At 38.1% G+C, this 72,089-nt stretch overlaps 3 protein-coding genes across 7 annotated transcripts; 2 read left to right on the plus strand and 1 right to left on the minus strand.

Annotated features, from left to right (window-relative positions):
- Window positions 1–16,633: 16,633 nt before the first annotated feature.
- LOC107783005 (uncharacterized) lies at window positions 16,634–28,525 on the plus strand. 2 transcript variants are annotated; one of them, XM_075229505.1, is made up of 14 exons: window positions 16,634–16,957; window positions 18,198–18,279; window positions 19,867–19,970; window positions 20,138–20,264; window positions 22,174–22,268; window positions 23,507–23,630; window positions 23,808–23,888; window positions 24,126–24,224; window positions 24,558–24,716; window positions 24,815–24,866; window positions 25,011–25,087; window positions 27,069–27,113; window positions 27,422–27,598; window positions 27,702–28,525. In XM_075229505.1, the coding sequence occupies exons 1-14, from the start codon at window positions 16,920–16,922 to the stop codon at window positions 28,149–28,151; spliced, it is 1,710 nt and encodes a 569-aa protein (XP_075085606.1). In that variant the 5' UTR covers window positions 16,634–16,919; the 3' UTR covers window positions 28,152–28,525. The 2 variants fall into 2 exon arrangements, with proteins under 2 accessions (XP_075085606.1, XP_075085607.1); XM_075229506.1 differs by lacking the exon at window positions 16,634–16,957 and adding an exon at window positions 17,598–17,748.
- A 797-nt stretch (window positions 28,526–29,322) lies between these two features.
- LOC107783006 (uncharacterized) lies at window positions 29,323–32,297 on the minus strand. Its single transcript, XM_016603962.2, has 2 exons — window positions 30,105–32,297; window positions 29,323–30,029 (listed from the first exon to the last, which is right to left on the minus strand). Exons 1-2 carry the CDS (start codon window positions 32,163–32,165, stop codon window positions 29,598–29,600), a joined length of 2,493 nt encoding a protein of 830 aa, XP_016459448.2. The 5' UTR covers window positions 32,166–32,297; the 3' UTR covers window positions 29,323–29,597.
- Window positions 32,298–41,255: 8,958 nt separating this feature from the next.
- On the plus strand, window positions 41,256–52,205 carry LOC107759544 (uncharacterized). 4 transcript variants are annotated; one of them, XM_075229510.1, is made up of 15 exons: window positions 41,537–41,552; window positions 42,791–42,872; window positions 44,472–44,593; window positions 44,784–44,887; window positions 45,055–45,181; window positions 45,809–45,903; window positions 47,145–47,268; window positions 47,446–47,526; window positions 47,764–47,862; window positions 48,195–48,353; window positions 48,452–48,503; window positions 48,648–48,724; window positions 50,713–50,757; window positions 51,066–51,242; window positions 51,346–52,205. In XM_075229510.1, exons 4-15 carry the CDS (start codon window positions 44,826–44,828, stop codon window positions 51,793–51,795), a joined length of 1,548 nt encoding a protein of 515 aa, XP_075085611.1. In that variant the 5' UTR covers window positions 41,537–41,552; window positions 42,791–42,872; window positions 44,472–44,593; window positions 44,784–44,825; the 3' UTR covers window positions 51,796–52,205. The 4 variants fall into 4 exon arrangements, with proteins under 4 accessions (XP_075085608.1, XP_075085611.1, XP_075085610.1 ...); XM_075229509.1 differs by lacking the exon at window positions 41,537–41,552 and adding an exon at window positions 42,080–42,341; XM_075229507.1 differs by lacking the exon at window positions 44,472–44,593 and having other exon boundaries at window positions 41,256–41,552.
- The last annotated feature ends 19,884 nt before the right edge of the window (window positions 52,206–72,089 follow it).

The following is a 72,089-nucleotide window of genomic DNA, read 5'->3' on the forward strand; positions in this document are numbered from 1 at the left end:
TTTCTTTAGTATATCTGGAAATTGTCAGAAGGTTATATTTGAGTTGGGGAACATAGAGTACATCATGTAGTACATCAGAATTAGGTAAATTACAAGTTCCTATGTGAGTAATTTTGGTATTGTTTCCATTAGGTAAGTGCGTCGTTGCATATTTAAGATCAGAAAATGGATTAAAAGATGACAATAGATTCGCGGATGAAACCATATAGTTAGAAGCACCAGAATCAATGATCCAACTACATTGGTTATCAAGTGAGTTACCTACCATGTTTTCTACATCTTCTAGCTGAGTCTCTTTGCTTAACATCCTGAGAATTTGTTGGTACTGCTGAGTAGTGAATGGCTGGACAGTTGGTACTGCAGCTGGTATGTTGTTTCCATGTGCAGCATTCTGAAGAACCTCTGAAGTATGTGCATTGTGTGCCATGTTTCCAGGATGCTCATGTGTTCCTCTTCTCCTATTGTTATTGAACTTGAAACCTGGAGGATATCCCACTAGTTTGTAACATGATTCTCTTGAGTGTCCCTTCATGTGACAATAATCACACACAAGTCCATTGTTTTCCCTAGGTCCCACATTCGAAGCATTTGCAGTAACTAATGCACTAATCTCTAAATTCAAAGGTGTACTCCCTAAAATTTCAGCATGTGATGTGCCAACATTCACCCTTTGGCTTCCCTCTTGCACAATCATTGAGTAGGCCTGATCAAGAGTAGGTGTTGGGTGCATCGTCAGAATTTGACTCATTTGTGGTGCATAGGTATCATTTAGCCCCATTAGAAATTTCATGAGTTTTTATTGGTGAAGAAATGTGACAAAAAGTCTAGATCTTTCACAGTCACAACCACGAAAGGGAATTATTGACTCTAATTCATCCCACAAGTCATTGAGTCTGGAAAAATACACAGAAACACTCGAAATGCCTTGTGTCAAGCTACTAATTTCTCTATTCATATGATAAATTTTGGTGGCATTTACTTTATCAAACCTCTCTTTCATAGCTTTCCACACCTTCTCTGCATTGGTTGAGTTTACAATTCCTCTTCTGAGTTCTGGTGCAACTGAACTCATAATCCATGACTGCACAATCGCATTACACCTATCCCACTGGCGTAATTTATAGACATCCTTTTCAAACTGATCTCTAGTACATGAACCATCAACAAAACCTAATTTTTTCTTTACAAGTAATGACATTACCATAGATTACTCCACTCCGAATAATTTTCAGTCCCTATCAATAGTTGAGGGACAAGTGAAATACCTGGTGTATCCGATGGATGAACATATAATGGATCGTTATAATCAACTTGCTGAACAATTGCATGTGAAGATCCAACTACATTTTTTGGCGTATCGATCGGCATAACGAAGAAAAAATCAGAAAAAAAAAATTAGGGTTTCTTTCTCGACAGAAATAGCAGAAGCAGAAATAAGCAATGGATTTACAGATTCCTAGAACTCTGAATCGCAGTTAACCTTGCTCTGATACCATTTTAAGAACAAGCTCTAGATCTGCCATCAATATAGTCGCGGAATTGAAGAAGAAGAGAGAACAAAGAATGAAGAGAGGAAGGCTTTGGAGAGAGAAAGTAGATCTCAATTTTCTAGCTAATCTTTTGTGATGACCCAAAAGGTCATCTTATGTTTTAGAACTCGAATCTGCTCTCTTAAGCCTTAAAAATCTTATTTTTACCCACTTCGAGTTGCGTGCGCAGTCCGGGCAGGTTTCCGAAAAGCTTTTATGTTGAAAACTGATGAAAATAAAAAAATTTGCCTTAAAAGTTGATTTTAGTTGACTTCGGTCAATATTTTTGGTAAACGGGACCGTATCCGTGCTTTCATATTCCCGGTAGGTCCGTATCGAATTATGGGACCTAGGCGTATGCCCAGAATCGAATTTGGAGGTCCCTATCTTGAGTTATGAATTTTTTAAGAAAATTAAAAGTTTGTAAATTATTTGTTTTTAAGAATTGATTGATATTTGGCATTGTTAGTATCGAGTCCGTATTTTGGTTTCGGAGCCCGGTACAGGTTCATTATGATATTTAAGACATGTCTGTGGAATTTGGTGAGAAATGGAGTTGATTTGACGTGATTCGGACGTCCAGTTGAGAAATTAGAAGTTTTAAAGTCTTCTTAAGAATTTCATTTGAATTGGTGCTAAATTTAGAGTTCTAGGTGTTATTTTGGCGATTTGATCACGCGAGCAAGTCCGTATGATGTTTTTAGACTTGTGTGCATGTTTGGTTTGGAGCCCCGAAGGCTCGGGTGAGTTTCGGATAGGCCACGGGATATTTTGGACTTTGGAAAATGTGGTTTTATGTAGATTCTGGTGTCTCGCATATCCTTCTTCGCGTTCGCGAAGGTCCTCTCGCGAACACGAAGGGTAAACTGGGCAACTGAGGATTTCTTCTTCGCGAACGTGAAGGTTGGTCGCGAACGCGAAGCAATGGGGGCGTTACCCTTCGCGAACGCGACAAGCCCATCGCGAACGGGTCGTGTTAGGCACTGGGGAGGGAAAGTCAACCTTTTCTTCATCGCGAACGCGAGCAATGTCTCGCGAACGCAAAGGCCAGGGAAGGGTAGCCTACGTGAACGCGAGCACTGCCTCGTGAACGCGAAGGCTTGGTAGCCCATACACTTCGCGAACGCGACAGTGCTCTCGCGAACGCGATGAACACTGTCGCCCAACACTTAACAGAATTCAAAACGGGATTTTTGCAAAAAAAACTCATTTTTCTCAAAAACCAAACGGTGAGGAGCGATTTTTCAAGAGTAATTCCTTCCCCTAATTGTTGGTAAGTGATTATAAACCATTTTCTTTCAATTACCCATTACATTTCTTGAATTTTCAACCTAAAATCTAGAGTTTTCATGGTAGAATTAGGGGTTAGGGTAGAAAATAGGGATTTCGGGAATTTTGGGATTTAGACCTCAATTTGAGGTCGGATTCCAAAACTAATTACATATTCGGGCTCGGGGGTGAATGGGTAAAAGAATTTTGGTCCGAACCTCGGGTTTTGACCAAGCGGGCCCGGGGTCGATTTTTTGACTTTTTGGAGGAAAATTTGGGAAATTTAATTTATGCAATATAATTAATTCCTTTAGCAATATTTGATATTATTGAGTCATTTTTTAATAGATACGAGTGGTTTGGAGGTGAATTCCAAAGGAAAAGCTGTGATTGAGAATTAAGTGGCCTTCGGAGCGAGGTAAGTGTTGTGTCTAACCCTGACTTGAGGGAATTAGGAACCTTAGATTATCTGTTAAGTGAAATTCATGTGAGCGGCATATATGTGAGGTGACGAGTACTTATGCGCCGCCAAATTTACCATTTTTCCATGTTTTCCCTGTTTTTCTTATATTGTCTCATTCTTATGCCAAATTGCTACGTGTTATACTAGTGTTGTTCAAATTATCGTTCTTATCATGTTTACGGAAATTTTCTGGTAATAATTGAGTTTTTATTTCCAAGTTGAGATTGATATTATGGAATTAAATGGTGAAGTGAGGTTTGTACTTGTTATTCTATTTTCCTGTTGTTATTTATGCATTGCATTATGGTAAGGGAGAGTGTTAATGCATGAAGGGTGATGTCGTGCCATGTTGTGAGTATTAATTCATGAAGGGTGATGCCGTGCCATATTGTGAGTATTAATGCACGAAGGGTGATGCCGTGCCATATTGTGAGTATTAATGCACGAAGGGTGATGTCGTGCCATATTGTGAGTGTTAAAGCACGAAGGGTGATGCCGTGCCATATTGTGAGTGTTAATGCACGAAGGGTGATGTCGTGCCATGATATGAGAGTAAAAGCACGAAGGGTGATGCCGTGCCATTTATATTAATTTTATGGTGAGATTGAGAATAAAAGCACGAAGGGTGATGCCGTGCATTTTTCTTTACTATATTCACTATTCCTATTGACTCATGGTATATTGACTGCTCTGGTGATCATTCTGTTGTAGTTCTTTATCTTGTATTTCCCTCATTATGTCTCCCCTCCCGACATTTCCTGTTTAGTTCTTCATTCCTGTTATTTGTGTATACACTGTTAAATTGTACAGGTTGATCGTAGGTGCCTTGTCTTAGCCTCGTCACTACTCCGTCGAGGTTAGGCTCGATACTTACCAGTACATGGGGTCGGTTGTACTGATGCTGCACTCTGTACTTTCTGTGCAGATTTTGATACCGGCTCAGGTTGATCGAGATTTGCTATTGGTCCGCTGTCCGGAGACTCAAGGTAGATCTGTCGGCGTTCACAGACCTTGAAGTCTCCGTCTATCTTTTATGTCTTACTGTTTTCTTTCATTCAGACGTTGTATTTCTTTCAGACTATTACTTGTAGTAAATTCTAGAATGTTCGTGAATTGTGACTCCAGATCCGGGTGGTAATAATTAATACTGTTTTATGATATTTCACACTTATTATATTTCATTTGAGTTAATTATTGATATTTACTGAATCAAAATAAGAAAATGGTTTAGTGATTCTCTAACATTGGCTTGCCTGGCAAGTGAAATGTTAGGCGCCATCACGATCCCGTCGGTGAGAAATTTCGGGTCGTGACAGTTAGTATCAGAGCACTAGGTTTCCTAGGCCTCACGATTCACGAGCAAGCTTAGTAGAGTCTGGAGGATCGGTACAGAGACGTCTGTGCTTATCTTCCAGAGGCTATGAAGTTTAGGAACAAGTTTCACCTCTATTCTTCTCTGTCGTGCAATTTTGCTTTCTCAATACTGATTGAACTCTTCTACTCTTATGCTCTCGCAGATGGCGAGAATACGTACCACTTCCTCAGCCGAGCAGCAGCCAGAGCCTCCAGTGATAGCTCATATGCGAGGCAGTGGTCGAGACCGAGGCCGTGCCAGAGGCAGCAGAAGCAGGGCTCAGCCTAGGGCCCGAGCAGTAGCCCCAGTAGTGGAGCCTCAGATAGAGATTGACGAGGAGGTTCCAGCCCAGATTGTTCCTGTCGGACCAGCTTAGGTTCCGGGGGGTTCATTGCCACCCCAGTACTTCAGGACGCTTTGGTCCGTTTGGTGGGCTTTATGGAGAGTGTGGCCCATACTGGTGCATTTCCCATGGCACCAGCAGTCTCTTAGGCTCGCGGAGGAGCCCAGACTCTTACCACTCTCGCTCCGGAGCAGATAGCTCCCCAGTATCAGGCTCAAGCAGCTCAGCCTAGTCGGATTGGTTCAGCCGATTATTGCGGCACATGTCGGAAATGGGCTAGCCATGTCTTCTGAGGCTTTATGGAGATTGGACAGGTTTACCAAGATCTTTCCTGTTCACTTCAGTGGTGCTCCTTCAAAGGACCCCCAGGAGTATCTTGACAGTTGTCACGAGGTTCTACGGAACATGGGTATAGCGGAAACCAATGGGGTCGATTTTGCTACATTTCAGATGACTGGTTCCGCCAAGAAATGGTGGAGAGATTACTTGTTGACCAGACCAGCTGGGTCACCTGCTCTTACTTGGGACCAGTTCTCTCAGCTTTTCATAGAGAAGTTTCTGCCTATCACATTAAGAGAGGAGCGTCGCCGTCAGTTTGAGCTTCTCCAGCAAGGCGGTATGACGGTTACTCAGTATAAGACCCATATTGTGGATTTAGCCCGTCATGCTATTCTTCTACGTCCCACCGAGAGAGAGGGGGTAATGAGGTTTATTGATGGACTTGCTCAGCCTATCAGATTGCAGATGGCTAAGGAGACTGGAAGTGAGATTTCTTTTCAGGCGGCTACTAATGTCGCCAGACGAGTCGAGATGGTTCTTACTCAGGGAGGTCAGGGGTCTGACAAGAGACCTCGTCATTCCGGTGAGTTTAGCGGTGCCTCACATAGAGGCAAGAGTACTTTTGGTAGAGGCCATCCTCCCAGACCATTTCATTCAGCGCTAGCCTCAAGTGGTCGTGGCCCTCAGATGCATTATTCCGACCAGCTAGCCTACGGTGCAACACCAGTTCCTATTAGTGCACCTCCACTTCAGAGTTATCAGGGTAGTTATTCAGGTCGACAAGGTCAGTTTCAGGGTCAGCAGTCACAACAGCCGAGGTTATATTATACTTGTGGTGATCTGAGGCACATTGCTAGATTTTGCCCTCGGGCAATGGGCAGCTCACAGCATCAGAGTTCTCGTGTCATGGTTCCGGCACCAGTTGCTGCACCACCTGCTCAGCCAGCCAGAGGCAGGGGTCAGGCAGCCAGAGATAGAGGCCAGACTGTTAGAGGTAGAGGTCAGGCCGTTAGAGGTCGAGAACAGTCAGCTAGAGGTCATCCCAGGGATGTAGTTTAGGGTGGTGGGGCCCAGCCCCAGTGTTATACTTTTCCAACCAGGCCTGAGGCTGAGTCATCTGATGCTGTTATCACAGGCACTATTTTAGTTTGTAGTAGATATGCTTCAGTTCTATTTGATGCGGGGTCTACTTACCCCTATGTGTCTTCCTATTTTGCTTCCTATTTGGTTATGCCCTGTGATTATTTGAGTGCTCCTGTGTATATGTCCACACCAGTGGGAGATGCTATTGTGGTAGATCATGTTTATCGTTCGTGTGTGGTCACCATTGAGAGTCTTGAGACTCGAGTAGATCTTCTACTTCTCGACATGGTTGATTTTGATGTCATACTGGGTATTAGATTGGCTGTCACTTTATCATGCTATATTAGATTGTCACGCCAAGACAGTGACCTTAGCCTTGCAGGGGTTACCTCGATTAGAGTGAAGAGGAAATCTTGGCCATTCTGCCAGCATGATTATCTCTTTTGTGAAGGCTCGGCATATGGTCGAGAAGGGGTGTCTAGCTTATTTGGCTTATATCCGCGATTCTAGTGCGGAGGTTCCTTCCATAGGTGTTTTCTGCAGACCTGCTGGGGATGCCACCCGACAGGGATATTGATTTCTGCATTGATTTGGCTCCGGGAACTCAGCCTATTTCTATTCCGCCATATTGCATGGCCCCGCCATAGTTGAAATAATTGAAGGAGCAGTTGCAAGATTTGCTTGATAAGGGCTTCATTAGACCTAGTGCCTCGCCGTGGGGGCACATGTGTTGTTTGTGAAGAATAAAGATGGATCAATGAGGATGTGTATAGATTATCGGCAGTTGAAGAAAGTCACCATCAAGAATAAATATCCATTACCGAGGATTGATGATTTATTTGATCAACTTCAGGGTGCCAAGGTGTTTTTAAAGATTGATTTGAGATCTGGCTACCATCAGTTGAGAATTAGGGCATCCGATGTTCCTAAGACAGCTTTTCGGACTCGGAATGTGCATTATAAGTTTATAGTGATGTCATTTGGGCTGACAAATGCCCCAACAACATTCATGGATTTGATGAACCGGGTGTTCAAACCCTACTTGGATTCCTTTGTGGTTGTGTTTATTGATGATATCTTGATCTACTCCTACAGTAGAGAGGAGCATGAGCATCATCTTCGGATTGTTCTTCAGACTCTGAAAGACAGCCAGTTATATGCTAAGTTCTCAAAATGCGAGTTTTGGTTGAGTTCAGTTGCTTTCTTGGGTCACGTTGTATCAGCAGAGGGTATTTAGGTGGATCCTAAGAAGATTGAGGCAGTCCAGAATTGGCCTAGACCCACATTAGCTACAGAAATCCGTAGTTTCCTAGGTTTAGCGGGCTATTACCATTGATTTGTGGAGGGGTTTTCATCCATAGTAGCCCCGTTGACCAAATTGACCCAGAAGGGTGCCCCGTTCAGGTGGTCAGACGAGTGTGAAGCAAGCTTTCAGAAGCTCAAGACAGCTTTGACCACGGTACCGGTATTGGTGTTACCCACAGGTTCGGGATCTTATATAGTATATTGTGACACATCTCGTATTGGTCTGGGTACGGTATTGATGCAGGGTGGCAAGGTTATTGTATATGTTTCACGGCACCTGAAGGTTCACGAGAAGAATTACCCTGTTCATGATCTAGAACTGGCAGCCATTGTTCACGTGCTGAAGATTTGGAGGCACTATCTTTACGGCGTGCCATGTGAGGTATTCACTGATCATCGGAGCCTGCAGTATTTGTTCAAGCAGAAGAAACTCAATTTGAGGCAGAGAAGGTGGCTGGAACTATTGAAAGACTATGATATCACCATATTATATCATACCGGGAAGGCCAATGTGGTGGCCGATTATTTGAGTAGAAAGTCAGTTAGTATGGGTAGCCTTGCATATATTCCAGTTGGTGAGAGACCGCTTGCATTGTATGTTCAGGCCTTGGCCAACCAGTTCGTGAGGTTAGATGTTTCTGATCCTAGCCGTGTTCTAGCTTGTACAATTGCTCGGCTTTCTTTATTTGAGCGCATCAGAGATCGGCAGGATGACGATCCTCATTTGCTTGTCCTTAGAGACACAGTGCGACACGGTGGTGCCAAGCATGTTACTGTTGTAGATGACAGAGTTTTGAGGACGCAGGGTCGTATTTGTGTGCCTAATGTGGATGGACTTCGTGAGTTGATCCTTGAGGAGTCCCACAGTTCCCGGTATTCTATTCATCCGGGCGCTGCCAAGATGTATCAGGATTTGAGGTAGCATTATTGGTGGAGGCGAATGAAGAAGGACATAATTGCCTATGTAGCTCGATGCCTAAATTTCCAACAGGTAAAGTGTGAGCATCAGAGACCTGTTGGTTTACTTCAGAGGTTAGATATTCCTGAGTAGAAGTGGGAGCGTATCACGATGGACTTTGTTGTTGGACTCCCACGAACTCAGAGGAAGTTCGATGTAATTTGGGTCATTGTGGACATGCTGACTAAGTTAGCGCATTTCATTCCTGTGGCAGTTACCTATTCCTCGGAGTGGTTAGCAGAGATTTATATTCGTGAGGTCGTCCGTCTTCATGGTGTACCCGTGTCTATCATTTCTGATCGAGGTACGCAGTTTACCTCCCACTTTTGGAGGGCAGTTCACCGTGAGTTGGATACGCAGGTTGAGTTGAGCGCATCGTTTCATCCTCAGACAGACAGGCAGTCTGAGCGTACTATTCAGATCTTGGAGGATATGCTCCGCGCCTGTGTTATTGACTTTGGAGGTTCTTGGGATCAGTTTTTGCCGTTAGCGGAGTTTGCCTACAATAACAGCTACCAATCGAGCATTCAGATGGCTCCCTATGAGGCATTATATGGTAGACGGTGTAGGTCGCCAGTTGGGTGGTTCGAGCCGGGGGAGGCTCGGTTATTGGGTACAGATTTAGTTCAGGAGGCCTTGGATAAGGTCAAGAATATTCAGGATCAATTTCGCACAGCTCAGTCCAGGCAGAAGAGTTATGCCAACCGTAGAGTCTGTGATGTTGCATTCATGGCCGGAGAGAGAGTGTTACTTCGGGTATCACCCATGAAGGGTGTAATGAGGTTCGGAAAGAAGGGCAAGTTGAGCCCTAGGTATATCGGACCTTTTGAGATTCTGGAGAGAGTGGGAGAGGTGACTTACAGGCTTGCGTTGTCACCCAGTTTAGCAGTTGTTCATCCGGTATTCCATGTGTCTATGCTTCGAAAGTATCACAGTGATCCGTCCCATGTATTATATTTCAGCTCTGTCCAGTTGGACAAGGATTTGACTTACGAGGAGGAGCTGGTGGCAATTCTAGCCCGGCAAGTTCGCCAGTTGAGATCAAAGAGTTACCCTTCAGTTCGAGTGCAGTGGAGAGGTCAGCCTATTGAGGCAGCTACTTGGGAGTCCGCGTCCGATATGCGAAGTAGATATCCTCACCTTTTCACCAGCTCAGGTACTTTTCTATGTCCGTTCGAGGATAAACAGTTGTTTTAGAGGTGGAGAATGTGATGACCCAAAAGGTCATCTTATGTTTTAGAACTCGAATCTGCGCTCTTAAGCCTTAAAAATCTCATTTTTACCCTCCTCGATTTGCGTGCGTAGTCCGGGCAGGTTTCCGGAAAGCGTTTATGTTGAAAACTGATGAAAATAAGAATGTTTTTGCCTTAAAAGTTGATTTTAGTTGACTTCGGTCAACATTTTTGGTAAACGGACCCGGATCCGTACTTTGACAGTCCCGGTAGGTCCGTATTGAGTTATGGGACCTAGGAGTATGCTCAGAATCGAATTTGGAGGTCCCTAGCTTGAGTTATGATTTTTTGATGAAAATTAAAAATTTGGAAATTATTTATCTTTAAGAATTGATTTATATTTGACATTGTTAGTATCGGGTCCGTATTTTAGTTCCGGAATCCGATACAGGTTCATTATGATATTTAAGACATGTCTGTGGAATTTGGTGAGAAATGGAGTTGATTTGACGTGATTCGGACGTCGAGTTGAGAAATTAGAAGTTTTAAAGTCTTATTGAGAATTTCATTTGAATTAGTGCTAAATTTAGAGTTCTAGGTGTTATTTTGTCGTTTTGATCGCGCGAGCAAGTTCGTATGATATTTTTAGACTAGTGTGTATATTTGGTTTGGAGCCTCGAGGGCTCGTGTGAGTTTCGGATAGGCCACGGAATGTTTTGGACTTTGAAAAATCTGGTTTTCGGCAGATTCTGGTGTCTGGCATATCCTTCTTCACGTTCGCGAAGGTCCTCTCGCGAATAAGAAGTGTAAACTGGGCAACTGAGGATTTCTTCTTCACGAACGCGAAGGCTTGGTCGCGAGCGCGAAGCGATGGGGGCGTTACCCTTCGCGAACGCGACAAGCCCATCGCGAACGCGTAGTGTTAGGCACTGGGGATGGGGAGTCAACCTTTTCTTCATCACGAACGCGAGCAATGTCTCGCGAACGCAAAGGCCAGGGAAGGGTAGCCTACGCGAACGCGAGCACTGCCTCGCGAACGCGAAAGCTTGGTAGCCCATACACTTCGCGAACGCGATGAACACTGTCGCCCAACACTTAACAGAATTCAAAACGAGATTTTTGCAAAAAAACTCATTTTTCTCAAAAACCAAACGGTGAGGGGCGATTTTTCAAGAGTCATTCCTTCTCCTAATTGTTGGTAAGTGATTCTAAACCATTTTCTTTCAATTACCCATTACATTTCTTGAATTTGCAACCTAAAATCTAGAGTTTTCATGGTAGAATTAGGGGTTAGGGTAGAAAATAGGGATTTCGGGAATTTGGGGATTTAGACCTCAAGTTGAGGTCGGATTCCAAAACTAATTACATATTCGGGCTCGGGGGTGAATGGATAAAAAGATTTTGGTTGGAACCTCGGGTTTTGACCAAGCGGGCCTGGGGTCGATTTTTCGACTTTTTGGAGGAAAAATTGGGAAATTTAATTTATGCAATATAATTGATTCCTTTAGCAATATTTGATATTATTGAGTCATTTTTAATAGATACGAGTGGTTTGGAGGTGAATTCCAAAGGAAAAGCTGTGATTGAGAATTAAGTGGCCTTCAGAGCGAGGTAAGTGTTGTGTCTAACCCTGACTTGAGGGAATTAAGAACCTTAGATTATCTGTTAAGTGAAATTCATGTGAGCGGCATATATGTGAGGTGACGAGTACTTATGCGCCGCCAAATTTACTTGTTTTTCCATGTTTTACCTGTTTTTCTTATATTGTCTCATTCTTATGCCAAATTGCTACGTGTTATACTAATGTTGTTCAAATTATCGTAATTATCATATTTACTAAAAATTTCTGGTGATAATTGAGTTTTTATTTCCAAGTTGAGATTGATATTATGGAATCAAATGTTGAATTAAGGTTTGTACTTTTATTCTATCTCCCTGTTGTTATTTATGCATTGCATTATGGTAAGGGAGAGTGTTAATGCACGAAGGGTGATGCCGTGCCATATTGTAAGTATTAATTCACGAAGGGTGATGCCGTTCCATATTGTGAGTATTAATGCACGAAGAGTGATGCCGTGCCATATTGTGAGTATTAATGTATGAAGGGTGATGTCGTGCCATATTGTGAGTGTTAATGCACGAAGGGTGATGTTGTGCCATGATATGAGAGTAAAAGCACGAAGGGTGATGTAGTGCCATTTATATTAATTTTATGGTGAGATTGAGAGTAAAAGCACGAAGGGTGATGCCGTACATTTTTCTTTACTATATTCACTATTCCTGTTGATTCATGGTATATTGACTGCTCCAGTGATCATTCTGTTGTAGTTCTTTATCTTGTATTCCCCTCAGTATGTCTCCCCTCCCGACATTTTCTGTTTAGTTCTTCATTCCTGTTATTTGCGTATACACTGTTAAATTGTACAGGTTGATTGTAGGTGCTTTGCCTTAGCCTCGTCACTACTCCGTCGAGGTTATGCTCGACACTTACCAGTACACGGGGTCGGTTGTATTGATGCTGCACTCTGCACTTTCTGTGCAGATTTTGATACCTGCTCAGGTTGATCGAGATTTGTTATTGGTCCGCTGTTCGTAGACTCAAGGTAGATCTGTCGGCGTTCACAGACCTTGAAGTCCCCGTCTATCTTTTATGTCCTACTATTTTCTTTCATTCAGACAGTTGTATTTCTTTCAGACTATTACTTGTAGTAAATTCGAGAATGTTCGTGAATTGTGACTCCAGATCCGGGTGGTAGTAATTAATACCGTTTTATGATATTCTGCACTTATTATATTTTATTTGAGTTAATTATTTATATTTACTGAATCGAAATAAGAAAATAGTTTAATGATTCTAAAACGTTGGCTTGCCTGACAAGTGAAATGTTAGGCGCCATCACGATTCCGTCGGTGAGAAATTTCGGGTCGTGATATCTTCATGAAGTACACTGTACACTATTATACTTATTACAAGAAAATATGTCCACTAACTATTCTTATAACAACTAAGCAACTATCCTCTAACTAATTATTTATATAGAAGAGTATAATATAAATAGCTAACTGTACAACTATTTATTTCTACAGTTATAAAGGCGTGATTTTACAAAGGGCGTTCTGTTATAAATATGGTTGTTGTTGTTATAGGTAAAAACTATTATAGAGGGGTAAAATATAACTTCAAATATCGATTATGAGAAAAATTTTACTTTTATAGTGAATGCCCGTTTATAGGGATGCTGTTATTGAGAGACCTAATTGAATATTTCAGCAATTATGGGAGCATGAGCTGTGTATCTAAAAACAAAAACCTCAAGTATACAACTTAATACCGAAATTTACCAGAAAAAGGGAATGTACTACTTGAAGCATAAAACTTTCACATAACTTCATTGATTCTAATACAACAACTAACATCACTAAATAAATAAGTCAAATTAAATATCTTTAAAATACGATTTCCACAGGTCCATGGAAATATAACTTCAATAGCAAACTTGATTTCAGTATTCAATTAATGTTCCATAAAAAAGAATACACTTTTGATATTATATTTCATATTTAATTGCTTTAAGAATTGTACCAATAGTTAGTTTCAATTCCAGTGTCATTATATTTTTCCCAAACAATCAGCTTATAAATAAAGAATTGGAGAAAAATATACTTGATGAAGCAGACACAAAAAATAGAGAATTCCTAGAACTCAAATGGGAAAAAAGCTCTAGTTTTTATCTACATTTCATCTCCTTGTTCCTCAAACCGCTCTGCTCTTCACTAGCACACTTGTTTCAACTCACTTTACTTTGTTGGTGAGAAGCAATGACCCCTCGCTAATGTAATTATTTCGGAAATTCATTCTGCCCTTGTAAGGATTCAAAATGCCGACTAAAGAAAGCAAAGAGAGCAGACGACAAAGATCAACATGGCTGATATTTTCTCAAGCCATGGAATCGAAGAATTATAAAGAATGTTGTTACTTCGAGTTGCCACCCAGGTTCATGGATTATATAACGTAGCGGAAGCAATCCAGCGTCAAATTCACGTGTAAATTAAATAACTGTTACATATGAAGAATGAAGTTTACACGGATTACCTATTGAAGCGTAAACTAAGTACGTCTATCACGTAAGCCTATATAGTTTCAGAGCAACTTAATCAAAAAGCCACCACCAGCACGATCACGATCTTCTACTGTATTACTCAAATAATATCTAAAAAGAACAAATTTTGTGTTGGCAAAATTTGAAGAAAAAAACATCAAAAATTCGGCAAAATCCATGTATATATACACATGTTTATAGGGTCAAAATCTTTTTCCAAAACCACAAATTTAATTAGCAAGGCTTCCTATTATGAAATTAATTTTGATAAATTCAAAATTAACTTCTACCATAATAAATTATGAATTATTGCACTAAAATTTTGTAATTGCACACCTTAATTCAATTTCAAAATTCTTCCATATTACCTTATTTAACTCCCCTTGTTAAGATTCACATACTAATCAACTAAATTTAATTATTGACTATTTAATTTATTGATTATTTCCTTTAGATTTTCACTTCACTTATTTCATCTGTCAGATAAAAAGTTCATCGGTCGGGTTTACACATAAAAACGTATATATTTTCGTAAAGGTGTATCATCTATCTCAAAATCTAGACATGAGTTCTATCAACTAATTATTATTTCATCAATGTATATTATCATTGTCCAATTTTGCTAGGCTTGTTGACCAACAAAAAGAATATTGCCTTTTAATAAATTAAAACAATAAATAACATACACAACTAATAATAATTATATATCATGATTAAGAGTATAAGTGTATTGAATGAGCCAGGGAATTATTTTATTGAGTCAGTATAAAATACTTATCTCTACTTGATCATTTCATTACATACAAAATCCAGTAGCACAAAAAGTCGAAATTAAATTATCTACATAATCAAGATAAATTATATTTAATCTTGTGCTACAACCATACCGATTTTAGGGGGTGGAAGGGGGTCCACTTAAATATGATATTATGGGATCGTGTGGCACGCCGTCCACTTATATATATATATATATATATATATATATATATATATATATATATATATATATATATATATATATATATATATATATATATATTATATTTTGAATTCTCTTGACACAACCCAATAAGTATAGATCAATGGTCAAGGGGGTCAAAACCTTTGTAAGTTACTTATTCAATTCTCACCGGCCATATAACTCCTTTAATATTTTAACTTTTATTTTTTGAATACCCTTATCAAAAATTCTACCTCTGCCACTGGCTAAAAACATTCTGATGATTTATCCATTTCCATCATCATTAGATTGTGAACATAAACTTTTTGACTTATAAGAACCGTTGATTTAATCTTCCGTATATAAGTTAAACTCTATACACTAAATCATCTACTATATAAGCAAATGATACACATACGAATACGTGATCTATTTAAAATAAAATTTTATTGAATTAAATAAACAAACAAACAATTATTTCATAAAGAATATTACTTATAACAAAACGCATAGCTTATAGTATATCTTTACACATGTAGAATTTTGACTAAAATTATTTAATTCAGCCGAACACATACATAACCTTCTAGCTCAACTTTATTATGAACATTTTCCTGATAGGGACGAGAAAAGAATCAGGGATGCATGGAAATAAGTTAATCACGCCCCTTTTAGATTTGACTTTCGTCTGTGTTAACTTTTGTTTTATATTTTCTTTAGTCTAATGTTGTGAGATTATAAATAAATTATTGAGAACGTTTATTGTTTAGACGGTATTTTTATTTGTCTCTAACTATTAACATTCTGAAGTTTCGATATTGTTAATGTATCAAAAAAGAAACAAGTGGAGCCATTGTGTTTAAGGTTAGGTTACATACTGCATCAAAGTCTGTATAAGGTTACAAGGCATGATCACCATTTTCTCCCCCCTTTAACCATCATCTTGCCAGAATGTAAAGGCCAATTTTATTTTACTTTTTCCACAACCTAGTAGTTAACTTTTACTGTAAAATACCACTTTACTTTTTTTGATATTATTTCTCTTAAAACCCATTTTATATCGGACTTTTATTATAGGGTATTAGAGTGAAACTACTGTTTCTAACCACAATTTTCTCAACATTTGATGTATTTTTTGTAGTAAAATATTGTAACTTGTAGTACTTTTTGTATAATTACTAAAATATCATAAAAATTACATTTCAACTTTTCTTCGAAAAATCTATAGGTAAATTTTGATTTTTCTAGCTCTTGGCCCCCCCCCCCCTCCCACCTACTATTTTCTTTCTAATTTAGACATGATATATTGTGTTCGCAGTAGGATTCAATTGGTTCATTTTCTATACTTTAAATAGTTAGTCCATCTAAAATATAATATTATTACTATATAAAGAGCCAATTTATTTTTCTTTCGTTTATAAATTTTAACATACTTTAACTTTAAACTTGACCTTTCTAATAAATTTTATTTAGTTTATCATTATCGGATAAAGATTAAGTTGTCAATCATTAAATTCAAGAATTGTTTTACAAGCATGGGTCTTTCTACTCTAAAAATTTTGAGGTTGTTTGAATTGGCTTTTATTACAGGTCAAATTAGTTTTTAATGTCTTTTTAGTTTTCGGTGTTTGATAAAATTAAAAAATAATTAAAATAAATAAAAAACTATTTAAAACAAATCTAAAGTTATAAGCGGGACAACTTTAACTATTTAAGGTAAAAAAATCACTCTTTTTAAGCTACTCTATCATTTGACAAAGAAAAAAGGAGTAATAAATTTTTCTTAAGAATATCGTGAAGACACACGTGATAGGAGTTGGATGACATGACACACAGGACGGTTGGCGAATTTTTTTCATTTTGTGTGCAAAGTATCAAATGCAAAATGGAGTCCAATGCAACCAACCAAAGTGCCAAAGGCCGCTCTTTTCTCGTTTTCTTCTTCTTCTGAGGAAAAAAAAAAAAAGAAGAACAAAACATTAACCCCCCTCCCCCCAAAATAGTGCTTCTTCATTTCTTCCCTAAAATTTCCGCCCTCTAACACATCTTATATTTAACAAAATTAATCATAAAACACTTTCCTATTTGGGAGAGAGAAAGAAGATCTTGAATTACCTAAATCTTATGGAACAACTTGTCAACTTTATTATTCGACCCCCAAGGTATGATCTTGATAAACCCCTTTTCCAATTTTGCAATTATTTTTGTTGCTAGTTTTAATTGCTACAGTATGCAAATATGTTTGCTTTTGAGTTTATTTTTGTAAAGTTTGAATCTTTATCCCAAATTCTGATTTGGGTTAGTTCTAATTTGATGTGGGGGTTTTCTATTTAGTGTAGTGTCTTACTTTGCTAATTGAAATTGTAAGACCTATGCAAAGTATATTTGCTTTTGTGTTTATGTTTGTAAAGTTTGAATCTTTTTCCCAAATTATGACGTGGGTTAGTTTTAATTTGATGTGGGGTTATCTGGAGAATTTGGGGATGTGGGGGTCTACTTTTTATGCTTCTCTTTATTGTGTACTTGTCTGGTTTAGGTTTCTTGATCTTAGGAGTTATTGTTTTGTACTTCATGTGCAGAAAAGTTAGGTGTAAATCATAATCACTCAAGTACTGAATTTCCTTAAAATTTTGAAATTGACTGGTCATTTGTTTGTGTTTATTTAGGGCCTGATATACGTTCGAGACTTGAAATATAGCGTTTTTAATCCAAACAAATGAAAATTCTGCAAGTGATTTTGCAAAATTTGTGAAATGTATTGCCTTTCCTCTTTATTTGATATTGAACAGTGCATCTTTTGATTGGATCCGCCATTGAGACTAATGACTGTGTGTTTAAGGCGTGTTTCTATAATTTGGAATTTGGAAGTATCTCTTAGTATTGCTTTTCCCGAGGGAAGAAACTAAAAGAGCTACATTATCGTGCTATTTATGGAATGCAAGCATGTTGATAGGTGATGAAGACTTCATATTTAGTACATATCCATGTCATATAGTGGGAATCCTCTTTTCAGTTTATGGAATTTCTTTTGAAATTTTGTGTATCTCATTTTCTTTCCAATTTCCGTTGTCAATTCTGAACCTAAGAATATAAAGGAGGAGATGTTTCTTAGACTTAGGGTTCTGATTCATCCATTGTGGTACACGAAAGAACTAACTCTGGAAAGGGTATTTCCAGAAATTACCTGGAGGAACTTTTATTCTTTTTACACTGGGATTTGGAAAGGGGCTTGAAGCAGCGAAATATCTGTTTCTAAGCAAGATAATTGAGTTTACTGCCAAGATAATTGAGTTCCTTATAACATGCCCTGACAACTGACCTATACCCATTTTCTTCTTCTAATTATTGTGCTATAATTGATGCTAATCTTAAACTAACGACTCTACTTCCTGTGTATTGCAGGGCTGAGTATGATCCTAAAAATGACCTACTAGATGAAGAATTCATGCTTAAAGGGAAATGGTACCAAAGGAAGGATCTGGAGGTGAGTGCGTTGGTAATTAATATCCTGTTATTTTCAGTTATTTTTCTCTGAAATTTAGGCCATGTCAATGTTTTATTTACTCATTAAATAGACTATTTCCAATTAATTTATTTACTAGTTCATATATTTTCTGTTTATATTTCCCAGAGCTGGTATTAGTTGTCAAAAAATATTTTATCTACTCATTGAATAGACTATGTATTTCTTTAGCCGTGTTTACGTGTATTCTTTATTTGGCTCTGTGTTGTTAATAACCAAGTAATGAGTTGGAGAACTAATATGAGACAGTTGACGTTGGAAAACTAGAAAGTGATAATGAAGTACATTTACTAATATGAAATAGGTTGATAGTTGATCAAGTAGAGACAGATCTAATATTATAATGGGAGCAAAACAAAGAATCATAGTTATCTGATCAATTTTCAGACTTATGTATTCAAATATAAGCCTCTCTACCCCTCCGGGGTAGGGGTAAGGTCTGCGTACACTCTACCCTCCCCAGACCCCACTAGTGGGATTATTACTGGGTTGTTGTTGTTGTTGTTATTGTTGTATGTATTCAAATATAAAGTGATGTTCATAAAACAACGAATATAAGCAAAACTTAATAGCTGGAACTTTTTACTTTGTTAATTTTGACCAATGGAAAGAAAAAATCTGAATACTATTTTGTAACATCAATATCCATGTGAACTGTGTTAAATCCCTCTGCTCTTCATAATTAGGTTGTAGAACCTGACAGATAAAGAGGCATGCTATTCTCTAGAATGATGTGTTGAGAAGCAACACGACAATTGCTATAAGTAATGTCCATAGAGGAACATGCTTTATGGAGTAAAGTCATAACAGTGAAATACTGTGAGGAGCTGGGGAATGGAGAAGCGATCGCATCATGATGCCACATGGAACTGCCTTACGCGAAGAGTTGGCAGATTTCTGTTAAAACATGTAAATTGAAGTGGGTGGGGGCAAGAGTTAACTTTCGGAAGCAAAGATTATCTGATGACTCCCTTTATGTGAGGCTTTCCCGATAATCATCAACATGCCATGCCAACAAGGAGAAAGCACACCATGAGATCCTTATTAAAAGATTACAAAAATCATTTCAGGAAAAAAGTTCAATCCTTCACTTATGGCTATAGGAAATTAATAGAGGTTGATCTTGTCTTTTTGTTTGTGGTCTTTGTATTTGCTTGTTATCAAGGGGAGCCTTGGTGCAACCGCGCATAGTGAGAGCTTAGTGCACCGGACTGCCCTTTTATTTGTTTGTTTATATGGACTCCGAAGAATTGTGTGGTTACCTAATATAAAAGCTATAGTTTTTACTATTTTTGTTATTGGACCAAGCTTGTGAAATGGATTGCGGTGAGACTTGAACTTACAACCTCTGCATGCGCTCTGATACCATGATGGATTGTGTGACTACTTCATCTGAGTGTTTAAGTTGTTATAGACAGTATACTTTTTTTAAAGACTTATTTACAAACTCTTTAGGTCATTGCTAATGTTATTGAACAGTTCACCTTTTCTCTGTATTTCGAGTTACTATTTAGTCATTTTAACTTTAATGGGCTTACTGATTTGCAGGTTAAAAATAGTAGGGATGATGCTCTTAAATGTACCCATTATATGCCTCTTATTCGTCCAGAAGGAAAGCCACTGCCTTGTGTGATTTACTGTCATGGAAACAGGTTAGTGAAGGTTAAGTAGTACTCTTCCTGTTTTTACGCTAGAAAATTACTGTACTTTTCCTTTGATGCAGCGATTATATGGAGAAGAACTTTTTTATTTATTTATATTTTGACTTCATTTAGTAGTTTTCTTTGCTAAAAAGTTGTTTTGGATGATCCTTTGGCAGCGGATGTAGAGCAGATGCCAGTGAAGCTGCTATTATATTATTGCCACTAAACATAACTGTTTTCACCCTTGACTTCTCTGGATCTGGAATTTCTGGAGGCGAGCACGTTACATTGGGATGGAATGAAGTGAGTAGCTGATTTTTCTATTTGATATTCAAATGAAAGCTTAGACCTGTTGATAAGTTATTGGATAAATCCTGCCTGTGCCTATTCTATCTTAAAATACTTTAGAGAAGGTGATTAGTTGTTAAGTCTAAAGCATTATTTGAGATTTGCTGTGCAGGGTCTTGTAAAAAATAGAGACAAAATTGTTTCCTCATCCGCAACTGATAAGCCTGAAATATAATGCCTTAGCTTTTGGTACCATAGCTGACATTGTTTATCTTCTCCTTTTTTATGAGTCAGTGCTGTTTACAGTTTTCTTTATGCAATGTTTACAAATATGGACAGCATAAATAGATAATGGAAGTGATAAGAAGTTATATCTCAGAATATGAGGCTTAGTATCTCGTTAGAAAATATGTGGCTTGATTAGTTGGTTAAAAACATGTTCTGATTTATTTTCTGCTTTTGTCTTCCTTTTTCTTTTTGTGCTTGTGGCGTGTTAGTGAATTGAAGTTTGTTGACATTCTCTTTCTGAAATTATTCATCTTTTGGCCCTATTATAATGAATGTTAATGTATTTGTTCTAATTATATATTGGATGAGCTTTTGGTGCCTCTCTAGCCAGAGGCGGATCTAGGATTTCTAGTACATGAGTGCCCTACTAAAAAATAAGGGTGTATCCTCTTGGTAAATAACTCAACCTTTAACCAAGTACCATTCTACCTTCTTGGAGCATGGGTGCCAACAGTGGCGGAGCCACATTCACCCAAGGGGTGTCAACCGACATTCCTTCGTTAGAAAATTACACTGTTTAACTTGGTAAAAAAAAATAAAAAATAAATATATATATATAATTTTTTTTAAAATATGTATATATATTATATAATGACACCCCTTGACTTCTTGGTGAGTTTATTTCTTTATATTTTGACTCCCCTTAATAAAAATTCTAACTTCGTCAAAATTGGGATGTGCATGGCTATGATACCATGATAAATGGACCTTGAGCCTAACTCAACCCCAAAAGCTAGCTTATGAGGTGAGGATTGTCCAAGACTGTATAAGGAGACCAAGGACCTCAAATTCCACCGATATGGGACAACTCAACACCCCCCTCACGCCCAGACTTGCAAACTGGAGCGTGGACAACATAAATGGGGGCCCAACATCGGTAATAATAATTGGGATGTGCCTGACTCTGATACCATAATAAATGGACCTTGGGCCTAACTCAACCCCAAAAGCTAGCTTATGAGGTGAGGATTGCCCAAAACCATATAAGGAGACCAAAGACCTCAAATCCCACCGATGTGGGACAACTCAACAATACCAATTTTAGAAAATATGTATATAAAATATCTAAGTTTGCGGAAAGACCATAGGTTCACGTGCCCCATAATTTTGCCTATAAATCCACCCGTGTCTTAGCTGAAGCCATGTTGTTATGGTGGATGCTATTTCAAATAATGCTGCATATTGTATTTTGTGCTGGAACGTGTTTATTGTCTGCTTACCTGATGGATGGTGGCAAGAAAGCGAGGATTATGTCATTGAAATCTTGTCTTCTTGTAACCTTCACCTACTTTTTACAGACAGTCGTATTCTTTTTTGCCTCTACTCTCTATAATATGCAAAAGAAGCTGAAGTTATTTTTTCTTTTAAATATGGCATATCAGTGAAATTATAAGTACCTAAATGCTCTTACAGACAAGCTGGGTGGGGGTGGGATGGGTATGAAGGAGATTTTTTTTTTTTTTTTTTTTTTGGGGGGGGGGGAGGTGATATGTTAATCTGAGCCATGATCTATGTGTCAGAATCTTCTGCTTTTGCTGGGATGTCTTGTTGAGTTACAACTTGTTACCAACAACTGCCCGTTGTTGTTGCCTTCTATTGTTAATGAATTTTGACATTTTTTTGGTCTGTTTCTCAGAAGGATGATCTCAGAGCTGTGGTTGAATATCTGCGGACAGATGGCAATGTTTCTTTGATTGGCTTGTGGGGTCGTTCAATGGGTGCAGTTACTAGGTACTCTAATTTCTTTGCTTTTTTTGTTGATCCTGCTGCATCCATATACACTGTTTTGCATACAGATTCTTGGCATAAGGAGGGTTAACTAGCAAGTGGAATAACCTGCTGGTGATCTGTATTGTTGAAGAACCAGGGAAATAAAATGCTTGGAGCCGCTTTTCCATTTCAAAAAAAGACTTGGAGCTGCTTTCCTCAGTTTTAATTCTGTGAAACTTGCCTTCATTGTTTTTCTTATATAAGAAACACTGGTGGATTTTTTTATGTTGGAGTAAAAGTACTTGTTGTTGCCTTTCAGATGGCCCAAAAAGAAAGTGCAACAAATTTTATAGATGTTGAAGGTGAATCCACAAAAAGATAGAACATTGTTTAGTTGTAGTTCTTTGACATCCATACCTGGTTAATTTGGTATATTATCATTTTGATGTAAGCCTATAGCAATCTAAAGTTGGATCTAGCTGAAAAGTTTTTCACTGTGTACTAGTAAGAATATTTAAATTCAAAATTTCTTGTGCTATGATGTTGTGAGGCTTTAGGGAGCCAAGACGGTGTGTACAGCTCTTAGGCATACACAAGCTTCGCCGTAGGCACAACACAAAGAGGCAAGTTAATGGATGAGACAAGAGAAATGCAAAATTTTCCAAAACATATTAAATCCCGTGTTTTAGGATCACAACATTTTTTTTGTGATAAGAGTAGTAAGATCATTTATCTTACTACCATTTAGCACGTTCAACACATACTTAAATTTAGTATTTTAGGATCATAAATTTGTGTGGCTAAACCATTCACGTCGTTCTTGCCCCCTTAAGCACAAGAAAGGTTTGTTTGGCCAAAAAGTAGTAGTCATCAAGCGTAACAGATGAATAGTCAAAATTGGTCTTGATCTGCTAAGTTTCACATTAGATGAGAAATATTATTTTTTATTAGGTATATCAAGAGAAGATGGGATATTTCATGCGCAAGATTAAGCCTTCAGTCTCAAAGAGTTTCTTATTTGTTACGAGAAAGGTTTTCCTTTTTTGGCTAGTTAATTATTTGTTACGAGAAAGGGTTTCCTTTTCTAGCGAGCTAACATATCGATTAACTTCCGGTAATCAGTTTGACTTGACAGATTGCATGCGCTTGCAATCTCTCTACCTTTTTATTTTTGCTGTATATGGTCAGGTATATACCTATTACATTGTGCGTCACTGGTAGCCGTATTAAAGTGACTGACTTATACATCGACTTTGCAGCCTCATGTACGGTGCTGAGGATCCATCCATTGCTGGAATGGTTTTAGACAGCCCCTTCTCTGATTTGGTTGATTTGATGATGGAACTTGTAGACACTTACAAAATCCGGCTGCCCAAGTTCACTGTAAAGTTTTATAGTTGAAATATTTTTATCTGGTGCATTTTGAAATGTACTTTCTGTGTTCTTTTCTTGGGTTATTCTCATATTTTCTCTTTGCAACTGAAGGAGTGGCCTTCTTTTGTTCTGTTTTCTTCCTAATTCATTGCTCTTTCTAAGCTTCCTCCTTTCCTGTTATTTTAGGTAAAGTTTGCAATCCAATATATGCGCAGAGCGGTTTTAAAAAAGGCGAAGTTTGACATAACCGAGTTGAACACAATTAAGGTATTTCCTCTGGAAGGTGTTTTACGTATGAGTTCTGATAATATGATTTTTTTATGTTTGACAACCTTCAGCAATTGAGAAATAGAACAGTGTGTAAGTGAAGATACTGTAGGAAGTTTTCCTATTAGTATCAAGTTTTTTTTGGTGTAACGTTTTTGGAAGTGATAGTTTCATTTGTTTTTTAAAACAATTTTATTGACCATCTTTGATCGTTTCTTTATGCTAAATTTTATGTAGGTGGCAAAGTCATGCTTTGTCCCTGTTTTACTGGGTCATGCTGTTGATGATGATTTTATACAGCCCCATCACTCTGATCGTGTATTTGAGGCGTACATGGTAACTGTCTAATTTACCCCCTCCCCCCCTTCCGGAAAAAAGGAGAAAAAGAAAAGAATTGGATAGCCTTTTTTTTCTTTTGTTCTTAATTTTACAGACTTTATGGGTGTAAAGGCATGTCAAATGTTTCTTTTTCTTCTTGAAGTGGATCTCTGGGTTTAGAACGCCAGTTCTTTAGTGCTATGCTCCTTTATGCGCTATGTAGCAGTTAACTTTGTGTTTTATAACACTTTTCCTTCTTGTAACTGGTATTTATTGCTGTTTGTCCAGAAATGACATATGCCAGTATATCCCATCTTGTTTCTTATTGTTTAGTGAACTTAATGTTGGCAGGGGGACAAGAATATTATAATATTTGAGGGTGATCACAACTCTCCACGTCCACAGTTTTATTTTGATTCTATAAGTATCTTCTTCAACAATGTTTTGCAACCACCAGAGGATGAAGCAGGGGGTGCATTCTTTGACATGCCACAAGATTATTTTGGCAAGGTATAGTTCTATGAATCCATGTCATTATTGGTTCAAGTGCGTGGAAACTGCTGAGTTAGGCTAATAACTCATTGGATTCAAACTCTAATTATTTCCAGGGCAGTTGGAGTACAGTCCATGAAGTTGACTTTATGGATGATGTCCATGATGGTATTAGTCTTTTCTTCTCTTTTATTTCCAGCAGCTGTTTCATTTCCTCCAAATTTTTATCTTAGAGAAGGGGAGAACGGGTTTTATGTTGATTCTTCATGCTATACAAATATCGACTGTTATTCATGTTTAATTTGTTATCAGTTGCAGCTGCACCAACTAGTAGCACTGAAGATGTAATAAAGCAGGTTCGCTCCAAAAGACCCATGAGTCGGACAGAGGTAACAGAAAAACCTTCAAGTTGTTGCTTTGGTTGGTAAAATAGATGGCATGAGCTCAATTCTATTACGGAAAAGTTTGGGGGTTTTAAGAGGAGAAACTCAAGTGATGGAAAAGAAATTTATACACGGACGCGTATGCTTGAATAACTTGTCAGAGTTGAAAAGAGCAGGTGGAAATGTGTAGTTACTGACTGTTGAAGATATAATATTAAGAATAAGATTTTTGTAGTAACTTAACATTTTAGATAATATGGTCTCGCAATTCAACATGGTATAAGGTCTTGGATTCAAGTATCACCTCCACCAAGTATTAAAAAGAATTTCGATGTGCTTGATCGGTGCGAAATAATCAGGCCAACACGTGAGGGGACGTATTGAAGATATAAATATATAAAAGTGTGCTCTCTCTAGCAGCTTAAACTTTTAGATGAGATGTTCACACAATTCAACAGTTACGACATACATGCTTGTAACCAAATGCATGTTAGTTGAAATCTGCAATTTCCCTTTTCTTTCTTTGAAATTATAGAATTGGCTGATTCAAAATATATTCTGATGTGACCCATATTTTACATAGCATAGTCAAAAGAACTTTTGCATTCATAGGATGTTTTTTCTCTATACACCCATTTCTATGGAACTTCTTTACCTGAGTTGGTTTATAGAACTGTGCTTTCCTTTCTGTGACATACGACAATGCACGATCTGACCCCACTATTTGCTTAACTTGTGTCCACTACATTGTGCATTACACTTTATTTATTTATTTATTTAATAATAATAATTATTATTTTTTGCATAAGGAGACTTTGCTTTTCCTTGCCACTGCTTCCTCATGCTCTATTGCAGACAATCTCATGTTCCCCTTCTGCTCTCGCCTCTGGATCTGCAATCGTTACACAGCTACTCCTTCCCCAGATCTTTTGCTTTTCTTTGCCAATTTTTCCGTTTCTATGCCATTCTTTTGGTGAAAAAAGAAAGCTTTCCTATTATTCCCCTTTCCTTCACTAGTTATATTCAGTTCAGATTGCTTATTCGCACCACAATCTTGACCTCTGATCAAGCTATGTACATGGGTAGATAGGCAGTTAGGGGAGCTTTTGGTTGGGTTTGGGGTGGGGTGGGGTGGAGAGGGTCGGTTGGCCTGCCGTTTCAATCGATCTCCTGCCGCTTGGTGCCGCTGTTAGTTCTAGTGGTAACGAGTCTTGGTCTCGTCACATAGAAGTTGGGGCAAAGGAAGAACAAGGATTTCATCCAAGGTGCCTCCTTTGGGTTGAAATTCAAGCTTCTCCTTTAACAATTCAGAGGTGATTTTTTCCCCAAGTTAAGATATGGCAGCTAGACATGCCCAAGTCATTACCATAGTGGCAAGGAGATTGTGGCAATTGCAGGGCTAGTGACTGGACAGGAATCATCCCACCCCCTCTGTTGAGAAAATTCCATTCAAGGTTGAATGATATTTCATTTGGTCTTGGAAGAAGAAGTTTAGGGGGAGATCCGTGCTGCTGAGGGTTTTTGTGATGGAAAAGGAGTGATCAAAGGCAAGAAGCTACTTTAAAGGGGACAGTTAGGGGTGAGTGGGTGACAGAAAGGGAAGGGAAGGGGCAAGTGTCTACAGGGGTAATCCCAGGATGGTGGATGGGGAAAGGAGGATGAGATCAAAACAGAGAAATGCTGAGGATAAAATAATTTTTTTTTTGGCTCTTTATACATTTTCAACCATGAACTGCGCTAACCCCAGTTAATGCGTCTGGTTGGATTCGAGTGCTTTAGGCTTCTGTGTGTCTACGTGGTGAGAAACATAGATATGAGAGTATAGATCTGTCATGAGAAACCTTTCTAGTAAATCTCTATTGCATATCTACCGTCTGCTAAATTAATCAAATCATCTCTGTTGCATGTCTACAAAAAACCGTGCTTACTCATGAAAAAGTCTATCCTATGTTTTCTGTCTCATTCTTGTTTATTTCAATTGGTTCAGGTCCCGTCTGACATATCTGCGCAGGATAACCAGACTGAAGACCAGGTAATTCCACAAATTTTGGAATTATTTATGGAGATTTTAACAAGGAAAACTTTCTTAAAATGCTTATATTCCCCGAATGTTCTTCCATAAAATCAATCACCTGAAATATCCACTTTAACTGGAAGGAATTAGTCTGCTTCAAGAATTTATGGATATGCTTTCATGTTTCTTTGGCGATTCGGCCTCCCAATAGAGTTTGACAAAAGATGCCTGTATTAATTTTTCGATTTTGAAATGTTCGTATGGCTGGGCAAAAGTAATTTCTGCTACTTCAACTAATTCATAGTTTCATACATATTTTTCTCCAGGAAGAAGGTACTGGAACCGACTCTGCCCCATCATCTTCAAAAATGATCAGCTTTGAACTTTCCAATGGTGACCCGTTTGGTCCCAATGTTCCTGCATCAATAGATGATGATGACTATGTGGAATACTCACTTGATAGTTTGGCAGATTTTCCTAGTAATGTGGAGGAAGAAGAAAGGGTAAGTACGTTGAGGTTTACAGGATTTAGTCGCTTAATTGTAGGCTTCAGTATTCTTTCTATTCTTTCACTATTTGACCTTTTGTCCGTTGACAAAATATCAGATGTTAATGAAAGCAGTACTCGAGTCTTTAAAAGATTTGGAGGTAAAACCTCCCCCTGCCGAGCAAGTGTCCTCAAAAGTTGTCGAAGTACTTCCTCAACCTTTGCAGGACAGTAAAGATGAGTCAGCTTCTTCAAAGCAATGTACTCCATCGAAAGAAATTAGTGCTAGTGCCATAGTTTCTAATGGACATGATTCAGACACCAAAGTCCAAGTTCAAGATACTGATAAAGTATCAGCAACTCCAGCTAACAGTACTTTATTGGCAAAAGAAGTGAAAAGCAATGGGGCGTCTTCTCATCGTGACACGTCCATCAGCAATCAAAGTTCGTTCAATGTTGACGTGGTTGATGGTACTAAAGCCACTGTGACCGTTGTAAAGAACCCAACAAGTAATATCATGGATGGTTTGTTGCGTCGTTGGGATCTCAACTTCTTCAAGAACAGATAATGGTTAGAGGATTGACTTTTTTACAAAGAAAACACTTGGAATGGATTACGCGTAGCAGAAAAAGTTATAGCGGTTATAGAAATTTGCTGTTTGCTGGATGTACATTTTTGGGGGGAGTAAATATTTGTACTTTCTGTCGGGGGCTGGTAAGTTGTGGCAGGTGGTTGTGGGAAATGGGGGGGGGGGGGCATAGGTTTTCCTTGTTTGGTACAAGTGATTCAGCTTGTATATGTATTCCCAATGTGAAGAAATTAGGCTCATAGGCCCATTGTTTGTTGTAAGTTCTGGATTACCAAAATGTGTTATGTAGATGTACAGGTGATGTGCACAATTTTTTCATGACAGTCTTGCAATTGTTAGCACTCAACTTTCTCTATTTTATTCAGTTTTATAGTGTTTGTGTATTGTATACAAATGGAACACATCTCATTTTTTCAATATGGAAACATGCTTTTACCTTTTAGAACTCTGAAATTCTGTCAGTGTCGATGCTATTTATTTGAAGTATTCTCTTTTGGGATCTTTACAAATAGCCGACTGGATTTACGGTTTACTTTTTTCTAGCAAGATACACTGATTGTACACGGTTATACATATTACATACGGATTATACATATATTATACTTACACTAACTATTACTCTTACTCAATTAGTTAAATAGTTGGGTTGTCGGCTATTTAAGTTAATTCTTTTTCTCTGGATTGGATAAACTAAACATTATCTTCAAGCAGGTAAGCAATGCTTATCTGCTAGAAGTAATTTAGAACTGCACCACATAGCTTTTTGTCATGTAATCGATCAATCAATCAACTATGTCTCAATCTAATGGAAGTTTTTGTTTCCAACAATTACTAATTTATCAAAACAGTGTTGAACCCTATGTTACTGCTTTCATCGTCCGCTCCCACATTTGTCAAATAGATTTAATGGTCAGCATATCCTTGAACTTTTTAAATTGTCTACTGTTGTGTACTTCAACTACGTTTTGTGCCAAAAGTGAAGGGCATAATGAGTATAAAGATTCCTCAGAACATTTCTCAGATGTTGGACATTTATGCTTGCTCTCATCTGCCAAAAATTGATACTAAACACAAAATGTGGTCGTTTGCCTTTTGCGTGGTCATATACTTCCTTTCATTGGTTTTTAACTTATAATTTATTGTGATCTTGTTTGGCAAATTTTGGCTGGATCTTTGCCATCTTTATACTTTGCTCTGTCAAATAAAAGCAGTATAAAAATAAACAGCAGCGGAACTTGTTGCGAATTACAATATATTACTGTAACTTATGAAATGTTTCTGTAATAGCTCTCTACATAATAATGTTAAATTAGAGAAAAAGAATGCTCTACCATATACTTAAATATTTACAACAGTATTGGATTTGAATGGCTAAAGTATTATTAACCTGAAACAGTGTTTGTGCAATAACTGTTGAAGTTTCTGTCACTCCTTTTCCCCAGCCAACAACTTCATTGCAGTATCAACCAGCGCATGAATTGTCACAGTGTGTCGATTCATTCCAACTGTTCCTGAGAAAACATTAAAGCTCTCTAGCTCTGACGTAGTTTCTATAATGTACTCCATTTCCTTATCCATTCCCAGATTTCTGAACACTTGAATGTTTGTTCTTTTATCTCTCATCATCCAGATCGACAACTCTATGACAAACCTCCTAATTCTTGGAACCTTAATTGATGGATGTTGATGCTTCCTAAGAATCTCAACAAGTTTTGCAGCCAATTCAGCTTCTTGAATTTTCGCTCTCTGGAACATGATGCTCGACTCTTCTGGTGTTGTAAACTTGAATATATGTGCACCTACTCCCATCATTACTTCCTGTAACTTGTTTTCCTCTGTCATTATTGCTTTGAGTACCTGAAAAGACAAAATTCAATTAACCTGCAGTATACTATTAGGAACTGAATGAATAAGTTTTTGTATGGTACTTACAGTTGGTCCTGCAACAGCAAGTTCCCTCAATTCTTCAAAGTAACCTGATCCACTGTAGACACATAAGTTTCTCAAGATTCTTGCTGCATTTACTCGAAGCAATGGAACTTCCAATGCTTCGACGAGCTTTCCAGTGACCTTGAGTTTCAATATCCTATGGCAATTGTTCTTGCTTTCAAGTGCCAGCATAGCTAGTGCTTCTCCTGCTGCACTTCTTACTTGACCATGATTGTTCGGTATGGACTCCTTGAGGAAAATGTTGCACAACTCCTTAAGGATTCCGCCGGTGCCTCCAATTCTCTCTGTTGCATCATCTTCTAATGCAAGACTTTTCAAGATCTCTATTCCCAAGTGTTGTAGAGTAGGCTGTCTCACCCCATATCTTAATAAGTCCCTAATGTTGCTAATAGTGAAAACTATTTCTGAAATCTCTCTCCTTAGCTCTTTACCTGTGGCGCCTGCTGTGCTCGCCAACATCTTTACGACCTGAAGAGATCGTTTTAGTGTCAATATCTGCGTTGGTGTTGCTGATTCATCTCTTAGTAATCTCTCTCCTGCTTGTGTGAACTCTATAATTTTGGGCAGAAGACCTCTAGTATTGCCTATTTTTCCACAGTTATCGTGGTCGCGAGCAAGTTTCTTTAAAATCAGCAGCCCCAAATGATTGAATATCCAAAATCCATAATTTTCATTGTCAAAGATGATTCTCTTTTCACATATTTCATCATTTGCTCCAGTAGGCCCTCTGCTGATTTGGAGAAGTGAAGATATGGACTCCATAGCACCAGGTATACCCGCGACACGAAGAGAATTTTTCTTTTTACCAGCAAGCTTTGATATAATCTCTGCTGCTGATAGCCTTAACTCTTCTTCTTGTATGTCTTTCCAATTCAGCATCTCAACCAACCTTTCCATTACTACTATGTTTGTTCCAATCTTCTGAAGTGTGTCATCACAAAACCGTGGACTCGTAGCAAGTTTTCGCAAGATTTTAGCACCGATGAGTTGCTCATCAGGTGAGTTAGAGGCTAAGAGTTCAATAGCAAATGAAACCATATCCATCTTTAGACCATCAAATATGCTCCCATTAACACTTTTCGAATAAGCATCATAAAAAAACCTTCTGACTGAAGTCATACCTGATGGCCCCAATTCACACTCTTTATTCACCTTCTCCAACAGACTACAAAAGTTGATCTTCCATTCCCAATAGGCTTTTTCCAAGAGAAAAAGCAATGCCTCCGTGAAGGCGAGAGAATAGAATATAAGTAGAGCACTTTTCCTATTCCTCTTATCGGTATCTCCTTTGGCCACTTCACCAAAGTTCCTTAATACAAGCTTCATTAATGATAGCACCAAACATGCTGTTGCAGATAGTATTTGGAGCCAATACAGCATTTTGCTAACATTTCTTGCTACGAACATCCATCTCGCATATGGAAGCAGAGGAACCTCAGAACTAGTCCACGTTCGAGTTGGCTGCTTCTGCTTATTCCACTGTGAATTCCTTGCAATTTCTCTGTTGTTAACATGCCTACTTCCCTTTGCAACATCAGAAATAGGCTTGAAAATTGTTTTTAGAGCATTGACAATGGTTCTAGTGCTGGATTTGATCGCGCGAAAGCTACTGATTCCAACATCAGCAATAGACCATGTTGCTTGGTGTTGCCACTCAAGCTCATGACTCCTACTAAAGATTCTTGTTCCTTCTATTAAAAGTATAGTAGTTATGACCCAAAAATCTGAAGTGTTCAAAGTGATAGCAAAGCCACCAAGAAGAACAACTGTTGCCCATATGAAACCAAGTGTTCCTAATCCAGTTGCTGCTTTTTCAAGCACTGCTAACCTCAGAGCAAAAAGGGTAATCTTTTTCTCCGGTGCACGAATCGTTGGTCTTTTCGGAGAAACAGAATTTGTTGTGCTGCTGTTCTTTGTCTCCATTGGACTTTGAGGTTCAAAGATTGTTGGACCTCCACTTTCTGTCATACTTAACCTTCCATTAAGTTCATTTATCTCTAAATGAACACTTCCTTCGCTCTCTATCGATGATCTACGATCCATTTTTCTCTTTTTTTGGACCAAGAAAGATTGAAATTTTGGCTATACAATGGTAAATTTCGTTAGGGAAAAAACTCAAGAAAGTAGCACTTATGACATGAAGGAGTTGAGGTTTGAAGGAGAGAATGTTGTGTTAATGTGTTGATAAAAATAGTTTATATATATGTAGAGAGAGACAGAGAAAAGAAACTGAGCTTGGAGTACACGTTTAAGTTTTGTGGAAATGAGGAGGAAAGACAAACGTTAAGTTGCGTCTCTTTCCGCTATTTTTTCAAGGAAGTTAGTTTTTCAAGTTTCTGCTTTGTTTGTTTGGCTCCTCTGCTTTTAAGTTTGGCAACAGAGTTTTTCACTATTCTGGATAAACGGCCTATTGCAAAAAATAAAAATAAAAATAAAAATGCGTGACTTAAAAAGATAATATTAGAAAAAATTGTTAAAAGACCTAAACCCCAATGATTAAGGTTTAGCGGAGCTGGCCAAGGGTGATTACTTGAACACCTTTTGAAGAAAAATTATATAAAAATATTTACACAATCAAGTAAATATATCATGTTTGGTGTCGCTCCTTCAATCTAGTCTCGGACAAAAATCAATATATAAGGTGAGGGTTACTATAATCAGAGTCATGGTTACTAATAATGCAAGACTGGACTAGAAAAAAGTAGCAGCTATAAAGTAAAATGTAAAAGCCATTTTCCCCATTAATTTTGGATAAAGTTGTTTCTCCTTTATCTAACGAATTCTCACACATTTTTTACCTGATTTTTCCTTATCAGGAGTTTCTTCTTGTAAAAGCAAACTTTATAAATAAGCTGCATATATACAGTTTAATAAGAACGGCAGCACCTAAAATAGTAAGTTATTTATGACTATTCTAAACTAGTTTGAGCCCATGATGTGGGAAGTGTCATTTTCTTGGGGAACAAGCTACTGTCAAATAAGATTTATATTAGTTAGGGATCATTATGATCTAATACCAGGGGCAGAGCTACAGTAATGGGTGCGAGTTCGGGCGAACCCAGTGATTTTTTCCGAAACCCTTATTTATATTGAAATATTTACTAAATATATACTGTCGAACCTAGTAATAAAAGGGGTATTGGTTCAACGGTAAGGGCTCTAGGTTCGCTGGAAAAGATGAGGGTTTGATTCCCGCTGAAAGCAGTGTTTTATTTTAAAATTTAAAACTCACGCATTTCAAATCCTAGGTCCATCTCCGTCTAATACATCGTTCTTCCTCTGCTTGTATATAACTTAATGTATTTCTATTTGTTTTGAAGTACTTATAATTACGTTTATAAAAAATATTTCACTGCATTAAACTCTAGCTACATGTGAGATTTAAGAAAGAGCTGAATCGTATTTGGTCTATCGTACATGTTTTTATTTTGCATCTTTTTAATAGGCTGTTTTGACTTTTCCAAATATTGATAGGTTTATATGCTCCACTTATGAACATGGCGAAGATTTTCCACCTTCAATTATTAGCAGTGCGAAGTTAACTCAAAAAACTTGTACTTCCAATAATTTGGCAATTACAAGTGTATCTTTAGGCCATATCGATCAAAACACGTCTAATGGTTCAAAGTCAAGGAGAGAATTATCATTAATGCATTTACCCAATTTGTCATAAAATAATTAATTTGGTACTTTTTTGGTTATTTCTGTGATAATTATTAGTGCAAAACTTAGACATGATAAGTACTAATTTAGCATCTGAATTGTCGTATAATAATGTGGAAAACAGGCAATTGAGCTGGTCTTGTGGCTTGCAAGATTGGACTACAACAAGTCTTCTTGTGTCAAGTTAAAGTCTTGTAACAAAGTCTCCATTTCATTTTTCCTTTCCAATCACACAACTTCAAATCATAAACGAATGGTATTTTTAAAATATATTCAAAATCATTATTAAAAGAAAAATAGATTCTAAAGTTGTTCTTATATATATATGTCCAAGGAAAGAAATACTAACTAAATTTTATATTTGTCATCAAGGAAATTATTTAACGGTTATGATCGCACAATTTGAACCATAGTGTCACAAGTTTAAATCTAAGTAACTTTCCACAATTCGAATCATAATGCCTCAAGTTTGAATGTCAGTATTTTCCAGAGTACTGAACTTTCCCTTCTTTCCTCTTAACATTATGAGAAGAATTGAATGAAAAAAAGTTTTGGTTGATAATTGTTATGTAGACGTGGGGAGGTGATACTTAGAAGACAAGTGAATTATACCAATTCATGGCTGCAGAGAGTTTCCTTTTGTTGATGTCCATTAAACATATTGCTTGTCGTCTAATTAACAATGCCTTTTAATGTATTTCTATTCTGTTCATTAAAATTGGTTGCTTATCGAGCTTCAATATGTATCCAATAATGAGAATTGTAGGGGTTTAATTTTCAGATATAAGCAAGGAATATGAATATGATCTGGACATTACCATGTAACTCAACCATTTATCAATTATGGGATCGTAGTAATGACTTTATTATCCCTTGGAGTCATCTCCTAATTTGAAAGCCAAAGACGTTTTAAAACAATTGTAGTAATAGTTATTGTGCTCGTCACAATTCAAATTACTTATGATTGACTTACAACCTAAAAGGCTATTAAGCCAAAGGAAAAAGAAAAATAGAAGTATGGGCAGTTTTTTGTTAAAACTTTTAATCCTCCAAAATGACCGAATAATAAATAAAATCTCGTTTCCACCTTGACATCATATGGCTTAAATTATTAGTCTTTTATAATAGATGAATCTCTATATACTTGATTCGTTCAAAAAAAAAGAAGGAAAATTACCAACTATATCCATCTAGAAGTATCTTATTACAAAAATTGGTCAATTTATAAAATATTATTAATATTAGCCAATTAGCTACTTGTAGCTAAATAAAAGTCAAAATTTTATATTCTTTTGAATGAATGTTATTAGAATAGATTGAGTACATCTTAAGGAGCTTGAATCTAAGTTTCGAGATAATTTGGTGGAGTTTTGAGGTGGCTTGAATTGAAAATTCGAAGTAGAAGATAAACATGAAAAAAATAATATGTGTATCACACTGTGTATCATTTGTGTATCACATATGTATCATATTTGTATCAAATATATATCACATGTATATCCAGGTATATCCGTATGAGAGATACATGTGTGATACATGTTTGATTCATGTGTGATAGAAGAATTTTTGGAACTAGATTTTAACAACGAATTTTGATATCAAATCAGTCCAAATCAACTCCAATCTTCCTCAAATTTTATATATTGACTCATCTATATGCTTTCAATGAATTTCAACCATACCCATTGAAAAAGGTCCTTTTTTGCTTAGCTTTTTGGAATCTTGTATATATATATATATATATATATATATATACATATTATGTATTTCATCACTTTATTTGTTACCTCATCCATGAAATTTCCTTTCCATCTTATATCTAATGTTGCTAATCATGCTTTAAAATATGGAATGAGAACTTTGGTGTGATTCTTGGAGAAAAAACTTATTTATTCGAGTTTTTAATTTTTATATATATGTGCTTGGCTAATTTTGGTAAGTCTATGACTAAGGCTAGAGGTTGGTATGTTGGAACTTATTTGGGACATTTCTGTAAGATTTTCAAAATAATATGTGTATACGGGTGAAACCGAGCCCGTGGTACACCTCGATTTCTGATGAAGTGAACAGAGCAAGAAACGTAAAGGCAAGGAACCGGAATCGAGGCAAGGAGCCCCTTGATCCGGGGTCCGGGAAAAATACCCGCCCTTGGGAGTATCGGGGCCATGACCCCTAGTCCCGGTTCGAACCCCAAAAGCCTCGGTGAGCATTACCAGATAACCGAGCATGACCAACAAAAGGCCGCGATGTCCGCGACTTGCCGGATATCATGGCGTGGATCTCGGCACATATCGGCAGAGAATCGGTGATTAGTTAAACATAAGATTTTTACCTTTTATGGAATTGTACTTAGGATAAAACTCCCCTACTATATAAATGAGGGGTCTGATTATTCATTAGGGACATTGTAACATGCGCATCAAGGCAATATACTCTTATTTTCTCTGTTATTCAAAGTTCTCACTTTTGTTCATCAAATCATCAGTAATATGAGCCCGGGTTCGAAGGCAGGCATTCCATAAGCTGTTACTAAGTCCGGGATCACTCCTCTTGATTGGTTTGACAATTTATCACGTCCTTTATCTGTTTAATCTAACGCAATTTATCGTTTGTATTGAATTAATTCACGTATTCTTAAAACTACTAACAAATTTAATTGTTATCCGTTTTTGAGGATAAACAGTTTGGCGCCCACCGTGGGGTTAAGGATAATAGTGGCAATTTGATACAAATTTTCATAACACACTCTATTTTACACTTGTTCTTTGAGCTTTTATTTTCAGGTCATATTAAAAATGACGAACTCCCAATCTGCCCATTTGAATGTGGATGTTGAGTCCGGCCACCATGGCAAAAACAACAATGTGGTACCCAACAATGAGGCAACGAAGTACCGGTCGCTGATCCGATCGATGCTAACTCACACGTGGCTATCGAAGCAAACTTGCCTACTGACCCCGAAAACAGCATTCGCGGGGGAGCCCGATCGATAGCTCGGAGTACACACGACGACGAAGGTGACGAGATCAACTTGTGTGTGATCTTCGAAATGTTACAGGCTTAATAGGCAGTGATAAACCAATTGCAGAACCAAAGCCGAGCCCCCAATAGAGTTGAGCCCGAATCGTCCCGAGAAAATGCCCACATAAATGAACCGCCCACAAAAAGGCGGGGTGAAGCAGAACCGGGGACCAACCCCGACATAATAAAAATGCTTGAGAAACTGACAAAACGGGTGGAATCAAGAGAAAAGAAAACCGAAGCCAACGACAAAAAAGTGGAGCACCACCGATACTGAAGGGCCTGGATTCCAAAAAATTTGTCCAAAAACCTTTCCCTCCGAGCGGAGCTCCGAAGCCGATCCCAAAGAAGTTCCGTATGCCCAAAATTCCGAAATATAACGGGATAACCAATCCCAATGAACATGTGACCTCTTATACGTGCGCCATCAAAGGAAATGACTTGGAAGATGATGAAATCGAAAGGCATTGCTTCGAGGTCGGAAATGCGCTACGCCCACCCCAAAGGTCTAGATCAAGCCAAAAATGAGGGCTCGACCCAATAACGAGTTCGAGCCAATATCGAGCTCACAGACAAGAGCCGTTATAACCACACTAAGGGAGATGATCTTGGCGTGAATCGAGGAAGATACAATTCATCATGGGTCCTCCACTATATGCTTTATTTTATTATAAATAAAGAAGTATCCCTCTATTATAAAATGGGAAATTCTTGTAAGCAGAAACAGACCGAATACACTGTAACAAAAGATCACTTCTCATATTTAAAGATATCTCCTTGTGCTTGTTTTACTTTATCTTATTCATTCTTTTTGCTCACTATTCCCATTCTCATAGTCAAGTATACACATATTTCTATCTCTCCATACGATTTGTATCAAAGGGTATCACATATCCTTAGAACCATACACAAATTTAACGTTATCTGATTTCTCGGGTAAACAATTTCATATTTAATTGCTTTAAGAATTGTACCAATAGTTAGTTTCAATTCCAGTGTCATTATATTTTTCCCAAGCAATCAGCTTATAAATAAAGAAATGGAGAAAAAAATATTTGATGAAGCAGACAGAAAAAGTAGAGAATTCCTAGAACTCAAATGGGAAAAAAGCTCTAGTTTTTATCTACATTTCATCTCCTTGTTCCTCAAACCGCTCTTCTCTTCACTGGCACACTTGTTTCAACTCACTTTACTTTATTGGTGAGAAGCAATGACCCCTCGCTAATGTAATTATTTCGGAAATTCATTCTACCCTTGTAAGGATTCAAAATGCTGACTAAAGAAAGCAAAGAGAGCAGACGACAAATATCAACATGGCTGATATTTTCTCAAGCCATGGAATCGAAGAATTATAAAGAATGTTGTTGCTTCGAGTTGCCACCCAGGTTGATGGATTATATAACGTAGCAGACGCAATCTAGCGTCAAATTCACGTGTAAATTAAATAACTGTTACATATGAAGATCGAAGTTTATACGGGTTATCTATTGAAGCATAAACTAAGTACGTCTATCACGTAAACCTCTAGTTTCAGAGCAACTCAATCAAAAAGCTACCACAAGCACGATCACGATCTCCAAACATTCTGTAGTCCTCTATTGTATTACTCAAATAATATCTAGAAAGAAATTTTTTGTGTTGGCAAAATTTGAAGGAAAAAACATCAAAAATTCGGCGAAAATCCATGTATATACACATGTTTTTAGGGTCAAAATCCTTTTTTCAAAATCACAGATTTAATTAGCAAGGCTTCCTGTTATGAAACTAATTTTGATCAATTCAAAATTAATTTCTACCATAATAAATTATGAATTATTGCACTAAAAATTTGTAATTGCACTCCTTAATTCAATTTTAAAATTCTTCCATATTACCTTATTTAACTCCCCATGTTAAGATTCGCATACTAATCAACTAAATTTAATTATTGACTATTTAATTTAGTGATTACTTCCTTTAGATTTTCGCTTCACTTATTTCATGTTCATCGGTCGGGTTTACACATGAAAACGACGTTTCCGTAAAGGTGTATCATCAATCTCAAAATCTAGATATGAATTCTATCAACTAATTATTATTTCATCAATGTATATTATCATTGTCCAATTTTGCTAGCCTTGTTGACTAACAAAAAGAATATTGCCTTTTAATAAATTAAAACAATAAATAACATACACAACTAATAGTAATTATATATCATGATTAAGAGTATAAGTACATTGAATGAGCCAGAGAATTATTTTATTGAGTCAGTATAAAATACTTATCTCTACTTGATCATTTCATTACATACAAAATGCAGTAGCACAAAAAGTCGAAATTAAACTATCTACATAATCAAGATAAATTATATTTAATCTTGTGCTACAACCATGTGCGAATTTAGGGGGTGGAAGGGGGTCCACTCAAACCCCCTTGCTGGAAAATTTCACAATACATATAAGGCAAACAAAAGGTTGTGAGTTCGAGTCACCCTAAGAGCAAGGTGGAGAGTTCTTGGAGGGAGGGAGCCGAGGTCTATCGGAAACAGCCTCTCTACCCTAGGGTAAGGGTAAGGTCTGCGTACACACTACCCTCCCCAGACCCCACTAGTGGGATTATACTGAGTTGTTGTTGCTGCTGTTGTTGTTGTATATAAGGCAAACACCTCTATATATTATATTTTGAATCCCCTTGACACAACCAAAAAGTATAGATCAATGGTCAAGGGGGTTCAAAATCTTTGTAAGGTTACTTATTCAATTCTCACCGGCCATATAGTCTTCTATAATATTTTTTTTTGTTGAATCTCCTTATCGAAAATTCTGCTTCCGCCACTGGTTACAAACATTCCAATGATTTATCCATTTCCATCATTAGATTGTGAACATAAACTTTTTGACTTATAAGAACCGTTGATTTAATCTTTCGTGTATAAGTTAAACTCTATATACTAAATCATCTACTATATAAGCAAATGATACACGGACGAATACATGATCTATTTAAAATAAAATTTTATTAAATTAAATAAACAAACAAATAATTATTTCATAAAGAATACTACTTATAACAAAACGCATAGCTTATAATATATATTTACACATGTAGAATTTTGACTAAAATTATTTGATTCAGCCGAACACATACATAACCTTCTTGCTCCGCTTTATTATGAACATTGTGTTAACTTTTGTTTTATATTTTCTTTAGTCTAATGTTGTGAGATTATAAATAAATTATTGAGAACGTTTATTGTTTAGACGGTATTTTCATTTGTCTCTAACTATTAATATTCTGAAGTTTCGATATTGTTAATGTATCAAAAAAGAAACAAGTGGAGCCATTGTGTTTAAGGTTAGGTTACATACTACATCAAAGTCTGTATAAGGTTACAAGGCATGATCACCATTTTCTCCCCCCTTTAACCATCATCTTGCCAGAATGTAAAGGCCAATTTTATTTTGCTTTTTCCACAACCTAGTAGTTAACTTTTACTGTAAAATACCACTTTACTTTTTTTTTAATATTATTTCTCTTAAAACCCATTTTATATCGGACTTTTATTATAGGGTATTAGAGTGAAACTACTGTTTCTAACCATAATTTTCTCAATATTTGACGTATTTTTTGTAGTAAAATATTGTAACTTGTAATACTTTTTGTATAATTACTAAAATATCATAAAAATTATATTTCAACTTCTCTTCGAAAAATCTATAGGTAAATTTTTGATTTTTCTAGCTCTTGTCCCCCCCCCCCTCCCACCTACTATTTTCTTTCTAATTTAGACATGATATATTGTGTTCGCAAAAAAAATAGTTATAGTTACAAGAATGATAGTAGACTATTAGGTAGTATTAGACTAGTATATAGGCTCTTTATCAATGTTTTTGAAATTCACGTAGGATTCAGTTGGTTCATTTTCTACACTTTAAATTGTTAGTTCATCTAAAATATAATATTATTACTATATGAAGAGTCAATTATTTTTTTCTTTCGTTTATAAATTTTAACATGCTTTAACTTTAAACTTGATCTTTCTAATAAATTTTATGTAGTTTATCATTATCTGATAAAGATTAAGTTGTCAATCATTGAATTCAAGAATTGTTTTACAAGCATGGGTCTTTCTACTCTAAAAATTTTGAGGGTATTTGAATTGACTTTTATTACTTGTTAAATTAGTTTTTAAATTCTTTTTAGTTTTTTTCCGATGTTTGACAAAATTAAAAAATAATTAAAATAAGTAAAAACTATTTAAAGCAAGTCAAAAGTGATAAGATAATGATAAGATGGGCAACTTTAACTATTTAAGCTAAAAAAATCACTTTTTTAAGCTACTCTTTATCATTTGACGAAGCAAAAAGGAGTAATAAATTTTTCTTAAGAATATCGTGAAGACACACGTGATAGGAGTTGGATGACATGACACACAGGATGGTTGGCGAATTTTTTTGATTTTGTGTGCAAAGTATCAAATGCAAAATGGAGTCCAATGCAACGAACCAAAGTGCAAAAGGCCGCTCTTTTCTCGTTTTCTTCTTCTTCTGAGGAAAAAAAAGAAAGAAGAAGAACAAAACATTAACCCCCCTCCCCCCAAAATAGTGCTTCTTCATTTCTTCCCTAAAATTTCCGCCCTCTAACACATCTTATATTTAACAAAATTAATCATAAAACACTTTCCTATTTGGGAGAGAGAAAGAAGATCTTGAATTACCTAAATCTTATGGAACAGCTTGTCAACTTTATTATTCGACCCCCAAGGTATGATCTTGATAAACCCCTTTTCCAATTTTGCAATTATTTTTGTTGCTAGTTTTAATTGCTACAGTATGCATATATGTTTGCTTTTGAGTTTATTTTTGTAAAGTTTGAATCTTTATCCCAAATTCTGATGTGGGTTAGTTCTAATTTGATGTGGGGGTTTTCTATTTAGTGTAGTGTCTTACTTTGCTAATTGAAATTGTAAGACCTATGCAAAGTATATTTGCGTTTGTGTTTATGTTTGTAAAGTTTGAATCTTTTTCCCAAATTATGACGTGGGTTAGTTTTAATTTGATGTGGGGTTATCTGGAGAATTTGGGGATGTGGGGGTCTACTTTTTATGCTTCTCTTTATTGTGCACTTGTCTGGTTTAGGTTTCTTGATCTTAGGAGTTATTGTTTTGTACTTCATGTGCAGAAAAGTTAGGTGTAAATCATAATCACTCAAGTACTGAATTTCCTTAAAATTTTGAAATTGACAGGTCATTTGTTTGTGTTTATTTAGGGCCTGATATACGTTCGAGACTTGAAATATAGGGTTTTTAATCCAAACAAATGAAAATTTTGCAAGTGATTTTGCAAAATTTGTGAAATGTATTGCCTTTCCTCTTTATTTGATATTGAACAGTGCATCTTTTGATTGGATCCACCATTGAGACTAATGACTGTGTTTAAGGCGTGTTTCTATAATTTGGAATTTGGAAGTATCTCTTAGTATTGCTTTTCCCGAGGGAAGAAACTAAAAGAGCTACATTATCGTGCTATTTATGGAATGCAAGCATGTTGATAGGTGATAAAGACTTCATATTTAGTACATATCCATGTCATATAGTGGGAATCCTCTTTTCAGTTTATGGAATTTCTTTTGAAATTTTGTGTATCTCATTTTCTTTCCAATTTCCGTTGTCAATTCTGAACCTAAGAATATAAAGGAGGAGATGTTTCTTAGACTTAGGGTTCTGATTCATCCATTGTGGTACACGAAAGAACTAACTCTGGAAAGGGTATTTCCAGAAATTACCTGGAGGAACTTTTATTCTTTTTACACTGGGATTTGGAAAGGGGCTTGAAGCAGCGAAATATCTGTTTCTAAGCAAGATAATTGAGTTTACTGCCAAGATAATTGAGTTCCTTATAACATGCCCTGACAACTGACCTATACCCATTTTCTTCTTCTAATTATTGTGCTATAATTGATGCTAATCTTAAACTAACGACTCTACTTCCTGTGTATTGCAGGGCTGAGTATGATCCTAAAAATGACCTACTAGATGAAGAATTCATGCTTAAAGGGAAATGGTACCAAAGGAAGGATCTGGAGGTGAGTGCGTTGGTAATTAATATCCTGTTATTTTCAGTTATTTTTCTCTGAAATTTAGGCCATGTCAATGTTTTATTTACTCATTAAATAGACTATTTCCAATTAATTTATTTACTAGTTCATATATTTTCTGTTTATATTTCCCAGAGCTGGTATTAGTTGTCAAAAAATATTTTATCTACTCATTGAATAGACTATGTATTTCTTTAGCCGTGTTTACGTGTATTCTTTATTTGGCTCTGTGTTGTTAATCTATGTTGCTCGGACTCTCCAAAAGTGCTGCCGCACCCGTGTCGGATCCTCCAAATTCGGATCCTCCAAAAATGCACTAAATTTGGAGGATCCGACACGCACCCAACAACTTTTTTGAAGAGTCCGAGTAACATAGTTGTTAATAACCAAGTAATGAGTTGGAGAACTAATACGAGACAGTTGACATTGGAAAACTAGAAAGTGATAATGAAGTACATTTACTAATATGAAATAGGTTGATAGTTGATCAAGTAGAGACAGATCTAATATTATAATGGGAGCAAAACAAAGAATCATAGTTATCTGATCAATTTTCAGACTTATGTATTCAAATATAAGCCTCTCTACCCCTCGGGGTAGGGGTAAGCTCTGCGTACACTCTACCCTCCCCAGATCCCACTAGTGAGATTATTACTGGGTTGTTGTTGTTGTTGTTGTTATTGTTGTATGTATTCAAATATAAAGTGATGTTCATAAAACAACGAATATAAGCAAAACTTTATAGCTGGAACCTTTTACTTTGTTAATTTTGACCAATGGAAAGAAAAAATCTGAATACTATTTTGTAACATCAATATCCATGGGAACTGTGTTAAATCCCTTTGCTCTTCATAATTAGGTTGTAGAACCTGACAGATAAAGAGGCATGCTATTCTCTAGAATGATGTGTTGAGAAGCAACACGACAATTGCTATAAGTAATGTCCATAGAGGAACATGCTTTATGGAGTAAAGTCATAACAGAGAAATACTGTGAGGAGCTGGGGAATGGAGAAGCGATCGCATCATGATGCCACATGGAACTGCCTTACGCGAAGAGTTGGCAGACTTCTGTTAAAACATGTAAATTGAAGTGGGTGGGGGCAAGAGTTAACTTTCGGAAGCAAAGATTATCTGATGACTCCCTTTATGTGAGGCTTTCCCGATAATCATCAACATGTCATGCCAACAAGGAGAAAGCACACCATGAGATCCTTATTAAAAGATTACAAAAATCATTTCAGGAAAAAAGTTCAATCCTTCACTTATGGCTATAGGAAATTAATAGAGGTTGATCTTGTCTTTTTGTTTGTGGTCTTTTTATTTGCTTGTTATGAAGGGGAGCCTTGGCGCAACCGCGCATAGTGGGAGCTTAGTGCACCGGACTGCCCTTTTATTTGTTTGTTTATATGGACTCCGAAGAATTGTGTGGTTACCTAATATAAAAGCTATAGTTTTTACTATTTTTGTTATTGGACCAAGCTTGTGAAATGGATTGCGGTGAGACTTGAACTTACAACCTCTGCATGCGCTCTGATACCATGATGGATTGTGTGACTACCTCATCTGAGTGTTTAAGTTGTTATAGACAGTATACTAGACAAGAGGTTGTGAGTTCGAATCACCCCAAGAGCAAGGTGGGGAGTTTTTGGAGGGAAGGATGCCGAGGGTCTATTGGAAACAGCCTCTCTACCTCATGGTAGGGGTAAGGTATGCGTACACACTACCCTCCCCAGACCCCACTAGTGGGATTATACTGGGTTGTTGTTGTATACTTTTTTTAAAGATTTATTTACAAACTCTTTAGGTCATTGCTAATGTTATTGAACAGTTCACCTTTTGTCTGTATTTCGAGTTACTATTTAGTCATTTTAACTTTAATGGCCTTACTGATTTGCAGGTTAAAAATAGTAGGGATGATGCTCTTAAATGTACCCATTATATGCCTCTTATTCGTCCAGAAGGAAAGCCACTGCCTTGTGTGATTTACTGTCATGGAAACAGGTTAGTGAAGGTTAAGTAGTACTCTTCCTGTTTTTACGCTAGAAAATTACTGTACTTTTCCTTTGATGCAGCGATTATACGGAGAAGAACTTTTTTATTTATTTATATTTTGACTTCATTTAATAGTTTTCTTTGCTAAAAAGTTGTTTTGGATGATCCTTTGGCAGCGGATGTAGAGCAGATGCCAGTGAAGCTGCTATTATATTATTGCCACTAAACATAACTGTTTTCACCCTTGACTTCTCTGGATCTGGAATTTCTGGAGGCGAGCACGTTACATTGGGGTGGAATGAAGTGAGTAGCTGATTATTCTATTTGAGATTCAAATGAAAGCTTAGACCTGTTGATAAGTTATTGGATAAATGCTGCCTGTGCCTATTCTATCTTAAAATACTTTAGAGAAGGTGATTAGTTGTTAAGTCTAAAGCATTATTTGAGATTTGCTGTGCAGGGTCTTGTAAAAAATAGAGACAAAATTGTTTCCTCATCCGCAACTGATAAGCCTGAAATATAATGCCTTAGCTTTTGGTACCATAGCTGACATTGTTTATCTATTTCTTCTCCTTTTTTATAAGTCAGTGCTGTTTACAGTTTTCTTTATGCAATGTTTACTCTCTATAATATGCAAAAGAAGCTGAAGTTATTTTTTCTTTTAAATATGGCATATCAGTGAAATTACAAGTACCTAAATGCTCTTACAGACAAGCTGGGTGGGGGTGGGATGGGTATGAAGGAGATTTTTTTTTTTTTTTTTTTTTTGGGGGGGGGGGTGACATGTTAGTCTGAGCCATGATCTATGTGTCAGAATCTTCTGCTTTTGCTGGGATGTCTTGTTGAGTTACAACTTGTTACCAACAACTGCCCGTTGTTGTTGCCTTCTATTGTTAATGAATTTTGACATTTTTTTGGTCTGTTTCTCAGAAGGATGATCTCAGAGCTGTGGTTGAATATCTGCAGACAGATGGCAATGTTTCTTTGATTGGCTTGTGGGGCCGTTCAATGGGTGCAGTTACTAGGTACTCTAATTTCTTTGCTTTTTTTGTTGATCCTGCTGCATCCATATACACTGTTTTGCATACAGATTCTTGGCATAAGGAGGGTTAACTAGCAAGTGGAATAGCCTGCTGGTGATCTGTATTGTTGAAGAACCAGGGAAATAAAAGGCTTGGAGCCGCTTTTCCATTTCAAAAAAAGACTTGGAGCCGCTTTCCTCAGTTTTAATTCTGTGAAACTTGCCTTCATTGTTTTTCTTATATAAGAAACACTGGTGGATTTTTTTATGTTGGAGTAAAAGTACTGGTTGTTGCCTTTGAGATGGCCCAAAAAGAAAGTGCAACAAATTTTAAAGATGTTGAAGGCATGCTGAATCCACAAAAAGATAGAACATTGTTTAGTTGTAGTTCTTTGACATCCATACCTGGTTAATTTGGTATATTATCATTTTGATGTAAGCCTATAGCAATCTAAAGTTGGATCTAGCTGAAAAGATTTTCACTGTGTACTAGTAAGAATATTTAAATTCAAAATATCTTGTGCTATGATGTTGTGAGGCTTTAGGGAGCCAAGACTGTGTGTACAGCTCTTAGGCATACACAAGCTTCGCCGTAGGCACAACACAATGAGGCAAGTTAATGGATGAGACAAGAGAAATGCAAAATTTTCCAAAACATATTAAATCCCGTGTTTTAGGATCACAGCATTTTTTTGTGATAAGAGTAGTAAGATCATTAATCTTACTACCATTTAGCACGTTCAACACATACTTAAATTTAGTATTTTAGGATCATAAATTTGTATGGCTAAACCATTCACGTCGTTCTTGCCCCCTTAAGCACAAGAAAGGTTTGTTTGGCCAAAAAGTAGTAGTCATCAAGCGTAACAGATGAATAGTCAAAATTGGTCTTGATCTGCTAAGTTTCACATTAGATGAGAAATATTATTTTTTATTAGGTATATCAAGAGAAGATGGGATATTTCATGCGCAAGATTAAGCCTTCAGTCTCAAAGAGTTTCTTATTTGTTACGAGAAAGGTTTTCCTTTTTTGGCTAGTTAATTATTTGTTACGAGAAAGGGTTTCTTTTTCTAGCGAGCTAACATATCGATTTACTTCCGGAAATCAGTTTGACTTGACAGATTGCATGCGCTTGCAATCTCTCTACCTTTTTTTTTTGCTGTATATGGTCAGGTATATACCTATAACATTGTGCGTCACTGGTAGCCGTATTAAAGTGACTGACTTATACATCGACTTTGCAGCCTCATGTACGGTGCTGAGGATCCATCCATTGCTGGAATGGTTTTAGACAGCCCCTTCTCTGATTTGGTTGATTTGATGATGGAACTTGTAGACACTTACAAAATCCGGCTGCCCAAGTTCACTGTAAAGTTTTATAGTTGAAATATTTTTATCTGGTGCATTTTGAAATGTACTTTCTGTGTTCTTTTCTTGGGTTATTCTCATATTTTCTCTTTGCAACTGAAGGAGTGGCCTTCTGTTGTTCTGTTTTCTTCCTAATTCATTGCTCTTTCTAAGCTTCCTCCTTTCCTGTTATTTTAGGTAAAGTTTGCAATCCAATATATGCGCAGAGCGGTTTTAAAAAAGGCGAAGTTTGACATAACCGAGTTGAACACAATTAAGGTATTTCCTCTGGAAGGTGTTTTACGTATGAGTTCTGATAATATGACTTTTTTATGTTTGACAACCTTCAGCAATTGAGAAATAGAACAGTGTGTAAGTGAAGATACTGTAGGAAGTTTTCCTATTAGTATCAAGTTTTTTTTGGTGTAACGTTTTTGGAAGTGATAGTTTCATTTGTTTTTTAAAACAATTTTATTGACCATCTTTGATCGTTTCTTTATGCTAAATTTTATGTAGGTGGCAAAGTCATGCTTTGTCCCTGTTTTACTGGGTCATGCTGTTGATGATGATTTTATACAGCCCCATCACTCTGATCGTGTATTTGAGGCGTACATGGTAACTGTCTAATTTACCCCCTCCCCCTTCCGGGAAAAAAGGAGAAAAAGAAAAGAATTGGATAGCCTTTTTTTTCTTTTGTTCTTAATTTTACAGACTTTATGGGTGTAAAGGCATGTCAAATGTTTCTTTTTCTTCTTGAATTGGATCTCTCGGTTTAGAACGCCAGTTCTTTAGTGCTATGCTCCTTTATGCGCTATGTAGCAATTAACTTCGTGTTTTATAACACTTTTCATTCTTGTAACTGGTATTTATTGCTGTTTGTCCAGAAATGACATATGCCAGTATATTCCATCTTGTTTCTTATTGTTTAGTGAACTTAATGTTGGCAGGGGGACAAGGATATTATAATATTTGAGGGTGATCACAACTCTCCACGTCCACAGTTTTATTTTGATTCTATAAGTATCTTCTTCAACAATGTTTTGCAACCACCAGAGGATGAAGCAGTGGGTGCATTCTTTGACATGCCACAAGATTATTTTGGCAAGGTATAGTTCTATGAATCCATGTCATTATTGGTTCAAGTGCGTGGAAACTGCTGAGTTAGGCTAATAACTCATTGGATTCGAACTCTAATTATTTCCAGGGCAGTTGGAGTACAGTCCATGAAGTTGACTTTATGGATGATGTCCATGATGGTATTAATTTTTTCTTCTCTTTTATTTCCAGCAGCTGTTTCATTTCCTCCAAATTTTTATCTTAGAGAAGGGGAGAACGGGTTTTATGTTGATTCTTCATGCTATTCAAATATTGACTGTTATTCATGTTTAATTTGTTCTCAGTTGCAGCTGCACCAACTAGTAGCACTGAAGATGTAATAAAGCAGGTTCGCTCCAAAAGACCCATGAGTCGGACAGAGGTAACAGAAAAACCTTCAAGTTGTTGCTTTGGTTGGTAAAATAGATGGCATGAGCTCAATTCTATTACGGAAAAGTTTGGGGGTTTTAAGAGGAGAAACTCAAGTGATGGAAAAGAAATTTATACACGGACATGTATGCTTGAATAACTTGTCAGAGTTGAAAAGAGCAGGTGGAAATGTGTAGTTACTGACTGTTGAAGATATAATATTAAGAATGAGATTTTTGTATTAACTTAACATTTTAGATAATATGGTCTCACAATTCAACATGGTATAAGGTCTTGGATTCAAGTATCACCTCCACCAAGTATTAAAAAGAATTTCGATGTGCTTGATCGGTGCGAAATAATCAGGCCAACACGTGAGGGGACGTATTGAAGATATAAATATATAAAAGTGTGCTCTCTCTAGCAGCTTAAACTTTTAGATGAGATGTTCACACAATTCAACAGTTACGACATACATGCTTGTAACCAAATGCATGTTAGTGTAAATCTGCAATTTCCCTTTTCTTTCTTTGAAATTATAGAATTGGCTGATTCAAAATATATTCTGATGTGACCCATATTTTACATAGCATAGTCAAAAGAACTTTTGCATTCATAGGATGTTTTTTCTCTATACACCCATTTCTATGGAACTTCTTTACCTGAGTTGGTTTATAGAACTGTGCTTTCCTTTCTGTGACATACGACAATGCACGACCTGACCCCACTATTTGCTTAACTTGTGTCCACTACATTGTGCATTAAAATTTATTTTTTTATTTAATTATTATTATTATTATTATTTTTTTTTGCACAAGGAGACTTTGCTTTTCCTTGCCACTACTTCCTCATGCTCTATTGCAGACACTCTCATGTTCCCCTTCTGCTCTCGCCTCTGGATCTGCAATCGTTACACAGCTACTCCTTCCCCAGATCTTTTGCTTTTCTTTGCCAATTTTTCCGTTTCTATGCCATTCTTTTGGTGAAAAAAGAAAGCTTTCCTATTATTCCCCTTTCCTTCACTAGTTATATTCAGTTCAGATTGCTTATTCGCACCACAATCTTGACCTCTGATCAAGCTATGTACATGGGTAGATCGGCAGTTAGGGGAGTTTTTTTGGGGGTGGGGTGGGGGTGGGGGTGGGGTGGAGAGGGTCGGTTGGCCTGCCGTTTCAATCGATCTCCTGCCGCTTGGTGCCGCTGTTAGTTCTAGTGGTAACGAGTCTTGGTCTCGTCACATAGAAGTTGGTGCAAAGGAAGAACAAGGATTTCATCCAAGGTGCCTCCTTTGGGTTGAAATTCAAGCTTCTCCTTAAACAATTCAGAGGTGATTTTTTCCCCAAGTTAAGATATGGCAGCTAGACATGCCCAAGTCATTACCATAGTGGCAAGGAGATTATGGCAATTGCAGGGCTAGTGACTGGACAGGAATCACCCCACCCCCTCTGTTGAGAAAATTCCATTCAAGGTTGAATGATATTTCATTTTGTCTTGGAAGAAGAAGTTTAGGTGGAGATCCGTGTAGCTGAGGATTTTTGTGATGGAAAAGGAGTGATCAAAGGCAAGAAGCTACTTTAAAGGGGACAGTTAGGGGTGAGTGGGTGACAGAAAGGGAAGGGAAGGGGTAAGTGTCTACAGGGGTAATCCCAGGATGGTGGATGGGGAAAGGAGGATGAGATCAAAACAGAGAAATGCTGAGGATAAAATAATTTTTTTTTTGGCTCTTTATACATTTTCAACCATGAACTGCGCTAACCCCAGTTAATGCGTCTGGTTGGATTCGAGTGCTTTAGGCTTTTGTGTGTCTACGTGGTGAGAAACATAGATATGAGAGTATAGATCTGTCATGAGAAACCTTTCTAGTAAATCTCTATTGCATATCTACCATCTGCTAAGTTAATCAAATCATCTCTGTTGCATGTCTACAAAAAACCGTGCTTACTCATGAAAAAGTCTATCCTATGTTTTCTGTCTCATTCTTGTTTATTTCAATTGGTTCAGGTCCCGTCTGACGTATCTGCGCAGGATAACCAGACTGAAGACCAGGTAATTCCACAAATTTCGGAATTATTTATGGAGATTTTAACAAGGAAAACTTTCTTAAAATGCTTATATTCCCCGAATGTTCTTCCATAAAATCAATCACCTGAAATATCCACTTTAACTGGAAGGAATTAGTCTGCTTCAAGAATTTATGGATATGCTTTCATGTTTCTTTGGCGATTCGGCCTCCCAATAGAGTTTGACAAAAGATGCCTGTATTAATTTTTCGATTTTGAAATGTTCATATGGCTGGGCAAAAGTAATTTCTGCTACTTCAACTAATTCATAGTTTCATACATATTTTTCTCCAGGAAGAAGGTACTGGAACCGACTCTGCCCCATCATCTTCAAAAATGATCAGCTTTGAACTTTCCAATGGTGACCCGTTTGGTCCCAATGTTCCTGCATCAATAGATGATGATGACTATGTGGAATACTCACTTGATAGTTTGGCAGATTTTCCTAGTAATGTCGAGGAAGAAGAAAGGGTAAGTACGTTGAGGTTTACAGGATTTAGTCGCTTAATTGTAGGCTTCAGTATTCTTTCTGTTCTTTCACTATTTGATCTTTTGTGCGTTGACAAAATATCAGATATTAATGAAAGCAGTACTCGAGTCTTTAAAAGACTTGGAGGTAAAACCTCCCCCTGCCGAGCAAGTGTCCTCAAAAGTTGTCGAAGAACTTCCTCAACCTTTGCAGGACAGTAAAGAGGAGTCAGCTTCTACAAAGCAATGTACTCCATCGAAAGAAATTAGTGCTAGTGCCATATTTTCTAATGGACATGATTCAGACGCCAAAGTCCAAATTCAAGATACTGATAAAGTATCAGCAACTCCAGCTAACAGTACTTTATTGGCAAAAGAAGTGAAAAGCAATGGGGCGTCTTCTCATCGTGACACGTCCATCAGCAATCAAAGTTCGTTCAATGTTGACGTGGTTGATGGTACTAAAGCCACTGTGACCGTTGTAAAGAACCCAACAAGTAATATCATGGATGGTTTGTTGCGTCGTTGGGATCTCAACTTCTTCAAGAACAGATAATGGTTAGAGGATTGACTTTTTTACAAAGAAAACACTTGGAATGGATTACGCGTAGCAGAAAAAGTTATAGCGGTTATAGAAATTTGCTGTTTGCTGGATGTACATTTTTGGGGGGAGTAAATATTTGTACTTTCTGTCGGGGGCTGGTAAGTTGTGGCAGGTGGTTGTGGGAAATGGGGGGGGGGGGGGCATAGGTTTTCCTTGTTTGGTACAAGTGATTCAGCTTGTATATGTATTCCCAATGTGAAGAAATTAGGCTCATAGGCCCATTGTTTGTTGTAAGTTCTGGATTACCAAAATGTGTTATGTAGATGTACAGGTGATGTGCACAATTTTTTCATGACAGTCTTGCAATTGTTAGCACTCAAATTTCTCTATTTTATTCAGTTTTATAGTGTTTGTGTATTGTATACAAATGGAACACATCTCATATTTTCAACATGGAAACATGCTTTTACTTTTTAGAACTCTGAAAATCTGTCAGTGTCGATGCTATTTATTTGAAGTATTCTCTTTTGGGATCTTTACAAATAGGCAACTGGATTTACGATTTACTTTTTCCTAGCGGTATACATAGGTACACTGATCGTACACGGTTATTGTTATGAATCAAAATGACCAAAAGACTAAGGCTGAGGACACATTTGGGAACTTAGCAAATTACATTTGGTACCCAGGTTAGATGGAGCATTTGGTATGAACTTGGTTTATTTTATTTTAGTTAGTTTCTTAGAGGATAGATCTGGAACCTCCCTCCCTTCTCCCTTTTTCATTTCTTCTTCCTATGGAAGATTTGGTTACTTGTTTTAAGCATTTGTTACTTGTTTTAAGCATTTGTAATTATTTGAAGATGAACTCTTATATTTGTGTATGTGGTTCCCATAATCCATTTTAATATAATACGGGTTCACTACATTGGTGCTCTCGTTGCTCGTACTCCATGCCTTTGGACTCTCATGCCATGATCTATACTTCCATCAATACCATACAGGATTTAGTGAAGGAGATGCAAGAGAACAACACTCATATGATCTCTTCTATTTGCCGTATGCAGTCAGTGATGCACGAAATGCAATTAGACTCCACGGAATTCGTTGATGCTCCAGAAATTTCAGATGCTACAGCTATCACCTCTGCACTAGACTCAGTTTGATACAAACACCAAGGTGGCCAATATCGTGAAATCACATCTCGATTCACAACTTCCTGTTCTTGCTGTCGGAGATACAATACCCAAAACAATGTTCCCGACGGTGTGTTCTATGCTTATATTTCCGTACCGTAGCTTCAATCTTCACCTCTATCATTCTCAGTTAAGCGACCGAGTCTTCCACTTAAAGCCTGCGGACAGGAGCTTGACATGGAGTTTGGCTGCAAGGTTTTTTGACATATTGCCGAAGAGGGATATATTTGCACATTTTCATGGTAATAATAGAGCTATTAGTTCGCTTCCATATGATTTTGGCTTTCACGACTGCAAGTGGGTAGATACTGGGCAAGTAAGGGTTTCAGATGATGCAAAAACAGAGGAGACCACTCTGAAAGATACAACGGACAGTGCTGCGATAGACTGTACCAGCGACAATCGTTCTGATTTGATTGTCGAAAACTCACTCTTGTTGGACAATTCTGAGGCACCTTCTGAGATGTTACAAAATCCCATAGCAGATTCATTACCGGGATATTCTGCAATTCTTAGACACCAGCTGTTCGACACAATGCCCAATAGACACTGCTACTCCAAGTCTTGCGAAGTTGTTTGTGCTGTGCTTAGCATTGATTACTCTGACCGATACAATGTTGATTTGTCATTCCAGCTTAAGAAACTCACTATCTATTACATCGACATTCGGGGTGTTGCAGAGGTACAAGATGAACTAAAGGAAATTGTTCACTATCTACATGATCCCAAGCGTTGCACTCGCCTTAATGGTCTGTTTGCAAATACAGTATTGTTTACTTGTTTCCTTGAAACTGGTAACACTATATTGGCTAGAACACTAGCTGGAGTTGTGACTATGCGTATGCTACTTAATTTTCCATTTGATTTCGATTCAGATGATGGACACTCACACAACATCACCAAAATGTTCGATAATAGTTTTCAATCGGATCTCCCATTAATTGGATGCCCTACGAGTGAAAGTAAATTGATTGGTTGGTTCTACCTTGCAAAGAGGTTGGCAGCTGGTGAGTGGGTCACAGTTAGAGTTCCTGCTTGTGGACTCTTTCATATTGCTTACTCCAATGCCTCAGATATGTTGACGGTAGACCTCCTATCTACTTACAGTCAAATGCGTCAAGAGGACATGCCCATGGTGCGAAGGTTGGTTGCGACACACTTGGAGAAGTTTGTTGCTACTGTTGCACCTACTTACCTCAAGATTGACATCATGTCAATGTTTGATTATCTTACACATGGTGCTAAGATTCTTGTACGTGTAGTAGCCTCGACATTCTATCTACCAGGCTGCTATTAGCCTTTGGAGCGAAACCTTATTCTAGAATTTATGAGAGGACTTCAGGCTCACTAAAAGACCAATTGGAAGCTATCACACCAGCACTTGAAAAAGTTTCAGATGCTCCGGGTTCCATTAAAAATCATGAGTTCTTGGAGTATTTAAAGAAGTTCCTGGACTGGAGTGTGCAAAGTGAAGCTGTTAGCAATACTGATAGCTTGATTGGCTGTAGTGTAAATGACCTCGTACTAGCTTTATCAACATATGGCATTCAAGTCGGAAATGGAAAGCAACAAAAGAGGGGAGAGCCTTCTGTGGAGATTAGCGAAGAAGACTGTGTGGACAAGGTTAATGTGATTTTTGAGAATGGACAACAATATACATGTGCTCTTTTGGTTGGCGCTGATGGTGTATGGTCTGAGGTGTCCGAAATGCATGCACGGATATGCTACAAAGATGGAAGTCCTTTCCAAACTGATTTACACAGGGAACCTGGTACCTGTATTACAGATAACAGAGGCTTGAATGACACTGAATTCACAGACACTGGATAAAGACTCGAGTATAATAAGTTATCTCTAGCTTTGTTTGTTAGCATTATGATTGATATACATGTGTATGTCAAAAGTAGTTGGCTGGACAGCGAGAGAGGTGTATTCGATGACATAATTGGCAGGAACTCGCTCGCCGCGCTTAGCAAAAATTCCACTCAAGTTCTGGCTGTTAAATTTGATCTCTTCAAGAATTGGCAATTGCTGGCCAAATCTCAGATTTCTCATTCTGTTGGGCCAGAGTGTCACATTGAGATATTGTCCTTTGTGGAAAAGGTACATTTGGAACCTCGTGCTACTTGGATACATACAAAGGTTCTATCTGTTGTTGGGCTTCGACAAGATGAAGTCGATGCCGTGGTGTCTGTCATGAAGGTTGAAAAACCTCCTTCAGTGTTATATGTTGATTTTGGTGGATCAGACGCGCAGAATCAGGAGATTAAAGAAGTCGTTGAGTGTCCTTTACCTCACCCCAAGCTTTCTGAAGACATTGGTATCCAGCCTCTTACATGGATCGTTCTCTATAGAGAGCCTGAAGTTGGCAAAATAATATTTGCTAAAACAGTTGCTCAACCTTACAAATTAGTCCAGCTTCATGCCACAAAAGCTGCTAAGAATGCTAATATGGTCTTGTCCATTGTTGCCAATTTGAAGCTATTGGCATCAGGTGCTAGAAAGCCTATCCTTAGCATATGTGAAAATGCTGATATAATTAAGATAAGTGAAGAGGAGAATTACTTTTTGGCACAAGGAGAAGATTCACATTATAACGTTGTTGTTCCTAATTTGTGCTGTCCAAATCTGAGGTTACTTCTTGTCATAAAAGGCCGTGAAGTTTGTTTTCATTATACCAAGGAATTATGTGGGCAAGTTAAAGTTTTCAAGTTGGATTCCGTGGACACCTTCAGTGTTGGAGATGCTTTTGTAGCTAGAAGATTGTTACAACTAGCATATGATATCTCTCTGCACCAGGATGACAACAAACTAAGAGAGGCCCTCAACTTTAACTTTTCGTTTGATGTGCTCAAGAAATTTCATCATGTACTTTGTTTATTCAAGTATCGTTTCTTGACTAAATTTCCATCGGATGTACCAGTAAAGATTCTGGAAGACTTTAGCAGCATTGAGGAGGCAAATCAACTTATCATTGGCACATTTGATGTTACGCACAAATCAAGTGAAAAGAGAGTTCACAATGCTAATGTCGCTTTGGATTCCTTGTTGAATGTTATCATTGTCATGCGGATATTTCTATATTTCCTCCGTTGGATTGACCAAGAAGACAATGGTGACATTTCTCTTGTTGCAACAACTCTCGACAAATGTTTGAGTCTTGACAAATTCAGTTGTACTGTTTTGCAGCTTGACACTACTGAGATACTCATATTGATCCACTCGAACCTTGAGGACAAGATTCTTTTTGAGGGCGGAGGAATTGTTATGAATCAAAATGACCAAAAGACTAAGGCTGAGGGCACATTTGGGAACTTAGCAAATTACATTTGGGACCCAGGTTAGATGGAGCATATATATACCTATATATACAATATGAAACATTCTATTAGGAAAAAGGTATGAACTTGGTTTATTTTATTTTAGTTAGTTTCTTAGAGGATAGATCTGGAACCTCCCTCCCTTCTCCCTTTTTCATTTCTTCTTCCTATGGAAGATTTGGTTACTTGTTTTAAGCATTTGTAATTATTTGAAGATTCCATTTCAATATAATACGGGTTCACTACAGTTATACATATTACACACGGATTATACATATATTATACTTACACTAACTATTTACTCAATTAGATAAACAGTATACATAGGTACACTGATTGTACACGGTTTTACATATTACACACAGATTATACATATATTATACTTACACTAACTATTTACTCAATTAGTTAAACAGTTCGGTTGACGACTATTTAAGTTAATTCTTTTTCTCTGGATTGGATAAACTAAACATTATCTTCAAGCAGGTAAGGAATGCTTATCTGCTAGAAGTAATTTAGAACTGCACCACATAGCTTTTTGTCATTTAATCGATCAATCAATCAATTATGTCTCAATCTAATGGAAGTTTTTGTTTCCAACAAATTACTAATTTATCAAAACAGTGTTGAACCCTATGTTACTACTTTCATCGTCCGCTCCCACATTTGTCAAAGAGATTTAATGGTCAGCATATCCTTGAACTTTTTAAATTGTCTACTGTTGTGTACTTCAACTACGTTTTGTGCCAAAAGTGAAGGGCATAATGAGTATAAAGATTCCTCAGAACATTTCTCAGATGTTGGACATTTATGCTTGCTCTCATCTGCCAAAAATTGATACTAAACACAAAATGTGGTCGTTTGCCTGGCAAATTTTGGCTGGATCTTTGCCATCTTTATACTTTGCTCTGTCAAGTAAAAGCAGTATAAAAATAAACAGCAGCGGAACTTGTTGTGAATTACAATATATTACTGTAACTTATGAAATGTTTCTGTAATAGCTCTCTACATAATAATGTTAAATTAGAGAAAAAGAAGGCTCTACCATATACTTAAATATTTACAACAGTATTGGATTTGAATGGCTAAAGTATTATTAACCTGAAACAGTGTTTGTGCAATAACTGTTGATGTTTCTGTCATTCCTTTTCCCCAGCCAACAACTTTATTGCAGTATCAACCAGCGCATGAATAGTCACAGTGTGTCGATTCATTCCAACTGTTCCTGAGAAAACATTAAAGCTCTCTAGCTCTGACGTAGTTTCTATAATGTACTCCACTTCCTTATTCATTCCCAGATTTCTGAACACTTGAATGTTTGTTCTTTTATCTCTCATCATCCAGATCGACAACTCTATGACAAACCTCCTAATTCTTGGAACCTTAATTGATGGATGTTGATGCTTCCTAAGAATCTCAACAAGTTTTGCAGCCAATTCAGCTTCTTGAATTTTCGCTCTCTGGAACATGATGCTCGACTCTTCTGGTGTTATAAACTTGAATATATGTGCACCTACTCCCATCATTACTTCCTGTAACTTGTTTTCCTCTGTCATTATTGCTTTGAGTACCTGAAAAGACAAAATTCAATTAACCTGCAGTATACTATTAGGAACTGAATGAATAAGTTTTTGTATGGTACTTACAGTTGGTCCTGCAACAGCAAGTTCCCTCAATTCTTCAAAGTAACCTGATCCACTGTAGACACATAAGTTTCTCAAGATTCTTGCTGCATTTACTCGAAGCAATGGAACTTCCAATGCTTCGACGAGCTTTCCAGTGACCTTGAGTTTCAATATCCTATGGCAATTGTTCTTGCTTTCAAGTGCCAGCATAGCTAGTGCTTCTCCTGCTGCACTTCTTACTTGACCATGATTGTTAGGTATGGACTCCTTGAGGAAAATGTTGCACAACTCCTTAAGGATTCCGCCCGTGCCTCCAATTCTCTCTGTTGCATCATCTTCTAATGCAAGACTTTTCAAGATCTCTATTGGACGAGAGGCGCGAGGCCGCCCTCGTCCGGTTGGCCGCCCAAAAATAACGGATCGAAAAGTATTACAACCGGAGATCCAACCTCCAACACTTCAATATCGGGGACTTGGTGTTAAGAAAGGTGAGACTGAACACCCAGAACCTGAACAAAGGGAAGCTGGGACCGAATTGGGAAGGTCCATATCAAATTATCGAGATTACCGGTAAAGGTTCATACAAACACGAAGCAGGGAACAATGAGCAACTACCAAACAACTGGAATGTGACCCACTTAAAACGATACTACTGCTAAGTTACGACCCCTTTCATTCTTTTCTTTACATATATTGTGAATTGGACTAATACTTGTAGGCAACAACCAAAGAATGATGCAGTTGTTTGTCCTGAAAGCACGCGCTGCACTCTTTTTTTCTTGAACCAGTTTTGTCCCAAATGAGTTTTCTGGCAAGGTTTTTAACGAGGCAACAATGGATCGTGCTAACTTAGAATCAAAGACCGGATATGAACCGAAATCGATGGTCGCATTAATAGTATCTGAGCCCTCACGATGATCGACCTCGAATACTGGGGCCATCACCCTCGGGTAATGATTTTATCAAGGAAGGAAACTTTGTGCTTAAGCAGTATGGGCTCGGTGGATAGCATTTATTATAAGGGCCAAATAGTCAAGTGAACCGTGCCCGCGTAGACCACCTAAGCCATAACAAGAAGCTTGTACATACTTACAATCTTATATATTGCGCACAGGAATGAAAGAAGGTTTCTACCTTGCAAACATATATTTTGCCCCTTAAGACTATTACATTTTTTCCTTAAGGATATCGAGCCCAAGGGCCGCCTCTATCCGGATCCAAGAGATTACCCCCACTCGGGGACTGTCATCCAAGGCAAACTTTGACGGCTCGGGCTATTCGAAGCCCGGAGGTACAAAGCCTATTAGGCAGTACTTGAACTTAAAAGGCTACGACAACCCTAGAAACGACTCGGAGACGTCCGAAGCCCGTAATCAAAATATAAGGCCTTCAAATATTCCAAACCGGTTCAAAGGCTACCTTCGGCAAAAATATAATCTATAAACATATAAAAAAGCACTTCGGGGAAAGCTTCAGGTCATACCGACCCCCCCCCCCCCCCCCACAAGTTTTAAACAAAATTTACATCGAGAACGAGTCTTGTTTGAACCTCCGAACAAGACCTTATTTCCACGTTTTATTCCGTGCTAAGGCATTTGAAATCTTTGCAATCATAAATGGGAAGCCAAAAGAAATGAACTCAAACATTGCCAAAGGAAAAAAAGCCTTATATAAATTGCAATTAAAGTCTTTTACAAAGGCCAACGATAACAGCCTCAACAAAATGAACAAAATACGAAAACAAAGAAAAATCCCTAAGGCACCTACGCCTGATCTTCACCAGAACCCTCCTCGTCACCGGAGCCGTCCGGGTCTTCTCCATCCTCGGGTTCGGTGGTGCCCTCAGAGCCTTCCTCACCCTCAGGGTCAACCAGCTTCTTGGCCTCGGCCTCGAGCTTTTTCGCATCTTCAATCTTGGCCGACAGGTCGAAACCCCGGGCATAGACCTCCTCAAGATCATCCTTTCGGGACAACCACTTCACGTACTCAACAATAACTTTCAGGCGGTCCTAGGCTGCCTCGGCATCAACCCTGTACTGGGCCACCATCTCTTCAGCATCAGCCCAGGTTATTTCTGATACAGGCTTTGTTGTTTCAATTTCCTTGCTGAGGGCATCCCGTTCAACAATGGTCGATCCCACTTGAGACTAGAGGTCTTTGATTCATTGAGCCCGTTCTTCGGCTTTTTCTCTTGCCACTCGGAGGTCCATTGGACCTCCACCAATGCCATCTTCTCCCGGGCAGTCTCCTTCTCCGAAGCCAATCGGTCCATTTTTCCTTTCTACCCTTCGGCTATGGCCTTGACCTTGTTCATCTCGGCTCGAAGTTGGTCAATCGTGTCAACTTTCTGCTGGACCTACGAGGTTTGGACGTTAGTCGCCGTGTCTAACTCATCATCAGTAACTTCAAAAATATTTACTTGTTCCTCCAGGTCGGCATGCTCCTTTTGAGCCACATCCAACTCTGCCCGGAGACTCTTGACTTCTTCTTCACGTTGCTCACTGAGAAGCTTATACATGTCCCTCTTCTCATCAAGATCCTTGACCTCAGCCTCGAGCTGGTTAACCTCAACTCGGTACCAGAGAAAACTTTCATGATGAAGTACCGAGGCCTGCAAAAATATAAGAAAAATAAAAGGCATGAGAGATATCAAAAACTGAATCCGAAGATCAAAGTGTAATGACGCCTTATCCAGTCCAGTGCATGCTGTGCTTCGTTAAACAAGCACGGCGTATCCACCTTGTTCATTTTTGCCTGGTCTTCTTCGGTTACCAGGCACTGGAGGTAGCTAGCTACCCAACGGGGGCGGAAAGAACCCGGGCATCCTTCGGGATGGTGATGATTATTGACCGCTTTCTGCCGGGATCCATGTTTGGGGCGTGGAACTGGTTGATTAATTTTGGTCTTGAGTTCAGCCCGCCGACCTCTAAAGATGGGTCTTTCCTCAACACCTTCAAATCACCCAACCCGGAGAAGTTTTCTAGGGCGGTTGAGTCCACACCTTCAAAAAAGGAATGAAGGGGATTGTCCACACCATGGGCCCCTTCGTTGGATCACTCCTTCGCCGCTCAGGCTTTGTCGAACATAGACTCAATGAACGAAAGTGACCCCGAGATTTCTATGACACCGGGCGGAGAAGAGTCGATGTCTCGAAAGGTCTCGGCCCTCACATCTACATCGACCTCCTAAACTTTGAGAGGGATCAGCTTCTGTTGTTTCCCCCTCGGCCGCCACCCGCTCTTCGGGGAAGGACGGCTCACAAGACACAAAAACATCACCTTGCTCGGGCTCGTCTCTAGGCCAAAAAGGTGAGTCCGAGTCAGGCGCTCGGGAGCTAGAGCTCTCCGTTGGCTTACAGGCCAACCTTCTCCTTGGCCTCTTCTTCTCTGAACTCGGGGAACTCGGAGCCCTCCTTCTTATCTGTTGCGGCTCCGGGTTGCCCCGAAATGGAAGGATCGACGGATAGGTCTTCGCCCCCTACTAAAGGCCTAAGCTCAATGGTCTTTGGCAATCCTACAAAAAGAAAAGAGAGGGAATGAGAACATGGTGTTGAAAAAAGGAGCCTAGTGTTACTTATTCAGGAAAAAAAAAATCTTACCGTGGGAACGGGCCTCCCAGCAGCCCTTCGAGAGTTGCTACCAAGAGCGCTCAGAATAAGTCATCTGCGAGTAAATACCCTTGATCCACTCCATGAGCCGAGGAATGGAATTTGGGACTCAATCAAGGGCTACACCTCAACAAATACTGATGAGAAAAGGGAGATAAAACATAAAATTAACATTTAAATGAAAGTTATGCTTACGTGATACATTCCACTTCTCGGGGAATGGCCTAACTCGGCAGGGATCAAGTCTGCGGTCCTCACCCAGACAAAGCGTCCCTACCTGCCTTGATATCAATCCTTGTCGATGCTTGAAAATGGTGCTTTGCTGGCCCGACGTATGAGCTTTATCAGTCCCCCGGAAGATTCAGGGACTGTACAAGCGGAGTAGATGATCGATGGTGAACAAACATGAGTCTATTTTGTTCACAAAGAATTTGAGAAGGATTACGATCCTCCAAGGCGATGGGTGGATCTGACCGAGGCATACTTCATACCTCCTACATAAGTCTAGAATAACCGGGTCCACCGGGCCCAATATGAAGGGATAAGTGTAAATATTTAGATACCCCTCCACATGAGTAGTAATGTCGTCATCGGGCCCGAGGATTACTATGTCCTTATCCGCCTTGCCATAATCCTTATGAATTGCAGGAAGGACGACCTCGGTGATGGAGCAAATGTACCTAGATACCGCCTCGCATCGGCCTTGCACCGATGAGGGATTTTCGACCTTAAAGTTGTCCGTAACCAAACACCCCCTAGGTACGAGCATTTTCAAAGGAGGCTCAACTACCGATTCATCGGTAGCCGTGCCCGGAGCAGACCTCTCGGGGTCAACCACATCGGGAGCGGTCTCCTCCACTTCGGTGGTTGGCCATGAAGAAGAAGAAGCAACGTTTTGGGCAATAGTCTTGGAAGTCTTCGCTATATTTATCTAGAAAAACGATTGAAGAAGTGAGAAGGAATATTGAGAGATGAAGGGTAAACGCTTGCTGAGAAAATCAAGCGCGCGTGTTTGGGTAGAAGATAAATGAAAACTTGCAATTTGCTGAAACATCTTGAAGAACGAAGGTAAGAATGTTGAGGTATAAAGAGAGGCAGTGATATCTTGAAGGTACGAAGGTAGAAGCTTGGTCAAAACGTAAAAAATGAACCAAGGAGGGGGAGTATTTATAGATGCTTCGCGCCGTTTCATATCTAGGGACAGTATGCTGATGGCCGACACGCGTTTGATGTCATTATGACACGACTGACGGGACGTTTCAGATTCTTTGTCATTTCTGTCACAACGTATTGAAGAAGGAATCGAGGTGCTCATATCGTTTCTCGTCGTTTCCGTAAATGTATCCTCCGAGAAATGAGGGGACTATCTGTATACGGGTGAAACCAATCCCATGGGATGCCTCGATTTCCGATGAAGTGAACAGAGCAAGAAACGTAAAGGCAAGGAACCTGAATCGAGGTAAGGAGCCCCTTGATTCGGGGTCCGGGCAAAACACCCGCCCTCGGGAGTATCGGGGCCATGACCCCCAGGTCCGGTTCGAACCCAAAAGCCTCGGAGAGCATTACGAGATAATCGAGCATGACCAACAAAAAAATGTGATATCCGCGACCGACGGAATATCATGACGTGGATCTCGACACATACCGGCACAAAATCGGTGATTAGTTAAACAAAAGATTTTTACCTTTTATGGAATTGTACTTAGGGTAAAACTCCCCTACTATATAAGGGGGGGGGGGCTGATTATTCATTCGAGACATTGTAACAAGCATATCAAGGCACTGTTACTATGTCCGGGATCACTCCTCTTGATTGGTTTGACAATTTATCACGTCCTTTATCTGTTTAATCTAACGCATTTTATCATTTGTATTGAATTAATCCACGTATCCTTAGAACTACTTACAAATTTAATTGTTATCCGGTTTTGAGGGTAAACAATATGTTAGCTGAAATTTCACTTTGAGATTAGTGTTGGGAAACAGTCCAAAGATACTTTTAACATGGTGTGTTATTGTTCGCTTTGTAACAAGCCTGTACTGTTTTCCCAAAAGGCCTCACACCATTAAAAGTATCCAACTCTTTATAAGTAGAATCTTTTTCCTTTCTACTTTCCATATGGGACTTTGTTTATACACCCAACAATTACCAAGTGTGTGCCTTAAATTTATAGTCACAAAAATTTCTCTTAAAGATGGACAACGTTGCTTTGTTCTTGCTGGCCCGGCGTACGAGCTTTATCAGTCCCTCCGGAAGATTCGGGGACTGTATATGCATAGTAGATGATCGACGGTGAACAAACAGGAGTTGATTTTGTTCACAATGAATCAGAGGAGGATTACGATCGTCCATGGCGATGGGTAGATCTGATCGAGGCACACTTCATACCTCCTACAGAAGTCCAGAATAACCGGGTCCACCGGGCCCAGTCTGAAGAGATAAGTGTAAACACTTAGATACCCCTCCACATGGGTAGTAATGTCATCATCGGGCCCGGGGATTTCTATGTTCTTATCCACCTAGCCGTAGTCCTTACGAACCGCAGGAAGGACGACCTAGGTGATGGAGCAAATGTACTTAGATACCGCCTTGTATCGGCCTTGCACCGATGAGGGCTTTTCGACCTTAAATTTGTCCGCAACCGAACACCCTTCGGGGACGAACCTTTTTAAGGGAGGCTTGGCTGTCGGTTCATCGGTAGCTATTCTCGGAGCAGACCTCTCGAGGTTGACCACATCGTGAGTGGTCTCCTCGACTTCGGTGGTCGGCTGTCAAGAAGAAGAAGCAACCTTTTGGGGAACAGTCTTGGAAGTCTTCGCTATTGTTATCTAGAAAAATGTTTGATGAAGTGAGAAAGAAGATTGGGAGATGAATGATAAAAGCTTGCTGAGAAAATCAAGCGTGCTGGTTTGGGTAGAAGATAAATGAAAACTTGCAATTTGCAGAAAAATCTTGAAGAACGAAGGTAAAAATGTTGAGGTATGAAGAGAGGCAGTGATATCCTAAAGGTACGAAGGTAGAAACTTGGTTAAAAAGTAAAAAATGAACCAAGGATGGGAGTATTTATAGAGGCTTCACGCCGTTTTGTGTCTAGGGATGGTCTGCCGATGGCCGACACACGTTTGAAGTCATTATAACGCGACGTTTTGGATTCTTTGTCATTTCTGTCACAGCATATTGAAGAAGGAATCGAGGTGCTCATGTCATTTCTCGTCATTTCCGTAAACTTACCCTCCGAGAAACGAGGGGACTATCTGAATGCGGGTAAAACCGATCCCGTGGGACGCCTCGGTTTCCGATGATGTGAACAGAGCAAGAAACATAAAGGCAAGGAATCGAAATCGAGCCAAGGAGCCCCTTGATCCAGGGTCCGAGCAAAACACCTGCCCTCGGGAGTATAGGGGACCATGACCCCCGGGTCCGGTTCGAACCCCAAAAGCCTCAAAGAGCATTACCAGATAATCGAGTACGACCAACAAAAGACCGTGATGTCCGCAACCAGACGGATATCACGACATGGATCTCGGCACATATCGACAGAGAACCGGTGATTAGTTAAATAGAAGATTTTTACCTTTTATGGAATTTTACTTAGGGTAAACCTCCCCTACTATATAAATGGGGGTCTGATTATTCATTAGGGACATTGTAACACGTATATCAAGGCACTGTTACTAAGTCCGGGATCACTCCTCTTGATTGGTTTGACAATTTATTACGTCCTTTATCTATTTAATCTAACGCAATTTATCGTTTATATTAACTTAATCCATGTATCCTTAAAACCACTTATAAATTTAATTGTTATCCATTTTTGAGGATAAATAATATGTTAGCTAAAATTTCACTTTGAGATTAGTGTTGGGCTAAAACGGTCCAAAGATACTTTTAACATGGTGTGTTATTGTTCGCTTTGTGCCAAGCCTGTTCTGTTGTCCCCAAAAGGCCTCACACCATTAAAAGTTTCCAACTCCTTATAAGTAGATTCTTTTTCCTTTCTACTTTCCATATGAGACTTTTTTTACACAGCCAATAATTATCATGTGTGCGCCTTAAATTTATAGTCACAAATTTGTTTCTTAAAGATGGACAACATAGCTTTGTTCTTGCTGGCCCAGCGTACGAGCTTTATTCGTCCCTCTGGAAGATTCAGGGACTGTACATGCAGAGTAGATGATCGATGGTGAACAAGCAGAAGTCGATTTTGTTCATAATGAATCGGAGGAGGATTACAATCCTCCACGACAATGGGTGGATCTGACCGAGGCATGCTTCATACATCATACAGAAGTCCAGAATAACCGAGTCCACCGGGCCGAGTGTAAAGGGATAAGTGTAAACACTTAAATACCCCTCCACATGGTTAGTAATGTTGTCATCGAGCCCGAGGATTATTATGTACTTATCCGCCTAGCCGTAGTCCTTACGAACCGTAGGAAGGACAACCTCGGTGATGGAGCAAATATACCTAGATACCGCCTCGCATCGGCCTTGCACCGATGAGGGATTTTCGACCTTAAAGTTGTTTGCGACCGAACACCCCCCGGGAATAAACATTTTCAAGGGAGGCTCGGCTGTCGGTTCATCGATAGCCTAGCCAGGAGCTGACCTCTCGAGGTCAACCACATCGGGAGCGGTCTCCTCGACTTTGGTGGTCGATTGTGAAGAAGAAGAAGCAACTTTTTGGGGAACAGTCTTGAAAGTCTTTGCTATTGTTATCTAAAGTTTGAAGAAGTGAGAAGGAAGATTGGGAGATGAAGGGTAAAAGCTTGCTGAGAAAAGCGCGCTGGTTTGGGTAGAAGATAAATGAAAACTTACAATTTGCTGAAAAATCTTGAAGAACGAAGGTAAAAATGTTGAGGTATGAAGAGAGACAGTGATATCCTGAAGGTACGAAGGTTGAAGCTTGGTCAAAAAGTAAAAAAATGAACCAAGGAGGGGAATATTTATAGAGGTTTCGCGCCGTTTCGTGTCTAGGGACAGTCTGCCGATGGCCGACACGCGCTTGAAGTCATTATGACGCGACGTTTTGGATTCTTTGTTGTTTCTGTCACGACGTATTGAAGAAGAAATCGAGGTGTTCATGTCGTTTCTCGTCGTTTACGTAAACTTACCCTCCGAGAAACGAGGGGACTATCTGTATACGGGTGAAACCGAGCCCGTGGGACGCATCGGTTTCCGATGAAGTGAACAAAGCAAGAAACGTAAAGGCAAGGAATTGGAATCGAGGCAAGGAGCCCCTTGATCCGGGGTCTGGGCAAAACACCCGCCCTCGGGAGTATCGGGGCCATGACCCCCAGGTCCGGTTCGAACCCCAAAAGCCTCGGAGAGCATTACCAGATAATCGAACTCGACCAATAAAAGGCCGTGATGTGCGCGACCGGCCGGATATCACCGCGTGGATCTCGGCACATATCGGCAGAGAACCGGTGATTAGTTAAACAAAAGATTTTTACCTTTTATGAAATTATATTTAGGATAAAACTCCCCTACTATATAAAGGGGGTCTGATTATTCATTAGAGACATTGTAACACGCACATCAAAGTGCTGTTACTAAGTTTCTCTTAAAGATGGATAACGTAGCTTTGTTCTTGCTTCGATCTTTCTTTTATCAATATCCCGCAAAATGTCATAGCGTCCAACAAAGAGAATAATTTGTAAATAACAAATCAAACAATCAATTATCAGAAAACAGTAAACAATAACGAAGAAAAGTAAATTGTCAAAATGATCGAGCAAATTCAAGTTTTGCAATTGAATTAAGAAACATTATGGAAATGAAAATTAAAAAACAATCATGAAGGGATTAATAATAAATCCAATTTAGTTGGAGATTTTTGGTTACTTAAAATATTGACCAACCAATTGCTGTATCCGTGTAAAAGGAACAAGATGCCAATGTCTCCTAAAATACAGTAATTTGCATGTATTTTTGAAATTTTATATCCAAAACAACCGACTAAACTGAGTAATCGGTCAATATCTTTTTATAGTAGTATATGTACGAAGTCACACTAAAACTTGTATTTTGAACCTTTTTATTCTTTTTAAAATAGAAAGCGTACTAAATTAATCTCAACGTCGGGCAGGCTTGGAGTGGCTTACTGGTTTGTTTAATGTCATTTTCAGGACGAAAAATATGCCCGAAGATTGGCGATGGAGTTTGATGATACCGTTGTATAAAAACAAAGGTGATATCTAGGATTGTAACAACTATATGGGTATCAAGCTGCTGAGTCATACTATGAAAGTATGAGAGAGGGTGGTGGAGATGAGGGTGCGACGTAGTATTACTATTTTCGAGAACCAGTTCGGATTTATGCTGGGACAGTCGACGACAGAAGCCATTCATCTGGTGAGGAGATTGATGGAGCAGTACGGGGAGACGAAGAAAGACTTGCATTTGGTATTCATCGACCTAGAGAAGGCCTATGATAAAGTCCCGCGAGAGGTCCTATAGAGATGTTTGGAGGCTGGTGGTGTCCTGGTGGCGTACATTACGGCGATTAAGTATATGTATGAGGGAGTGAAGAATCAGGTGAGGACCGCGGGAGGAGACTCAGATCATTTCCCAGTGGAGATGGGGCTACATCAGTGATCGACTCTTAGTCCGTTTTTATTTGCTTCAGCGTTAGATACGGTGACGCGTAACATACAAGGGGAGGTTCCATGTTGTATGCTATTTGCTGATGACATAGTCCTGATTGACGAGACGCGAGGCAGAGTTAATGCTAAATTGGAAGTTTGGAGACAAACGCTGGAGTTTAAAGGTTTCAAGTTGAATAGGTCGAAAACTGAGTACTTGGAGTGCAAGTTTAGTGAGGGGATGCATGAAGAAGAAGTGGAAGTGAGGATTGGTACTCAGGTCATCCCTAGAAGAGACAGTTTCAAATATCTTGGGGTATGTTATTCAAGGCAATGGAGAGATTGACGAGGATGTTACTCATCGTATTGGAGCGGGGTGGATGAGATGGAGGCTCGCATCAGAGGTTTTGTGTGATAAAAATGTGCCACCTGGACTTAAGGGCAAGTTCTATAGAGTGGTGGTTAGACCGACTATGTTGTATGGAGCTGAGTGTTGGACCGTCAAGAAGTCCCATGTCCAAAAGATGAAAGTAGCTGAAATGAGGATGTTGAGATGTATGTGCGGGCATACTAGGAAAGACATAATTAGGAATAAAGTAATTAGAGATAAGGTAGGTGTGGCATCTGTGGAGGACAAATTGCAGGAATCAAGGCTGAGGTGGTTCGGGCATGTGAGGAGGAGAGACATGGATGCTCCGGTGAGGAGGTGTGAGAGATTGTCCATGGCGGGTCTGAGGAAGGGAAGGGGTAGGCCTAAGAAGTATTGGGGAGAGGTAATTAGGCAAGACATGTCATTGCTTCAGCTTACCGAGGACATGACCCACGAAAGGAAGGTGTGGAAGTCGAAGATTAAGGTTGTAGGTTCACTGATAGTAGAGTATTCCTCCTAGGCCATTCAATAGTACTAGGACTATTTTTGTAATTTCCTATTTACGGTTCTTTATTACGCATGTTGTGGCATTCACACACGTTACTATGTTACATTGTTGCTAACATTCTTTGCTACTTGGTCCTTTATTTTTATTGTTTCTTGAGCCGAAGGTCTATCGGAAAGATCCTCTCTATCTCTATGAGATAAGGGTATGATCTGCTTACACACTACCCTTTCCAGACCTCATTTATAGAATCAAACTGGATTTGTTGTCGTTGTTGTACTAAATTAATCTCAACAAACGCATAAGGCCAATTACGAGCCAATAGATTGTCTCTAATGATTTTAATTGTTTTTACTTGCATTTACGATTTGTACTATTTTTATATGGCCAAATTTCAGACATCTTTGATAACCTAAACTTTGAAGATCACAAAAATTGCTTCACAAATATGAAGGTAGCCGAAGTCCGTAACAGTCCATGAACATATAAACTCAAAGCATGTAATCCCATAAGTTAAAATTATAATAATCTTTTGCTGAACTTTCATTAATGGGTTTTGCTTCTTTACTTTGTGAAATCATTGACGATTCTGCTTGAACTTCTGTAGCTTCCAGATGTTTTTTTTAAAAAAAAAATTTGAATAGCTGCCAACTTTTATTGACTTTGTAAAGGAAAAATTGGGGTGGGGGTGGGGGTGGGGCATAAGACCGTACCCTCTAAAAAATAAGAAAGTTTTCATGTCTAAAGAGTGTTGTGCTATATGGAATGTCAATGAGTAAAATGCTAGACATGATTCCAACTGCCTCAGAATCGTTTTTGTTAGGATATAATAAACCATGCGTTTTGTTATAGTATTCTTTTATGAAATATTTATTTATTTATTTATTTATTTATTTATTTATTTATTCAATTTAATAAAGTGTTATTTTAAATAGATCATGTATTTATTCGTGTGTCCTTTGCTTATATAATAGATGATTTAGTGTATAGAGTTTAGCTTATGCACGAAAGATTAAATCATCGGTTCTTAAAGTCATAGAGTTTATGTTCACAATCTAAATATAATCTAAATATATAGCACAAGATTAAATATAATTTATCTTGATTATGAGAATTATTTAATTCCGACATCTTGTGCTAGTACATTTTGTAGGTTGAACGGATCAATTAGAGATAAGTATTTTATATTGACTTAAAATAATTCTCAAGTCCATTCAATGTACTTATACTCTCAATCTTGATATAATTATTATTAGTTGCGTGTATCATTTATTGCTTTTATTTATTAAAAGTCGAAATTCTCTCGTGAGTCAATAAGTCTGAAAAATTAGACAATAATAATATACATTGGTAAAATATTAATTAGTTGATAAAATTCATGTCTCGATTTTGAGATTGATGATACTCCTTTAGGAAAACTTATAAGTTTTCATGTGTAAACCCGGCCGGTGAATTTTGTATCCGACACATGAAATAAGTTAAGAGTAAGTATAAAAGAAGTAATCAATAAATTAAATTGTCTGTAATTTAATTGATTGATTAGTATCTGAATCTTAGCATAAAGAGTTAAATAAGGTTTTATGAAAAAATTTCGAAATTGAACTAAGGAGTGCAATTATAAATTTTTAGTAAAATAATTCGTAATTTATTATAGTAGATAAGAATTTCGGCATTCGAAATTAATTCCGTAACAGGGAGCCTTGTTAATTAAATTCTCTGGTCCCTACTGTGCCTAAATAATAGAAAATAAAGAAAATATTTCCTTGGTGGAAAAGAAAACCCAAAAGGTTTTGTAAAAGGGTTTTACCTTAAAAGTAAACATGGCTATATATACATGGGTATTTCCTCCATAGGGCTAGCCGAATTTTTGGTGTAGATTTCCTTGGAATTTCGCTCAGCCGAAATTCTGTCTTTTCAGATATTATATTCCGGAGGTTGTGATCGTGCTACTCTGAAACTGAAGATCGAGATTGATTTACTTTGTTCACGCTCCAAGAGGTAACTCCTATAATTTTCATATATGTACTGAAATTGCTTTCGCTGTATTACATAATCCAACATTTTCGTGGTGGCTCAATACTAATTTCTACAGCCTTTAATTGTCTGATTCTGAAGGACGCAAGCTCCCATTTATCTAGTTTCATAAGTTCTCTAACCTGTTTAGGAAGGTCCCCATATTCAGAGGCGGACCCAGGATTTGAGCATAGCAGGGGCATCATATTTAGTATACAAAGTACTAGCTAGCTATAAAATTCGGTGTTCAAATCTATAGAAACTTAATGATTATGATAACTATCGTCAAAATACAAATTTTGATATTATCTAATATAACATAAGTACATCGTCCACTCACATCAGGGACGGGATTATGTGATTCCACATCAAACTCATCTATAAAATGAGAGGCATTGTCTCTTAAAACTAGAACTTGATTGAAAAGAATTAAACTTCGCCAAGAATATGTCATCTAAATTCACAAGAACAAGAACTTCCTAAAAATAACGATTCCAAGCATAATAACATTTTCTTCAATCACCGAAGGATCTTTCTTCTCAATCACATGAGGATTCTTCCTTCTCAATCAAAGAAGGATCTTTCTTCTATTTTTGCTTTTTAGGTAGACTATTTTCAATAATCTGCAGCTCCAATTGACCATTCATATGTAAGCAATATGACTAAATTAATATTGAATCAATAAAACCCTTTTCTCCTTAACTAATATTATATTACATACCTGAAATATAATTTAACATTTTCTTCTCAAAGTGATGCAAGAGTCAACTGCTAATCTGGGTATAATTTACATAAATTGAAAAAGCAAATGTTTATAATATCTTTCTAGCTCTAAGAATCTTTTCGGAAAAGAAAAAGTTTGTAGCACATTATTTTGCTAAGGTAATATTTTCAAAAGAGAAAAACTGACTCAAATAAAATCAAAGAAGAAGAGACTCAAATTCAATCATCGTTGTCGTCACCTAATAGGGCTATCGGATTTAGAAGAGATGTAGAGAACTGAAAAAGAATTAACTAAATTGAAGGGAGGCAGAAGAGTTTGCTACTCTATTTGTGGAGGGGGAGGCTAATGAATATTCGGAC

This window comes from Nicotiana tabacum, chromosome 14 (genome assembly GCF_000715075.1).
Source record: "Nicotiana tabacum cultivar K326 chromosome 14, ASM71507v2, whole genome shotgun sequence".
Taxonomy (NCBI): Eukaryota; Viridiplantae; Streptophyta; class Magnoliopsida; order Solanales; family Solanaceae; genus Nicotiana; species Nicotiana tabacum.

Bases quoted from the DNA above. Each gene is read 5' to 3' on its own strand.
- LOC107783006 (XM_016603962.2), bottom strand. From the start codon at position 32,165: ATGGATCGTAGATCATCGATAGAGAGCGAAGGAAGTGTTCATTTAGAG. The intron at 30,030-30,104 runs GTAAGTACCATA...TTGTCTTTTCAG, and splicing joins TTGCTGTTGCAGGACCAACT to GTACTCAAAGCAATAATGAC.
- LOC107783005 (XM_075229505.1), top strand. From the start codon at position 16,920: ATGGAACAACTTGTCAACTTTATTATTCGACCCCCAAG. The intron at 24,717-24,814 runs GTATAGTTCTAT...AATTATTTCCAG, and splicing joins CACAAGATTATTTTGGCAAG to GGCAGTTGGAGTACAGTCCA. The intron at 27,599-27,701 runs GTAAGTACGTTG...ACAAAATATCAG, and splicing joins ATGTGGAGGAAGAAGAAAGG to ATGTTAATGAAAGCAGTACT.
- LOC107759544 (XM_075229507.1), top strand. From the start codon at position 41,515: ATGGAACAGCTTGTCAACTTTATTATTCGACCCCCAAG. The intron at 42,873-44,783 runs GTGAGTGCGTTG...ACTGATTTGCAG, and splicing joins ACCAAAGGAAGGATCTGGAG to GTTAAAAATAGTAGGGATGA. The intron at 48,354-48,451 runs GTATAGTTCTAT...AATTATTTCCAG, and splicing joins CACAAGATTATTTTGGCAAG to GGCAGTTGGAGTACAGTCCA.